Raw genomic sequence first — 72,089 nt, 5'->3', positions numbered from 1 at the left:
GTGCAATAAATATCTCAGCGAGAGCGTTTTCAATAATATCCGAGGCCGAGTCTGCGTGTGGCTTCATAAATAAAGGCACGAAAAGGTGGGCAAACGCACCTATTACAGAATAAATAAATAATTAAATAAATAACTGCTTGTTAGCGAAGTGTGTGGTTGAAAATGAACAAAGAGAGTTACGTGAAATAAAGTGAGATAAAAATAGCGATAAATAAGGTCGGTAACAAGATGTTGTTACTCCAGAGTACCCCCTGGGGTGAAAAACAGAACCGCTTTTGCGTATTTTATTGAGTTACGATGTGGTTTCAAATAATTAGAGTCTGTCGAACTGGATGATAAAGGGGAAATGTTTCTCAGAAAATTACACAAAATTGAGCATTGGACTAAAATGGGAAATGTGTAAAGGTGGTAATTACATAATTTCTTAAAAAATGTGGATTTAAGAACATTCTAAGAGAAAATTTCAAAAATTATTATTATTTATTCTATTAAGAGGTAAATCTTAAATTTGCAATTGAAGAGATAAAAACGGTTGCCATTTACAAGTTTGTAAAGTAATTATAAACTATCTCAAATACCTTTTGTATCTTCGCTTCTCAGATAAATACAGGGTGCGGCAGAGGAATATGATGTTTTTGAAATAATCATAAAATCATTAGTTTTTGCTTTAGGAAAAATTTATCGATAGACCAACATATACAAAGACATAGCATTTGATAATACTCGGTTGGATTTTCAGTTGTGGAAAAGAATATCAGGCATATGGTGACCGTTTCCATCGACGCTTTTTCATAGACGCAGGATTATTTTCGTAGGCGCGAGACTTGAGGTACCTCCATAAAAAAAAATCACACATGGACATGTCCGGGGACCGAGAAGGCCATAAAACGTCACCGAATCTTGAAACTAAATGGTTGCCAAACAAAGGACGAAGAACAGCCATGGATGCTCTGGCGGTGTATGCTGTGTATCCATCTTGCTGAATGATGGATACACATCATTCAGCAGGGTTGGACAAAAAAATTATGTTATAAAACGTGTATTATATTTTTTATTTGGTTAGTTATAAGAATAAAATGAGTAGAGTAACGAAACTTATTACCAAATTCCAAGGAAAATATAAACAGATAATCTGATTAATTCGCATTTTGTATTTAAAACTACAATCTACAAATGCTTAAATATTATAAGTAATTTTAGTTAAAAAAAAATCATTTTCTAGGTCATCCGTGTCACCGATGCCTATTGCTTGGGAGTAGGATTCGTTGGTTCTGATGTTTTTAACAATATCACTTGGCAGCAAGAAATCTTTACAGCAAATACCATTTTTTCGTAGTCCATTACGAATGGCGAGAACTGAATTAAGTAATGGAAGTTTCATGCGATCTCTAAGCTTATTATATTATATTATCATTTGGCTGAATTGTCGTTCTGTTTCGGCATTCGAATGCGACAACGATAAAAACCCTAAGGCTAAAAGAGCCAGTTCTTTAAATACGATATGTACATAAAAACTTCGAACCAAAAATTGTGCGTATTGTCAATACTTTTCCATGGAAGTAAATGAAGTTTTTTCCATTAATTGTCGATCTATTTCTTGGTTATTTTTATTTATTAATTTTAATAAGTCTATAATATCTCTCATATTATGATTTAGACAATTTTCAACCGAAAATAATGACATTTTTTTAAAACTTCTATATTGTCAGGGACTTGACTTTTGATTTCGTTAACTAAGCTTACAACAAACCTTATACATGCTACCATAAAGAGGTATCCGAGGTAACATCTTTTATCGATATAATCCTTCAGCTTATCGGTGAATACAGTAAATTTTGAGTTTGGTGTAACAACTTTATTAACTAATGAGGTCAGTAAAATCATCAGATCATCTAATAACTTAGTTGGATCGGCATTGTTTGCCTCAAAAGCTTTATTAACTCTATTAACATCAATTAATATTGATTTTAAAAAACAAATATAAGCATAATTGAAGTTATCTGAGTACATTTGATGTAACAAATCTGCAGTATAACATTTATCGTTACTTAATTTAGTTGTTTGGAAGTGAGTTTTCAACTCTAACCACTGAGTATGTATGCGACTAACAGCTGGCTCAATAGACAACCATCTAGTGGCACAAGCTTGCACTATCTTAAGAGGTTCAGCACGGTCATTTTATATAACGGTTGTTTTATATAATTTATTATATAATGATTTTCTCATGGAGGACTTTGAAAACCAGTCATAGGTTTCACGAATTAAAAATTATAAATTTCGTGGCAGTTCTTTTGTTGCAGCTGATGCAGCAAGGTGTAATGAATGGCATATACAGCGAATTAAAATAATATTGAGATTATAGGCCAATAACTTTTTATGAACGCCATTATTTACACCAGTCATTACAGCTGCATCATCTGTTCCTAGGCCACGTAAATTTTAAATTTTTAAATTATAATTTCTTAACATACCCAAAAGGCATTGCAAAATCCCGTCTGCATTACCAGAATCCAATTATCCTAGTCCCAAGCCAGTTTGAACTAATTTTATTGGTTTTTGCGCTATATATATATATAATATATATAATATATATAACATATAATAGATATACCTAAATATTTGGCAAAAGAAATATCATTGGACTCATTAATTAATATGATATGCTAGGTAAATCGCCAACATCCTCTGTAAGCTCATTACAGAAAAAAGGTGCAATTACATTTGTTATTACTTCAGAACATTTGGTCCGTTGCATTTGCAATTGTTCAGCTTCAAAACCTAAAAAAAATACAATAAATGAACGTATTTTTATTATGTAACACTCAAAAAACCTTTAAATGAGGATTTACAAGTGGAAATCTAGTGTTCGATAATTAATATCAAAGAATGACATGCAATATATATTGCTTGTTTGCCCTCGGCCTTTTTTACTCAGTTTAGTTGACTTTCTGGCTTAAAAGGCAATTTGGTATTTCCCAAAACAATCGTTGCGTTGTTCTTATGCATTTTGCTATTTGCATGATTTTTCAAATCAGAGTATTTATTTCCAATTGTGGTCATACAAAATTTACACTTTGCCAATTAACCGTTGGTTGACTCAACGAAAATTAACCATGGCGATAAAATGGGATCTTTCATCCAAATTTCTCTAAATTTTTGACTATACGTATTTGCCATTTCAAAATATATATGCGCTCAACACCAGCCCATTGATCGAAACGAATTGCTCGGGCGACTGTATTTTTTCCCGCTGCCTAGTGCCTACACTTCAGCATGGGCGTCCGAAGAGTAAGATGGGAAAGATAAAAATTCTGCTGTCCGCTAAAATGTTTTTTTCTCCACTAGGGTAAACATAATTCCGCTAATTCTAGCGGCAAATTCGCTAAATTGGCAACACGGCACTGAATGTAATCTGCCGCACAGCCCTCCCTTCTCTAATCACCAATCACTGTCCTAAAAATGTTCACTCTTTGTGCCACACCCTGCATTATTAGTTGTTCAATGGTATTATCAATCAACATAATTATGTCATTACTTGTTCGACCCGAATATCAGAATCCACTGTGATATCTTAGTTGGATCATGTTTCTCCGAATTTTTTTTCTCATAAATTTATACGATCCGAATTCTTAAGACTATTATTCAAACCTGATTATCATAATTCTGATCAACTCTTTTAACATAGATATTCAAGAAAAAAGAACCATCGTCTTATTGTAGTTCCTAAGACTAGAGAATCTGAGGCAATACTACATTCAATAATTTTTATTGTGGTATTGCTAATACTCTTCAGCTACATCTTATAATTATTGGACCAAATTGTCATTGCCAAACGCCACCTAACGTCTTCATTGGAAACTTGACATTACCATAATTTTCTTTAGAATATTTTGTCATTTGAGTGTAATTTGTGTTGTTTACAGTAACTTGAAAAATTAATCTTGATCGGAAAATAGCATTAATTCGGAAATATTTTCGAGCAATTATTTTTCATAACTTTCGGCGTGGATTATCAAGACAAAAGTCTATCGACGAACTTAATTCTTTATTCATCGAGAAAGCACCATCCTACATTACTTTAAAAAATTGGTATTTAAGGAATTTAATCGTGGCCGACGTTCGCTCCGGGAAGAATTCAGTGAAGGTCGTCCAAAATCGGTTGTTGTGCCAGAAAATATCAATGCTGTGCGCGAACTGATAAAACAAGATCGTCATATGACATACCGTGAGATTGAGGCATCTTACTGCATGAACATTCGTCCGTAAAAACAAATTGTTCACCCCAATTCCAAACAATTGTTATGCGGTGGATCCCGCATAATCTGACAATCGCTCAAAAGAGAGCTCGTGTTAATTGATGCAAGAGAATGTTGAAAAAATCGACTGTATGGGTCTTCGAAGATGAGCCCAATCCAACAAAAGTTGTTCGCGAAAAAAGACACATCGAAGCAAATGATTGGTTCGATGATGCAAACAAATGGTTCACGACCATTTGTTTTCCAGAACTGATTGCTGGAGAAATTTAAAAACCCAGAAGAAGAGCCGAATCATTCGTCATCATGACAATGGAAGCTCTCAGGCAAAGGATTTTTTGACTGGCAAAAATATCGAATTGATGGATCATCCGCCGTACAGTCCTGATTTGGCATCTAATGACTTTTATTGTTCTCGCATATCAAAATTAAATTAACTTATGCAATTTATTGTGTATTGATCATAATGGAGAATATTTTTAAAAGAAAATATGTAACTCTCGTATTTGTCAGATATAAAAGTCTACTAATCACCATTTGTTACTGAGAAACTTATCATCCTGGTTTACTATGGGAAAAGTTATTCGAATTTCTAAGGAAGAAAATCATCCTTAAAAATTCATTCAGATTGATTTTGATTCGATTGGAATCAATCGGCAGATTCGAATTTGGATTCAATAAAGAATCAGTACAAATAATGCAGCACATAAGTTTCTGCAGTAATTGTACTCTCGGATAAATAATGTTAAGGCTTCTGCAGTTGCCTTTCATGACCTGTCAAGAGCTTTTGACTGTATTAGTCATATTGTAGTTTTAGGATAGAGGCTTTACTCTTTAACTTTCTGAAGCTTTTCTTCTTTTCTAAAGGTTCGTTGCCAATGTATATTCATTGGGCCTGCACTATCTATTCATTAAATACGGTATTTCTTAGGGCTCTATTTTGGTTGCACTCTGCTTTTACTTTATATTAAACATCTTGCAAACCTCCTTATTAGGGATAAACTCATGTGGTATGCTTATAATACGGCATAATAGGGATCCTAGTATACTTCACATATACAGTTATTGGAGGATCTAAAGACAGTTATATGATGTTGCGTTTCCAATTCAATTAAAAAGGTTGATCACTAAGAAATATTTTCCCAGTTTTGGGACTAATTGCTACTGTTGAAAAACTAGAAACTTAAAATTCGGAGGGTGGTATATTTTTTTCTATTTGAATCTTGGTAATGCCAGTACTTACCTTATCCAAATGCAGGAAGCCATCTAAACAATTTAACATTCCAAGAAACTCAAGTAGGAATCAACATACATTTCGACTACCTCAAAAAAGTAGTATGATAAGGAAGGCAATTTTTTATGAGATTATTAGTATATTTAACCATCTTTTCCTTAACACCTTAACACTCCAATTCTGAGGGTGAGTTAAATAAAAATACTTTAATACATGTTCAGATAATATTATATATTTATTAAGATTTTAAATGTAAACAAAATAACTTGTAACACTATCGTTAATTAAATATATGACAAAAAAACCTTTGAAAAAATATATTTAATAGGATTACAATAACATTTGACAAAATTGTTAGTGATGGTAGTTCTCAAGGTATTTGTACCAAACATTTTCATCTTTTCCTTGTTGTTTAACCACTTTAACATCAACACGAACCTTCTTCTCATCTGGTTCTTCATATTTATAAACTACGTTCTTATATTCTGAATCTCCCTCCTCAACTTTGTAACTGGGTCTATTGTATCTGGATTCTTTTTCTACGTAGACCACCTTATTTGAGTCGTCATGAGAACTTTTATAGTAATCATCATGATCATGTCCACCAGCTAAACTTAGAGCGATGAAGGCAAAAAGAACCACAAATATCTATAGAGAATTTAATATATAAATATTTTATATTTTAATTATTTTCATTTTACATTATTACTGAATGATTAATATAGCAAGCTATGGGTGAATTTCATTATTTATAAAACCAAAAACACTAAACAAAAAAGCTCCTAATTAAAAAAAACTGTGAAGACTTACCCCAAAAGATTTCATATTGAATGCTGTTAAGGTTTGCTTAACTTGATCTTGTTGGATCAACTGCTACTATATGAATAGCTATATCAATATTTATACCAAAATTTCCTTCATATTTAAAACAATATATTATTATGAATAAAGTAGTAAACGCGCCAGCGGATATTAAAAATGATCTTGTTATTAAATATTGAATATTCATATTATGTAAAGGAATATGTTTTATTGTGTAAAAAAGTATATAATTAATGAATAATAAATTTTAATATTTTATATTGAAAGCAAGAAGCTTAAAAAATCGTTTCCAGAAATATATAATTACCAAGATTCTTCTAAATACTGGAAAATCTCCAATAACGTAGCATTTAGTGATGCTGATTTAGTGATGAAGATTATTTTAAGTTCGGGGCCTACTGGCAGCATCGCGGATTCCTTTTTTTAGAAAGCATGTTTGCTTCCTTATTATCAAGGAAAACTGAACTCTGCAGCTCTCCTTCATTAGTTCCTCTAGAACCCTTATACACGCTTCAGTATAAGCATGGAGCTGAACTTTTTAGTCGTTTAAGCCTTATCGGCAGCTCTGCTATCCGCAGGCATTTTAACAAAGCGAATCCTTTAGCTTGAAAGATTGTAGCGTGATTTCCCAGCGCGGAGGCCCTGCTGCTTTATAGGACTCGTGCCAGATATCCAAATTTTTTTGCTTTCTCCATGTAGAACCACCCAAAGATAGTTTATTATGTAAGAAAACACTAAACAATAGATAATGAGATCTCATGAAGAATCTTAGGGGACAGACTCCAGATGCTTTAAATAACCCTCGTATAGACTCAAAGCAGATGCCCTTCTTCATTCTGATATCTACGTGATCGTACCAGGAGAGTTTAGAATCCAGTGTGATAACTTAAAATTGTACTATCCTGGAGTATTTTATCTATGATCCCAGGGATACAATGGGTAGTGTGTCAAATATATGCCTCCTCATGAAAAGCAAAAGTTCTGCTTTTTTGGCTCTTAGCCTTTCCGAGAGGCATTATCGGTTCACTATAGGCAGAGCCCGTATTATGAGGCTCTGCTTTGTGGCAGTGTCCTATCCCGGGCAAAGAACTGCCAAACCGTCAGCACGCCTACGTTGACGATACAGGCCAGACAGTACTCTTCCTTATAGGCAGTCCCTAGCCATCATCATTTTAACAACCTTACTATTAAGCTCGGCGGATACATAGCGGTACGAGAGCATGGCATTAAACTATTTGACCACGGGGTTTTGAAAAACCACTTTTACCTCTCATCATCGTTGTAGTTCTAGACAACGGCGGTCTTAAATAATCTGATAATATGCGGGTTAAGTATATTATCTAACTCATATTGAAGAAAGCATTGATATGTACTATCTATTCTGTCGCTCTGACGAAGTGACAGCGACTTCATTTGATTCTGCCATAAATTTTATTGATTGCATCAGTTATGCTTAGCTAAAGATCTTCGGAAATATCATTCCGCATCTTATATACAATATCGTTTAAATAGTCTCAAAAAAAAGTCCATAGACGTTATGTCAGGTGATCAAGAAGGCATAGTCCTCTGAATAGCAGTAAAATATGGCAGTATAGTACAATGCTTCATGTTACGCGCAATTTGACAAGACAAAGTATACTACTTTCAGCTATTTGGAGCTTTTTTAAATCTTAAGTATTTAGAAAGGGTTCGAATATAGGGTAAGGATTGTTACTATCTATATCGCGATTTAGAAAGAGGAAGCGAGAGTTTTTTTGTATTAATATTATAATAACTATAATACTATAATAATAGGGTCAAATGAAAATGTAATAAATAAAAAACTGTTGAATTGATGAATCATCCGCCGTACAGTTCTGATTTGGGATCTAATGACTTTTATTGTTCTCGCATATCAAAAATAAATGTGATCAACGATTTTCGACACCCGAAGAAGCGGTTGATGGATTTAAAACGAATGTTTTGGAGTCACCTCAATTGGAGTGGAAAAAGTGCTTCGAAAATTAGTTCAAACGCATGCAATTTATTGTGTATTGATTATCATGGAGAATATTTTTAGAAGAAAATATGCATATATAATATTCATTCTCGGGTCAAATAAAAATTTAAATAGTAGCTCTCGTATTTGTCAGATATAAAAGTCTACTAATCACCATTGGTTACTGAGAAGCTTATCATCCTGGTTTACTATGGCAAAGGTTATTCGATTTTCTAAGGAGGAAAATCATCCTTGAAAATTCACATCATTTGGATTTAGTAAAGAAATAGTATAATTAATGCTGCACATAAAATTCTGCAGCAATTGTACTCTCGGATAAATAATGTTAAGGCTTCTGCAGTTGTCTTTCATGACCTGTCAAGAGCTTTTTCCTGTATTAGTCATGCCACTCTACTAAAAAAGTACGTAACTTATATCATTGTAGCTGTAGGATACAGGCTTTACTCTTTAAGTTTCTGAAGCTTTTTTTCTTTTCTAAAGGTTCGTTGCCAATGTGTATTCATTGGGCCTGCATTATCTATTCATTAAATACGGCATTTCTTAGGGCTCTATTTTAGTTGCAATCTGCTTTTACTTTATATTAAAGGCATTCCAAACCTCCTTATTAGGGATAAACTCATGTGGTATGCTGATAATACGACATAATAGGGATCCTAGTATAGTTCACATATACAGTTATTGGAGGATCTAAAGACAGTTATATGATGTTGCGTTTCCAATTCAATTAAAAAGGTTGATCACTAAGAAATATTTTCTCAGTTTTGGGACTAATTGCTACTGTTGAAAAACTAGAAACTTAAAACTCGGAGGGTGGTATATTTTTTTCTATTTGAATCTTGGTAATGCCAGTACTTACCGTATCCAAATGCAGGAAGCCATCTAAACAATTTAACATTCCAAGAAACTCAAGTAGGAATCAACATACATTTCGACTACCTCAAAAAAGTAGTATGATAAGGAAGGCAATTTTTCATGAGATTATTAGTATATTTAACCATCTTCTTCTTAACACTCGGTTTACATATATCTCTGTTTTTAGTAATTCTAAGGGCAAGTTAAATAAAAATACTTACTAATACATGTTCAGATAATATTATATATTTATTAAGATTTTAAATGTAAACAAAATAACTAACTTGTAACACTATCGTTAATCAAATATATGACAAAAAAAACCTTTGAAAAAATATATTTAATAGGATTACAATAACATTTAACAAAATTTTTAGTGATGGTAGTCCTCAAGATACTTGTACAAAACATTTTCATCTTTTCCTTGTTGTTTAACCACTTTAACATCAACACGAACCTTCTTCTCATCTGGTTCTTCATATTTATAAACTACGTTCTTATATTCTGAATCTCCCTCCTCAACTTTGTAACTGGGCCTATTGTATCTGGATTCTTTTTCTACGTAGACCACCTTATTTGAGTCGTCATGAGAACTTTTATAGTAATCATCATGATCATGTCCACCAGCTAAACTTAGAGCGATGAAGGCAAAAAGAACCACAAATATCTATAGAGAATTTAATATATAAATATTTTATATTTTAATTATTTTCATTTTACATCATTACTAAATGATTAATATAGCAAGCTATGGGTGAATTTCATTATTTATAAAACCAAAAACACTAAACAAAAAAGCTCCTAATTAAAAAAAATTGTGAAGACTTACCCCAAAAGATTTCATATTGAATGCTGTTAAGGTTTGCTTAACTTGATATTGTTGGATCAACTGCTACTTTATGAACAGCTATATCAATATTTATACCAAAACTTCCTTCATATTTAAAACAATATATTATTATGAATAAAGTAGTAAACGCGCCAGCGGATATTAAAAATGATCTTGTTATTAAAGATTGAATATTCATAATATGTAAAGGAATATGTTTTATTGTGTAAAAAAGTATATAATTAATTAATAATAAATTTTAATATTTTATATTGAAAGCAAGAAGCTTAAAAAATCGTTTCCAGAAATATATAATTATCTTAAAGGGAGTAATAGGAATGTTAGCAGTGTGTAGCCAAGGTGGCTGTTGTACCAATAGATCTCCTGATAAACTCGTCATGCCTCATCGAAGGTTACCAGAGGCCAATAGCCTCGGAAGAGCCAATAAGGCTTCAGGTCTGAGAGATTTTAATTGCAGGACAAAGTGTAAAGTGTGTATGACGTAGCCTTTAGTGATGCTGATTTAGTGATGAAGATGATTTTAAGTTCAAGGCCTACTGGCAGCATCGCGGATTCCTTTTTTTAGAAAGCATGTTTGCTTCCTTATTATTAAGAAAAACTGAACTCTGCAGCTCTCCTTCATTAGTTCCTCTAGAACCCTTATACACGCTTCAGTATAAGCATGGAGCTGAACTTTTTAGTCGTAATAGCCTTATCGGCAGCTGTGCTATCCGCAGGCATTTTAACAAGCAAATCCTTTAGCTTGAAAGATTGTAGCGTGATTTCTCAGCGAGGAGGCCCTGCTGCTATATAGCACTCCAATGCAGAAACCTTCACCGGCTCAGTAATTCTTTCTGGAGCTTTATTTAGTTAGTTGCTAGACCCTGTTGGGTTACGAAGCCCTTATAGTCGACTGCCGCAGGTGCCACATATCCAAATATTTTTGCTTTCTCCATGTAGAACCACCCAAAGATAGTTCATTATGTAAGAAAACACTTAACAATAGATAATGAGATCTGGTGAAGAATCTTAGGGGAGAGACTCCAGATACTTTAAACAGCCCTCGTATAGACTCAAAGCTTGCAGATGTCCTTCTTCATTCTGATATCTACGTGATCGTAGCAGGAGAGTTTGGAATCCAGTGTAATAACTTAAAATTGTACTGTCCTGGAGTATTTTATCTAAGATTCCAGGGATCGAATGAGTAGTGTATCAAACATATGTCTCCTCGTGAAAAGTAAAAGTTCTGCTTTTTTGGCCCTTAGCCTTTTCAAGATGCATTCGGTTCACTATAGGCATAGTCCATATTATGAAGCTCTGTTGTGTGGTGGTGTCTTTTCTCAGGCAGAGAACTACCAAAGCGTTAGCATAGGCATGCGTGTACAGGCCAGACAGTACTCTTCCCTGTAGGCAGTCCCTAGCCATCATCATTTTAACAACATTTGAAGCATCTATTAAACTCGGCGGATATATAGCAGTACGAGAGCAAGGCCTCAATCTATTTGACCACGGGGTTTTGAGCCACGGATTTCGAGGGCTAATGTTTCAAAATAAAAACCACTTTTACCTCTCGTCATCGCTTTAGTTCTGGACAACGACGGTCTTAAATAATCTAATATTATGCGGATTAGGTATATTATCTAACTCATATTGAAGAAAGCATTGATAAGTACTATCTAATATGTCGCTATCTATTGAGTGGCTGTCACGAAGTGACAGAGACTTCATTTAATACCTCAATCCTACCCATTAGACTTAAATCTTTAGTAGTACCCTGGAAAATCTAAGGCTACTGTATCAAGGCAATGATTTTATTCTAGTCAACTCATTGAGCCTTTTGTACAGAACAACAGTGTTTGCTTATCCGTGCTGTAAATTGGTCTGCAGGTATTTTATAAATAGAGTGTATTACATAATATACACGGTTCTTAAAATTAAGGCGGCACTATTGCTAACTTCGTTAATACTGGAGCTACAAAGTCGGTTGAACAAAGAACTAGTATAGTATTTATTTATATGAAAATGAAATAAGAACTGTTTGCGAAATATGTCAAAAAATTCAATTTTTTTAATGAGACACACATTATGCAAAATTGTCAATTGATAGTAGATTAATTTCAAAATAATAGTTATCACATGATCTTTCACCTTAAAATCGAAAATAAAAAAGCAGTTGATGATTTTTCAAAATCGTTAAGATGGCTGAGTTAGTTGCTATTTATTAATACATTTGAAATTAAATGCTCAAAATCATCACCCTTTTTCTCCAAGCATTTTTGAGACCGCTTCTAGTGGGAATGATTCTGCCATAAATTTTATTGATTGCATTAGTTATGCTTAGCTAAAGATCTTCGGAACTATCATTCCGCATCTTATACACAATATCGTTTAAATAGTCTCAAAAAAAAGTCCATAGGCGTTATGTCAGGTGATCAAGAAGGCATAGTGCTCTGAATAGCAGTAAAATATGGCAGTATAGTATAATGTTTCATGTTACGCGCAATTTGACAAGACAAAATATACTACTTTCAGCTATTTGGAGCTTTTTTAAATCTTAACTATTTAGAAAGGGTTCGAATGTAGGGTAAGGGTTGTTACTATCTATATTGCGATTCAGAAAGAGGAAGCGAGAATTTTTTTTGTATTAATACTATAATAACTATAATACTATAATAATAGGGTCAAATGAAAATGTAATAAATAAACAACTGTTGAATTGACGAATCATCCGCCGTACAATTCTGATTTGGGATCTAATGACTTTTATTGTTCTCGCATATCAAAAATAAATGTGATCAACGATTTTCGACACCCGAAGAAGCGGTTGATGGATTCAAAACGAATGTTTTGGAGTCACCTCAAGTGGAGTGGAAAAAGAGCTATGAAAATTAGTTCAAACGCATGCAACTTATTGTGTATTGATTATCATGGAGAATATTTTTAGAAGAAAATATGCATATAAAATATTCATTCTCGGGCCAAATAAAAATTTAAATAGTAGCTCTCGTATTTGTCAGATATAAAAGTCTACTAATCACCATTGGTTACTGAGAAGCTTATCATCCTGGTTTACTATGGCAAAGGTTATTCGATTTTCTAAGGAGGAAAATCATCCTTGAAAATTCAGATCATTTGGATTTAGTAAAGAAATAGTATAATTAATGCTGCACATAAGTTTCTGCAGCAATTGTACTCTCGGATAAATAATGTTAAGGCTCCTGCAGTTGTCTTTCATGACCTGTTAAAAGCTTGGTATATTTTTTCTATTTGAATCTTGGTAATGCCAGTACTTACCTTATCCAAATGCAGCAAGCCATCTAAACAATTTAACATTCCAAGAAACTTAAGTAGGAATCAACATACATTTCGACTACCTCAAAAAAGTAGTATGATAAGGAAGGCAATTTTTCATGAGAATATTAGTATATTTAACCATCTTCTCCTTAACACTCTGTTTACATATATCTCTGTTTTTAGCAATTCTGAGGGCGAGTTAAATTAAAATACTTCAATACGTGTTCAGATAATATTATATATTTATTGAGATTTTAAATGTAAACAAAATAACTTGTAACACTATCGTTAATTAAATATATGACAAAAAAAACCTTTGAAAAAATATATTTAATAGGATTACAATAACATTTGACAAAATTGTTAGTGATGGTAGTTCTCAAGGTATTTGTACAAGACATTTTCATCTTTTCCTTGTTGTTTAACCACTTTAACATCAACACGAACCTTCTTCTCATCTGGTTCTTCATATTTATAAACTACGTTCTTATATTCTGAATCTCCCTCCTCAACTTTGTAACTGGGCCTATTGTATCTGGATTCTTTTTCTACGTAGACCACCTTATTTGAGTCGTCATGAGAACTTTTATAGTAATCATCATGATCATGTCCACCAGCTAAACTTAGAGCGATGAAGGCAAAAAGAACCACAAATATCTATAGAGAATTTAATATATAAATATTTTATATTTTAAGTATTTTCATTTTACATCATTACTAAATGATTAATATAGCAAGCTATGGGTGAATTTCATTATTTATAAAACCAAAAACACTAAATAAAAAAGTTCCTAATTAAAAAAAATTGTGAAGACTTACCCCAAAAGATTTCATATTGAATGCTGTTAAGGTTTGCTTAACTTGATCTTGTTGGATCAACTGCTACTTTATAAACAGCTATATCAATATTTATACCAAAATTTCCTTCATATTTAAAACAATATATTATTATGAATAAAGTAGTAAACGCGCCAGCGGATATTAAAAATGATCTTGTTATTAAATATTGAATATTCATAATATGTAAAGGAATATGTTTTATTGTGTAAAAAAGTATATAATTAATTAATAATAAATTTTAATATTTTATATTGAAAGCAAGAAGCTTAAAAAATCGTTTCCAGAAATATATAATTATATTAAAGGGAGTAATAGGAATGTTAGCAGTGTGTAGCCAAGGTGGCTGTTGTACCAATAGATCTCCTGATAAACCCGTCATGCCTCATCGAAGATTACCAGAGGCCAATCGCCTCGGAAAAGCCAATCAGGCGTCAGGTCTGAAAGATTTTAATTGCAGGACAAAGTGTAACTATTAACTAGATCTTTAAACAGTAGGTTAATTAGTACCAAGATTCTTCTAAATACTGGACAATCTCCAATAACGTAGCCTTTAGTGATGCTGATTTGGTGATGAAGATGATTTTAAGTTCGGTGCCTACTGGCAGCATCGCGGATTCCTTTTTTTAGAAAGCATGTTTGCTTCCTCATTATCAAGAATAACTGAACTCTGCAGCCCTCCTTCATTAGTTCCTCTAGAACCCTTATACACGCTTCAGTATAAGCATGGAGCTAAACTTTTTCGCCGTAATAGCCTTATCGGCAGCTCTGCTATCCGCAGGCATTTTACCAAAGCGAATCCTTTAGCTTGGAAGATTGTAGCGTGATTTCCCAGCGAAGAGGCCCTGCTGCTATATAGGACTCCAACGCAGAAACCTTTACCGGCTCAGTAATTCTTTCTGAAGCTTTATTTAGTTAGTTGCTAGACCCTGTTGGGTTACGAAGCCCTTATAGTCGACTGCCGCAGGTGCCACATATCCAAATTTTATTCCTTTCTCCATGTAGAACCACTTAAAGATAGTTCATTATGTAAGAAAACACTTAACAATAGATAATGAGATCTGGTGAAGAATCTTAGGGGACAGACTCCAGATGCTTTAAATAGCCCTTGTATAAACTCAAAGCACACAGATGCCCTTCTTCATTCTGATATCCACATGATCGTACCAGGAGAGTTTAGAATCCAGTGTGATAACTTAAAATTGTACTGTCCTGGAGTATTTTATCTAAGATTCCAGGGATAGAATGAGTAGTGTGTCAAACATATGTCTCCTCGTGAAAAGTAAAAGTTCTGCTTTTTTGGCCCTTAGCCTTTTCAAGATGCATTATCGGTTCACTATAGGCATAGTCCGTATTATGGAGCTTTGCTGTGTGGTGGTGTCTTTTCCCAGGCAGAGAACTACCAAAGCGTCAGCATAGGCATGCGTGTACAGGCCACAGAGAGTACTCTTGCCTGTAGGCAGTCCCTAGCCATCATCATTTTAACAACCTTTGAAGCCTCTATTAGGACCACGGGGTTTTGAGCCACGGATTTCGAGGGCTAATGTTTCAAAATAAAAACCACTTTTACCTCTCGTCATCGCTTTAGATCTAGACAACGACGGTCTTAAATAATCTAATAATATGCGGATTAGGTATATTATCTAACTCATATTAAAGAAAGCATTGATAAGTACTATCTAATCTGTCGCTATCTATTAAGTGGCTCACGAAGTGACAGCGACTTCATTTAATACCTCAATCCTTCCCATTAGACTCAAAGCTTTAGTAGTGCCCTGGAAAATCTAAGGCTACTGTATCAAGGCAATGATTTTATTCTACTCAACTCATTAAGCCTTTGGTACAGAACAACAGTGTTTGCTTATCCGCGCTGTAGATTGGTCTGCAGGTATTTTATAAATAGAGTGTATTACATAATATACACGATGAGTCACTTATTATATTGGGTATTACGTCACTTATAGCAAAAATCAATTTAGAAATTTTTATCTCACACGCTCAACAATTATTGAAAAGAAGAAGAAAATAGACTTATTCACGTATTTAAAAGAAATATGAACTTAAATCTGTAACGATACCGTTCGATATACTTAATTTAATTTAAGTTCAATAAGTTTTAAATACAATAATTTACTTGAGGTATAATAGATTTTTTTATATACCTAGGAGCTGAGGTTCAATCTATTAATCTCTGAGCTCGTTTCTTCTTTTCAATATCCTACCTAACTTTGTTATGAATATTATAATTAAAAAACGATAAAAAACAACAAGAAGACCTACTTTTTTTAAAAATACCTAATTTGAACCAACGTTTCGGTAGTTACATCTACTACCGTTATCAAGGTAATTAAAGTAAAATTAAATTAAATTAAAAATAAAATATACTTATCTTTCAAATTTTTAGTAATCCAGTCTCATCAAAATTTCTTCCTAATTCGAAAATGCTTTATATACTTTTTTATATGATTTGACGGTTTATTAATAGTTTGACAAACTATTTTCAAAGATAACAAAATTTTCAAAGGTTACTTTTTTAAAAATTAAAGGGGTGTGATCTTAATGTAAATTAATCATAGAAAATACATGAATATCAAATATTTTAAATCATTAATTAATTTTGAGAATACCCTGATCTACCTCTCTCTTTAGCAAAGGAATCTTCTTTTCAATAATTGTTGAGCGTGTGAGATAAAAATTTCTAAATTGATTTTTGCTATAAGTGACGTAATACCCAATATAATAAGTAACTCATTATGAATTCGTCACAACAATACAGATTTTACTTATAATATACACGGTTCTTAAAATTAAGGCGGCGCTATTGCTAACTTCGTTATTACTGGAGCTACAAAGTCGGTTGAACGGAAAACTAGTAGTATTTATTTCACTGATTACGACAGTGAAAATGAAATAAGAATCCAACAACGTGTTTGCGAAATATGTCAAAAGTTCCATTTTTTTATGAGTCAATTGATAGTAAATCGAATTCTAAATAAAAGTTATCATATGACCTTTCACTTTAAAATCGTTAATGATTTCGTAAATGATTTTTCAAAATCGTTAAGGTGGCTGAGTTAGTTGCTATTTATTAATACATTTGAAATTAAATGCTCAAAATCATCACCCCCTTTCTCCAAGCATTTTTGAGTGGCTGAGTCTAATGGCTCTGGCAATAATTCTGCCATAAATTTTATCGATTGCATCAATTATGCTTAGCTAAGGATTTTCAGAAGTATCATTCCACATCTTTTAAATAGTCTCAAAAAAAGTCCATAGGCGTTATGTCAGGTGATCAAGAAGGCATACGCCTAGAGCCGTTAGTTGATAAAAAAAACTGTCATCAAAAGGGCCGTGTAATAGGGTGTCAATTTGACGAATATATGCAGAAGGCGTATTGGCAATCTATACTATTATTCAGAGCATTAGTGCTTATAATTTGCAATGTTATTATTTATCTATTGACAGTTATATATAAATATTATTATACCCTTTAATCATACCATCTTTACCAGATATACGAAAAATACGAAAACATAACTAAGCTTTTTTTGGCGCGTAACCAAGGCCTAATAGGGTTGGGATACTTATCTGCAATCGATTCCATATTTATTATGAGCATATTCTTGATTAGTGAAAAAAGTTATATGTAATTATATATATTGCTCAAATTCAAAATTTTGCTGAAAAAAAAGTGCCATGACAAGTTTTACTATATGTTTTTGATTTACACTGATATGTACTGAATCATAGTATAGTTTGTCTCATGAAATTGCGCATTATACGAAGTCATAGTATACTGCAACTCAAAGCACTAGTTGTCTGAATAAATAGTATACAATGCCATTACGCGGGCAACTTGCTCTGCTCGACCTTGCTGAAAGTAAATCTGTTATCTATTCATTAAAATTAAATTATCCAGGAAATCATAAAGTGTAATAGTGAATATTTCGAGGTACCGCTTACCAGTTAATGCACCTTGATAAAAAACAGCACCTATAATTCTTGGGCTGATTAAACCATATCAAACATTCACATTAAAGCATCTCTGCAGATTACGGGGATAAAGGTTAATGGGATTTTCTTGACTCAATAGTGGGTATTTTTCCTATTAAACATACCCCTGTTGGAGAAATTTGATCCATCGTTCCAAAGAATTAAGCGCCAAAAATTAATAGCATTAATCTTGACTTGATAAGTGAACTATAAAAGAAACTGAATGCGCCTTTCTTGATCTCCTAACACAAGTGTTTACGTCTGTACCTTTAGGGTACACACTTAGGCCAAATGATTTTTTAGAATGCTGTGAATGGTTCCCAAAATAATACATTTTCGTGCACTAAATTATTATGTAAATTAGTCTGATGGGCTTCAAAGAAAGCTAAGACACCAATTTCAGATGCTTCACATAATATTATGAATTGTTTCTTAATTTTTATAGGTATTTGCTAGCAAACACAGTAGAAATTAAAGGTCTTATTTCACCAGAAATTCCTTTTATTATGACGACCGGTTTCGCGATTACAATATCATCGCATCATCAGGTCGAGGACTAAAAGTAAAAGACACAATTTACATAGATACTATGCTTATCAAAAATTGGTAAAATGCTGAATAAAATCGAATTTTAAAGCGTACTTACATTGTTAAAAACGAGATTTGTCAAAACAAAACAAAAGCACATATAGAACGGTACAGCTAAAATTAAGCAAGTAAATCTTATCGTAAGATAACAAATAATACACTTAGGTTTAAAACAATAACATCTAAAAAGCACCGTTACAACACAATAGACAAAACGATCTAAAAACTATGATAACCGCCATTCAAACTAATCTGACCAACAGAGTCATCTATATCTAGTTTTCATAATTAAGAAAGAACGTTACAAAGAAATCTATATTTTATATCCTATAACCGAATGGGTACTAGATAGCGGTACCCACAGTAACTTTAAAATATTTTAAAACTGTTAAACAGATGTCTCTACCAGTTTATATTAAGAAAACAACGGGGTTTATATTAAAATAAATTAACCGGAAAGGGAGGGAAGAGTTATTCAAATAAAATATTAATTAAATTAGTTTCAGGAATGTTAATCTGAATATTAAGAGATTTATCATATTCTTTTTTGAGAGATCTTTTAATCTCGAGTAATTCAAGATTATTTAGATTTATGTTGTCCTGAACTCTATGTAAGATCTTGTAATTATCTAGTAGATTCGATGGGTGACCGGTCTCCATAATATGCTTAGCAAATAAAGACTCAGGATTGTTTTGTCTAATGCATCGGTCATGTTCGCTAAACCGAGCTTTAAAACTACGCTTCGTTCTACCTACATAAAAATAACCACACTCACAATAAAGCTTATAAATTCCTTTACAAGAGATTGACCTTCCTTACAACAGATTGCTTTCAACAGACCTTCGATAGAACAATTTGATGTTATACATAAATTTCATAAACCTTGTCTTAACTTTTCTAATACAACTTTTAATAATAAAGAATTAGCACTTTTATCTAGGGGTTTGAAATACAGACCGGTCATCCATAATAAAAAAGAAGCCTTACAAAATTTAGAAATGTTAACAGTGGAAACTGAAACGGTTCTACAGAATATAGAAGCAGATAATATAAATCAAATTAGAGCCCAGTGTAGTAACATTTTAAGAACTGAGTTAAAGTCAATTAAAAATGCACCTAATAAAACTGAAGGTGATTTCAATTCTACACTAATTAAATCTATAAAAAATAAATTACAAAATTCAAACTTAACCCTGACAAAAGCTGACAAAGGAAACTGTGTTGTTATCTTAAATAAAAATGACTATGACACTAAAGTGACTCAATTTATCCAAGAAAATAATTTTCGAAAACAGAGTGCAAGATTACCATCATTTATCAAAAAAGTGAATGACACCTTAAAATTTTGTACAAATTTAATCAATCCTCAATTAAGATATTTTCTTTCAGCTAACAACACAAATGTTCCTAAACTTTATGGCCTTCTTAAAGTTCATAAATCAGATATACCTGCTTCAATGCCCATAAGACCGGTGGTAGCATACACTAACTCTCCAACATATAAATTAGCTAAATGGCTTAATAATCACTTAATTACTACTATAGATTGTCACTTTCCCTACACTATAAAAAATAATATTCAACTTGTGGACAAAATCAAAGATATCATTATCCCTGAAAATGCCTTTTTTATCTCTCTAGATGTAACAAATCTCTTTACTAACATTCCTATATTCGAGGTAGTGGATATTATTAAAAACAAATTATTTAATTCTACATTGACCAATATCGAAACACAAGAAATAATAAATATCCTAGAAATTTGCTTAAAACAAAATTTCTTTAATTTTGATAATGAAACCTATATACAAGAGGATGGCCTAGCCATGGGATCTCCATTATCCCCCCTCTTAGCTGATACATTTATGAATCACTTCGAAAGTAATAATATTTTGAATAACAACCCCTACCTATCTAATATACTGTATTATTATAGATATGTAGATGACTGCATTTTATTATGGAATGGCAATAAACAAAATCTTAGTGATTTTCTATCATTCATTAATAACATTCATCCAAAAATAAAATTTACATTAGAAGTGGAAATCAATAAAACCATAACCTTTTTAGACTTACTTATTAAAAACGTAAATAATAAACATGATTTTGAGATATATAGAAAACCTAGCCACACTGGAACAATCATACACAATGAGTCATTCCATCCTTTTTCACATAAAGCAGCAGCTTTAAATAGTTATGTAAATAGAGCACTACAGATTCCTCAAACAACTGAAAGCAGGGATAGAGAGTTGAATATTATCAAACAAATTGCCCAAACTCATAATTTTTCTCCCAATTTAGTAGACAAAATAAAAAATAAATTTCTATTACGTAATGCGTTCCAAAATGTCTACATACCACATCAAACAATATTAAGTAATCAGCCAGTAAATAAGTTCATTTCACTTACATACAATGGAGCAGTTTCTTATAAAATCCAACGAGTTCTAACTTCTTTAAATGTTAAGGTTGCCTTTAAATCGAGCAATTCATTAGGTAACTTATTGATTAATAATAAAGACAAAACGGATCCGTTATCTTGTAAAGGAATTTATAAGCTTTATTGTGAGTGTGGTTATTTTTATGTAGGTAGAACGAAGCGTAGTTTTAAAGCTCGGTTTAGCGAACATGACCGATGCATTAGACAAAACAATCCTGAGTCTTTATTTGCTAAGCATATTATGGAGACCGGTCACCCATCGAATCTACTAGATAATTACAAGATCTTACATAGAGTTCAGGACAACATAAATCTAAATAATCTTGAATTACTCGAGATTAAAAGATCTCTCAAAAAAGAATATGATAAATCTCTTAATATTCAGATTAACATTCCTGAAACTAATTTAATTAATATTTTATTTGAATAACTCTTCCCTCCCTTTCCGGTTAATTTATTTTAATATAAACCCCGTTGTTTTCTTAATATAAACTGGTAGAGACATCTGTTTAACAGTTTTAAAATATTTTAAAGTTACTGTGGGTACCGCTATCTAGTACCCATTCGGTTATAGGATATAAAATATAGATTTCTTTGTAACGTTCTTTCTTAATTATGAAAACTAGATATAGATGACTCTGTTGGTCAGATTAGTTTGAATGGCGGTTATCATAGTTTTTAGATCGTTTTGTCTATTGTGTTGTAACGGTGCTTTTTAGATGTTATTGTTTTAAACCTAAGTGTATTATTTGTTATCTTACGATAAGATTTACTTGCTTAATTTTAGCTGTACCGTTCTATATGTGCTTTTGTTTTGTTTTGACAAATCTCGTTTTTAACAATGTAAGTACGCTTTAAAATTCGATTTTATTCAGCATTTTACCAATTTTTGATAAGCATAGTATCTATGTAAATTGTGTCTTTTACTTTTAGTCCTCGACCTGATGATGCGATGATATTGTAATCGCGAAACCGGTCGTCATAATAAAAGGAATTTCTGGTGAAATAAGACCTTTAATTTCTACTGTGTTTGCTAGCAAATACCTATAAAAATACATCCCAGAACATGGACACCATTCTCCAAACTATGTTTCTTAATTCTTGTTTTTTTTTAAATATATTGACATTTGATCTAAACTTAAGATATAATAGCAAAAAATACCTTCGGTCTGCTTATTTACTTTAAATTGTCACTTCAATCTTGATGAGATTTATAAAACAAATGACCATTTTATATGAAATTAGAGCAACCTTGACATTATTAAGAAACTGCCAATTTCTTAGTTATTTCTGATTTTAGAGCGAAAGGTCATATAACAACGTTTGTTTAGAACATAATTTACTATCGATTGAAAATCTTGCATACTAGGTGTCCCATTAAAAAAAATGGAACTTTTTGATATAACTCACGAAGGCGTTGTTTAATTTTTATTTTATTTTCACTATCGGAATCAGCGGAAAAAGTACTACTAGGTTGTCTATTTAACAAAGAAGTTAATAATAGTACCGAGTTAACTTTTAAAACCCCGTATATATAGTATGATAATATGTATAAAAATAGCTTAATTTACATACAACTACAAGTAGTTCACTTGTAGTAACTACTTGTAGGTCAGTAGCAGCCGACTCTGTTTTGTCTCGGCGGTGAAGAACTGTGGAAGAATAGTAGTAGTTACCTGGGAGCCACAAACCATTTATTGCATTTGATAAGTATTCTAGAGCAATTAAATTCTAGAAATATATAAAGAATTCTGGAGAAGAAAGAATTCTAGAAAAATCTAAAGCTTGTTGAAAAAACTAGGAGCCTCTGTCTTTTCCAGACACTCCCGGTTCGCAGCTGTGACCGGGATATGATTCCTTACCGGCCAAGGTGAATGGAAGTGCAACGGCTGAACCATATTATTTACTTATTTTGTAAAAAAAACATTAACAGGAAGGACTAAGTTTAATACGGATATATACAATAAAAACGTAATAATAATTATTGAAAGGAAAAAAATATGACAAAATACATTTTACAATCAAAGACTTAGGTAAGCTGCAAAAGATCTCGTCTGAAGTAAATTAAAAAGAATGAAATATTCATTAAAAAGATTTAAAATATCAACATTTTAAAATTACAAAGTAAGTAGAATAATAGGACAAGTAAGTCAGAATAATTCATATGAATTAGGAAATTTGGATTTGTTAATATGAGTTTTTACTCATTGACCTGTTCAGGGGCATTCAGAGCAACCAAAAAACCAACAATAAAGAAAAAAATAGGAAAAATCACTAACGAGCATCAATATCTGCCATAATTCGTAAAAACTGCCTTAAAAACTCCTTTTTTGTAAATTTGTACTAAGATAAATTCTTGGAACCCTCTGCCTTTTGTTAAGGACTGAGAATTTTTGCCTCCTCGTGAAAATACAAATCAATTTTTTTTTCGGTAATTTATATATGCTTTATTACGATTTTAAATGGGTATTAATATTTGATAACAAACTATAACACTACATGTAATTCAATAAAACTCTTAATGATGGTATTTTTTCTCAACGTATTTGTATAAAACATTATCATCCTGTTCGTTTTGTTTGATCACTTTGACATCAACAAGAACCTTCTTCTCATCTGGTTTCTCATATTTATAAACTACCTTCTTGTATTCTGGCTCCTTCTCTATGACTTTATAACTGGGATGATTGTATCTGGATTCTTTTTCTACGTAGACCACCTTTTTGGAGTCGTGGTGAGAATTTCTATAGTAATCATCATCATCATGTCCACCAGCTAAGCTTAGAGCGATGAAGGCAAGAAGGACGACAAATATCTGTAGAAAAATTATAATTTTAGTTTATTACAATTAATATCAAATTGCTTGACTATTTTGCAAGAATGCTTTAAATAGAAAAGTATAGATAAAGATAACTCACTAAGTTTACCGATATTTCACTAATTGTAAAACTTACAGCAGTAATAAATATGAAAAATTCTTTAAACTTACCCCAAAAGATTTCATATTGAAGGCTGTTGAGCTTTGTTTAATTCAATATCTTTGAATAAACTGATACTTTATGAGCAACTCTAGCAATATTTATAGTAAAATCTTGTCCATATTTAAAACAATATACTACTATATAAAAAAGTGAACGCATCAGCGAATATTAAAAATTATCTCACTAATTAATTCCGAATACACATAAATTTTACTGGAGCTTACTGGAATCTTATACATTTTCATGATTATATTTTAATAGTGTTAGATTTTTCTAGTTCTTTTCCCAACAAATGTATTCTTATATAAAAAAGTCAAGAGGTACGATTTTTTTTTAAATTGATGCGTGCATTCGAAAGAAAAAACGTGCATTTTTTATGAAGCGTATTGGCAATTAATTCTAAATATAAAATAGCATTAATGGTTGAATTCAATTTTAAGAATCTACATTGAATTTGACTGTGAAATCTATAATTCTTCTCTTGTAACATCAAATAACGTAACACTATAACGCTTTTCATAGATCACAAGACCCTACTGCTAAGGCATCTCGATAATTAATTCTTAAGACTTAAGGTCTGTAAGATTAATGATCTTTCGTTTAAATAAATAACTCCTACAACCCCTAGTAACTTTTAAACAGTATTTCATTGTTAAGCTTCATTTCATGACTGACATGATAGTGATAGTGTCAAGTGGCTTCAATAAACTAAAAAATCATAATAAAAAGATCTAAAAAAAAACATATTGAATTTTCATACCGTGTAATCAATATCCCTTTTTTGACAATTTTCTTGTAACACTAAGTAACTTTTAAGTATTATTTCAATAACTAGCAGCATATCCTGATTGACACAGCGCAATGATTTTTTGTCAGATCATAAATTACTCCTGATGATGCAACTTGCATAAAATGAAACATTTTGCATTACATTGTAAAAAAATCTTTCTTTTAAACCACAGTAGTTCAGGATATCGAATAGGCCCTGGAATCCAAGGAAATAGCCCTGAGTGCATTTATGGACATTGAGCGCACCTTCGATAATGAAGGACTTCCTCGCAATGGAAACAGCACTCTCTAATAGAGAAGCTGATCCAGCGATAGTAAGATGGCTCAGCTGATCCAAAGGTCGATTGGAGTCTCACTTATATCCACGGATTGCAATGATACTTTCTCCTTTTTTATGGTCTAAATTGGTGGATCACCTGATCAGGCTCCTTAAGAATATGACGGCTAACTTTAACTCCTTAACCGAAGAGAGTTATGTGGACGATATCTTCGTCATAATCAGGAAGAACCACGCAAGACGATTGCAGAATAAATGCAAGATATCCTGAATACGACATACTCAATACTCAAATATTTATTTCCATAGACTCATACAAATAAGTATCGAATAGTGTCAAAAAATAAAACTAAAAGAACTAACTTTTAAAAAGCCTTAAGAAAAAACAATAAAAAATCTACAATTAACTAAAGACATAAGAATATCAGAAAACTACAGCTTTTAACAAATAAACAAATAGGAATTATGGGAGTAAAAATGAGACGCTGCAATTTAAAAATTCTTACTTAAACCGTATAAAAGGAATTTTTAATTCAAATTCTTTTCAATGAAGCTTTGAAATTATTAACCTTCTCAATTTTTTTATTTCAATGGGAAGATTATTGTATAATTTAATTAGTAAAACTACTGGGCTGTTTGCCACTTTGGTTAATTTATGTTTGGGTAAATCCAAATTTAATTTGGTCAACTACCCCGGTTGAACCTCTAGATAGTTCTTCTAAGGCACCACTCAACGTTAATATAACAACATCATTTGCAAACGCAGCTTTATAGTTGCCAGGAAATTCATCCAAGATGCTATCAAAAAATAAAACAAATAGCAGTGGCTCCAAAATGCTACCCTGTGGGACACCACTAACAACTGGTAGGGACTCAGACGCATTTGAAACATTTCCATTCTTTGATATCGTTTTTTGATATCTACCGGTCAGGTAGGATTTAATCCATTTATGGGCATTAAATAAGCCACAGTCATTAAATCTATCCAACATTAGGTTAATATTTATTACATCAAAGGCCGTTTTTAAATAAATATAATTATCAATACTCTCAGAGGGTGATCGATATATAGAACCTCTAGAAGAAGAAGTTCTCCTAGAAGTCCTCTCCTAGAAGTTCTACAACCAATAAGATATTTCTGATTATTAATTTTTACAAAACGTAAATTCAATAGACTTTTCTACACAATCTAAGGCAACTTCAAATTCATTAAAACTGAGATCCTTGCGGATATAAATTGCAACGCCCCCACCTCTCATATCAAAGCGTAAAAAGTAAGAGGCTAAAAAATAACCTTCAATAGAAAGTAAATTTATATCTACATAAAAAGTTTGAGATTTATTTGAATTACACCAGGTTTTAGAAATACAAACTGCGTGAGGAAGATTTACCGAATTTAGGACATTTTCAAGCTCTAATACTTTATTTCTTAAAGTTCGAATGTTAAATGTGCCTCCCCATTCCGAGCGACATGTGTATGGTGAAATAAGCAGGGGCTATCTATAAATCCGGCGAAGATGGCCATTGTACAATTTTTCGAAAAAGTGTGATGCACATCCTCACCTGGGAACCGCACTTCGAATCACTACTGGAAAAGACTTACAAGGAACCTTTGGACGACAGGGCAATTACAAGGTAGATTCTGGTATCTGAGCATAAAAATGACTTATTAGATACATATCCAGATGGTGAGATGCACCATACTGTATCTATTTGGTTTTGTCTGGTTTGGTGGACGAAAACCAAACAGAAGAAAGTCATATTAAGACCGTGCAAGCTACCGCATGTCTATGTGTAACAGGGGACATGAAATAAGTCCGAAGGCTGGGCATGGAGGTTCAATTAAGTCTAACACTGATCAATAAAGCTATATCTATGTCTCAACCAGCCGATTATATGCATCCGGTAAACTGTTTCGTTAGGAAATATGGGGTCTTTTTCCCTACAAGAAAGGAATGGTGCGTAAACCCAAGGTGGTCAAGGGATAGATCGCTAATGTGATACACGAATGGATTAAAAACGCTCCCAAGAGTTGTGGCAGAAATAGTGGGGCCTAAAGCATACTAAGTTCATGAGACTGAGCGAGGATACAACAATTTTCCAAAAAAGAACTATACGCGATATTGCATTGAACTATATGGAGACTGCGGAGATCCTATTCGAAAGAGGACACAAAGAAATACAGGTTAAGATATTCTCGCGTTAGCCAATCGATTCTAAGCGGCTATACATATAGGTCCAGATTACTACTGGAATACCATAGCAAGCTCAATGACCTGCCGACTCGTAAACAGATCACTCTGGTCTGGACATCAGGACATAAAAGGCACGCCGGTAGTGAGATGGAAAACATCAATGCAAAAAAAGGGGCTGAGTGGAATTTTATAGGACCCACCTCATCTTTTGGGTTTAATAAAGGTTTTCTAAAATAGGAGATTGCGAAATGGACATCTTCCAGGATAATGCGACATTGGAATGACACTAATAGGTTGGTTCACTCCAAAAAGTTCCTGAGCAATGGGAGGGCGCTTCTAACTTTTGATCGCAAATTATGGAGTAGGATTTTACATACCTATATGCTAAGTGAAGAGGATCTGAAGACGTTCCTTCTAAAGGAGCTGATCATGTTTGCGAACTAATTGTATACATAGGGACAAAGGAAGTATGATAAATTACTAATAGTCGCAGGGCAAAGATTCATCCTGAGCCAAACCATATTGCATTATACTATATTCTTTTGAACCACTTCTTGGTACATCTTTTAAGCAAGTTTTATAATATCATCTTTGACCGATTGACACAATCAAATGCTTTTGGTAGGTCATAAAACATCACTAATTCTGGGTCAATAATTTTCATGTCAAGTAGCTTCGAAAAATTAAAAATTGACTTAAATAAAAAGAACATATAGCATTCTACTGTCGCATCAATTATTTTCTTTGACTACCTCTTGTATCAGGTCACTTTTAAGTAGTATTTCATTATGCAGTATTTTATAAGTGACAAAATCAAATGTTTTGTCAGATCACAAAATACCCCTGCTGAGGCTTTTTGGTGGTGAATTTCTATTTAAATTTGCTCCAAAAAAGTAAAAATTGCAACACTTATTGACTTGGATTTAACCATAATATGTTTTTATTGGAATTTTAAATGTAAATAAAATAATAGATCTATAACAGTAGTCTGCAAAATGTGAAAATAACTTAATATATATAAAAAAAATTTGAACATATTTATTTAATAAAATTTCAATAAAATCATTTAAATCGAATTTCAATAAATGATTGATTTAAATTTAAGAAGAAAATACGTTTTTATTATCTTACTTTTAAACTTTTTTATCTCCAAAGTGTTAAAATAGTTTAACTTATAGAAAAAAGAACATTGAACATTTTTATTTAACAAGATTACAATAAAATTTGCAAAACTGTTAATAATGAAGCTTCGTCTCAACGTATTTCTAAAAAAACAAAGTCACCCTATTACTTTCTATCTTTCAGTTTCTATCTTATGTCATTCCAAGAAATTGAAAAATCTAGCACCGATTGGTTTATATTAAAAAAAAACATATTGCATTGCACTGTGAAATCAACTTCCTTCTTTTGACTACTCATTTGTAACACCAAGTGTTTTTTAAATAGTATTTCATTGTGTGGGAATATTTTATTATTAACACAGTCAAATGTTCTAGTCAAATCACAAAACATCACTACTGAGGGTCCTTGATCATTAATTTTGATGTTGAGTTGCCTCAAGATTTGCTTGGATTCAAAAAGCAAAACATATCCAGATTTACTGTCAAATCAATATCCAAATTGTATACAGTATTTCGCTGTTCAGAAGTATTTCATGATAAACACAGTCATTTTGTCAGATTACAAAACACTGGACATTAAGTGCAACAGTATTATATGAGACATTCAGATGGTTCTAAAAAGCTAAAAAGACACCTTTACGGAGTTCTTGGTCATGTAATATTTGTGACAAAGTTGATCCAAAAAATTAAGATTATATCGGTGGTTAACTGCTTGCTGCAAATTTCGCAAATTTAGAAGAGCAACAATTTTTTATAAAATAAGTGTGCTTTCGGGTGAAACATGTAGTATTAAGATGAATTCCTAGGTGTTAGGCTACCTAGGAATTCATCTTAATATTAAATCGTTAGATTTAATATTTTCAAATTATCCGACAGGCTTTTTGGTAATTAATTTCATGTAGCAATGCTGCATGGAATACAAAATAGCATTACTGGTTGGCTTAAATTCGAAATACCCATCTTCGATGGGACTGTAAAATCAATAAGTCTTCTTTTGCTAACCTCTTGTAACACCAAGTAACTTTTAAGCAGTATTTCATGATGTATACAGTAAAACCCTTTTATTAGATCAAAAAACACAAACATTGATCGGTTAATGTCTCTATATTATGATTGACACAATCAAATGCACATTATGTTAGGTTAGAAGAGACTACAAGTAAGACTTCTAGGTAATTAATTTTTATGCCAAGTTACTTTGCAAAATAAACCTTGCATCCCTGATTGACTTAAATTTAATCGTACTGTGTAATCAATATGTTTTCTTTGATTATCCTGTTATGATATTAAATAATTCTTAAGTAGTATTTCGTTGTGCAGAAATAGTTCATGATTGACACAGTCAAATGCTTGGACATTGATGATCAATAATCTTTTGTTTGATGAACCTCATGTAACATCACGTAGCTTTTAAGCAGTAGCATAGCATAATTGTCATTTTGTCAAAATATGGTACACTGCTTCTTGGTCGCTTATTTTTGTTTCACCAAAAAATTAGAAAATGGTTATCAGTGGTTGAGTTAGATTTAAAAAAAAATACATTTTGTTGAGCTGTGAAGTATATTATCCTTATTTTTCCCAACCTCATGTAAGGTCAAGTTATTTTTAAATAAATTTTCAGTATTTCAAGACACAATCAAATACTTGAAGCTAATCAAAAAACACCTCTACGGAGGTTTCTTGGAAACAATTGTTAGATAATGCATTGGATTGTAAAACAAATTATCCTTTTGTTGACTAAGGTAACATTAAGTAACTTTAAAGCTTTAAACTTTTTATAGACAGCATTGTTTTATGATTGACAAAATCAACTGCTTTTGTCAGGTCAAGAAAACACCACTACTGAGGCATCTTGGCCTAATTTCCACAAATTAAAAATTGCATCATTGACTCGAATTTAAAAATACCCATATATATTAGGGTTTAATTTTTAAATGAAGTAACAAATCTGTAACACTTTATCGTGTCTAAAATGTGATAATAATTCAAACAATAGAAAAAGCCTTTAAACATATTTATTTAATAAGATTGCAATAAAATCCAACAAAAGTATTAATGATGGTACTTCTTCTCAACGTATTTATACAAAACATCGTCATCCCTTTCTTTTTCTTTGATTACTTTAATATTAACATTAACCTTCTTCTCATCTGGTTTCTCATATTTATAGACTACTTTTTTGTATTCTGGTTCTTTTTCTACGTAAACTACCTTTTTGTAGTCATCATGAGAACTACTATAGTAATCATGATCATGTCCACCAGCTAAACTTAGAGCGATGAAGGCAAAAAGGACGACAAATATCTATAAAAAAAGAATATTAGAACTAAATATTAATATCTAAGTTATTTTTATCTTGCAATATGTAAATACTATATCATATTGCCGAAATGTTTTAAATACCAAATTATGTATTCAGATAAGAAAATGTTTCATTAATTTAAAAACTAACAGCACTAAATACATGAAATCTTTTTAAAAAATAAATAAAAAAACTCTTAAAACTTACCCCAAAAGATTTCATATTAAATATTGTTAAGGTTTGCTTAATTCAATCTTGTTGTATAAACTGATGCTTTGTGAGCAACTATAGCAGTATTTATACTAAAATCTCATTCATATTTAAAATCGTATATTACTAATAATGAAAAAGGAGATGCATCAGTGAATATAAAAAAATTATCTTAATATTCAATACCCAATTATAATTAATTTTAATGATGCTTACTGGGATCTTATAAATTTTAATGTTTTTAAACCATATAACCTTATACTGTAAGAACAATTATTTTCTTTTCACTACCTCTTGTAATACTAAGAAATTTTAGGTACTATTTTATTAAGCAATAGTATGTTATGATTGGCAAGGTTAAGTAAGGGCTTTTGTTAGATCGCAAAATACCGCTGCGTAGATTTATTGATCGTTAGTTTTTACTTAAGATTGCTCTAAAAATTATAAATTGCATAACTGATTGATTTGATCGAAAGGAAAAAATATGTTTTTATTATTTATTTTATATCTAGTTATATACCATTTTATATATCTGTTTTTTTTGGTTCGTTCACTTTACAATCAACAAGAACTTCTTCTTATTTGGGTCAATTTGTTGCAAATTTCTCAAATTCGAAGCAGAAAAAATTTGTTTATGAAATTAGTGTATTCAATCTCAAGATAAAACAAGCAATATTGAAGATATCTTCTAAGGTACAAGAAAACATACACAAATGACTTATTTTTTTGGAATAATCCGAGAGGCTTGTTGCTGTTTTATTTTTATTTTTATGGAATGATGCCCCATAGAATAAAAAATTGCATTAGTTAGATTCTAAAAACCCATATTGCATTGGTCTGAGAAATCAATGATTTTCAGTTTGACAAACTTTTTATAACACCAAGTAACTTTGAAATAGTATTTCATTAAGCAGTTTAGCATGGTTGATACAGTCTTTTTATATCATAAAATACCGGCGCTGAGGATTCTTGGTAATTCATTTATATGTTTAGTTTCTGCAAATTTAAAATTGCATTACTGGTGGACTCAGATTTTTAAAAACTACATGTTACTTCTAACTTAACTAACCTCTTGTAACATCAAATGAACTTTAAGTTGTATTTCAATATTTATACGGTATAACGTTATGATAGATCACAAATCACCACTGCTGATGCATGCCGGTAATTTGTTTTCTATAAAGTATAAAGTGCGTTATTGATTGATTTGGATTTTCAAAACCTATATTGTATTGGTCTGTAAAATCACTTACCTTTTAGTTAATTTACTCCTGCAACACCAAGTAACTCTAAAACACTATTTATTTGTGCAGCAATACTTCATTACTGTCACAGTCAAATACTTTCGAGGGATCACAAAACAGGTAATTGATTTTCACATATAAGTTTTCCAAGAAAAATTACATTAAAAAAAAATATTGCATTTTAATGTATTATTACTTATTTCTTTTTAACTAACTTTTTGTAATAATTTTTAAGCATTATTTTACGGTGCAGAAGCATTTTATGATTAAATGCTTCTGTTGGGTTACAAAATACCACTACTGAGACTTCTTGGTCATCATTCCGTTTCATAATAAGTTACTCCGGGAAATTGAACACTGAATGGATTATTGATTGACTTAAATTAATATATTACATTGTACTGTAAAATCAATATCCTTTTCTTGATGCATCGAAATATTAACTCTTAAATAGTATTTCGTTATGTAGGAATATTTTGAAGTTCAATAATTGACAGTCAAATATTTTTGTCATATCACAGAACACCACTACTGACACCCCCCTTGGTCATTAATTTTCATGTCAAATCGGTTTAAAAAATAAAAAACTACTAATTTGCTTGGGTTTAAACTATAATGTGTACTGTAAAATCAGTGAAAGCAATATCCGTTGATTAACTTCTTCTAAATGCAAGAAATGTTTAAGCAGTATTTTATGATTGCTATAGTCATTTAATAAGGTTACAAAATACCGCTGCTTAAGGTCTTTGCTTGTTAATTTTTACGTAATTTTTATCAAAAAATTATAATCTATCATCTTTATTTTCTTTACTTTTTGCTACATAACGATCAACAGTATTTTTTGACATACTCAAATGTTTTATCTATTAAATTGGTCCACATATTTTAGAATTAAATGGTTGGTTAACATGAATTAAAAAAAAACCGTATTATATTATACTGCGAAATCACTATCCTTAAATTACCTAATTTAAATTTAAAAAAAAAATATATAATGCAATGGACTGTAAGATAAATTATCCTTCTTTTGACTAAATTGTTGTGACATCAAGTAACTTAAGCAATTATTCATTCATTAAAAACGTTATTTTAAAACTGACCTGGTCAAATGCTTGTGACCTTTTGGAAAAGTCAGAAAACACCACTAATAAGGATCCTTGATCATGAATGTTCATGTTAGGTTGCTCCCAAAAATTACATCACTGACTCGTATTTAAAAAAAATCTTCTTAACTTTAAAGTCAATTATTTTCCACCTATTATAATAGCAAGTAACTTTTACGTAGTATTTTATGATGGACAAAATCCAATGTCTTATCAGATCACAGAACAGCCCTTCTGAGGCTTCTTAACTTCATTTATTCTCATTTAAGTGGCAAAAACAAACACTAGTTAACTTAGATTTAAACAAAACATGTTTTTATTAAGATTTTAAATGTAAATAACAAATCTGTAACACTCTACAAAACGTGAAAATAACACAATGCATAGAAATAACTTTTGAACATATTTATTTAACAAGATTACAATAAAATCCAACAAAGGTCTTAATGGTATTAATGTTACTTCTTTTCGACGTATTTCTAGACATCATTATCATCCCGTTCTTCTTGTTTGATCACTTTAATATTAACTTAAACCTTCTTTTTTATTAGACTCGGGTTTTAAAACTTGAATGCAAAATCAAGACCATTCTTTGGGCTATCTTTTTATAACATCAAATACCTTTTAAATAGTATTTCGTTTTATGGGAGTATTTCAAAATGCAATAATTGACACAGTCAAATACTTTTGATCACAAAACACTACTACTAAGGCTCCCTGGTCATTAATTTTCATGAACGAATCAACGGGGATACATTTAGAGAAAAATGTTTATTATTTGCTTAGCAGAGGGCTTTCGGCGTATAAGCCATTAGCAGTGCTAACTAGTGCAGACTAACCTTTTGTAAGAAATAAAAAGTTGCAATACTTTATTTATATTTGAAAAAAATATAATTTTGTGGATTGTAATACAAATTATCCTTCTTCTGGCATTAAGTAACTTAAGCAGTTTTTGCCTAACAGCATTATTTTATAACTGACACGATCAAATGCTTCTGCCAAGTCACAAAACATCACTACTAAGGATCCTTTCGCATAAATTTTCATGCCAATTATGTTCCCAAAAATTAAAAATCGCATCACTAAGTCGGATTTTGAAAAAGTTTTTGCATTGTACTGTAAAATCAATTACTCTCTTTTGCTACTTTTTGTTTGCAGTTTGTGACTGACAGTCGAATATTTTAGTCAGATTATAGAATGTCGCTGATAAGGTTTCTTGATCGTTTATTTTCATATAAATTTGCTCCAAAAAAGTAAACACTAGTTGACTTGGATATAAACAAAACATATTTTTATTAGGATATAAAACAAAATTAAAGTATCAAATTTATAACACTCTATAGTTTACAAAATATGAAAATTACTCAATATATTGAAAAAAATGTTGAACCTATTTAATCCAGAAAATTATTAATGATGGTACTTCTTCTCAACGTATTTGTACAAAACATTATCATCGTGTTCTTTTTGTTTAATCACTTTAACATTAACTTGAACCTTCTTCTCATCTGGTTTCTCATATTTGTAAACTACTTTCTTGTATTCTGGTTCTTTCTCTATAATTTTGTAACTGGGTCTATTGTATCTGGATTCTTTTTCTACGTAGACCACCTTTTTGGAGTCATCATAAGAACTTCTGTAGTAATCATCGTCATGTCCACCAGCTAAACTTAGAGCGATGAAGGCAAAAAGGACGATAAATAACTGTAAAAAAAAACATAGAAATATAATCATATTAGAATTAAATAGGAATCTATTAGTTATTTTTATCTTGCATTATCTATGTGCTATATTACATTGCAGGAATATTTTAAGTAGTAAGCTATGAATCTGAATTATAAATGTTTCAATAAAAAAAGCAACAGCACTAAACAATAAAAGTTTTATTGAAAAAAAAAAGCTTACCGCAAAAGATTTCATATTGGATGTCGTTAAGGTTTGTCTAAGTAGAAACTGATACTTTGTAAGCAACTATAGCTATATTTATACTAAATATCTTGTTCATATTTAAAACAATAAGTTATTAATAATGAAATAGTAAACGCATCAGCGAATATAAAAAAATATTTCAATATTCAATACCGAATATTCATACATTTTATGTTTAAGTTTACTGGAATCTCATAAATTGTAATTCGTAACATCGATGGCAAGAAGTGTTAAAATTCTTTTCAAAAAATATATAATAGTTTTACAGAGAATAAATAAGTAAGTATATTTTATCCAATTACTCTAGTTTATTAATTTTTAAATATTAATTTATTTTACATAAAATCTATACAATAGGCTTAACTATAATGAGAGTATGAACGACAAAAACTTAACAATAATTAATAAACTACAAAAAAATATGGCAAAATATAAACTAAAACCTTAACAAAACAGTAATTGAATAAATCGTTTTAAAAATCAAATATTTTATAAATCAATTTTATATAAAAACCAATAAAGTTAAATTAACAAGGACATAAAACAGGTATAAATGGATATAAAATGCGAAGTATTGATAAATACAAGAAGGACCAGCAAACGCATTTTGGAATAATCCGAAGGTTTATTGGTGATTAGTTATCGCGTAATAAGGCTGTCTACAATTTAAAAAAATACTGGTTGACTGAGATCTTAAAAATTCACCTTGTATTGCACTGTGAAATCAATAATTCTTCTCTGTTAAACTCTCGTAGCATGAAGTAACTTAGAATTTCGTAATTAATAACACTTTTGATAAATTTAAATTCATGTTCATATAAAGTTGCTCGATTATTGATTGACTTGATTTTAAAAACCTATTTTATATTGGTCCGTTAAATCAATGATCTTCTGTTAGACTAACTATTGCGACCCTAAGTAAGTTTTAAGAAGTATTTTATTGTGCAGCAGTAATTCATGACTCACACAGTCAAATACATTTGTTAGATAAAACAGGTCATTCATTCAGGTCATCCCAATCCGACCCAACCCAACCCAAAAATCTTTTATGCTTCTTACTAAGTTTATTGGATGTGGGGACAAATAAAGCAAAAATAAAGCAGACAATAATAAAATTTAAAGCCTGAGTTTTATTTGACCTCACATTCAATCAACTTAGCAAGCATAAAAAATGGCGGCCCTCCTCTCTTCTACTTCTCTTTTTTGCCTTTGAGTTTGTTTATCTCCTCTAGTTCTGGGGTAAAATTTATAACAACGCTTTTTTCTTTCTTTCTTTGAAGTTTCTTCTCTTTAAATTTTTTCCACCATCGACATAGGTAATAATTCTTGGATTTTGGAAAAATCCAAAAATGATTAGCTTGGATTGCATTAATCCTACAAAATTATTACCTTTGCCGATGGTCGAAAAAATCTAAAGGGAGGAGAGCTCAAAGAAAAAAATAAAAAAGTGGTGTTAAATTTTATTATTGTCGACGTAATATTAATATTTTAAACATGTGCTTTATTTGTTTATATTTTGCTATACTTTTTCATAGTTTATTAATTATTGTTAAGTTTTTGTCATTCATACTCTTATTATATTAAGCCTAATGTAAAGATTTTTTGTAAAATAAATTAATATTTAAAAATTAGTAAACTTAGTAATAATTGTATAAATAATACTTTCTAATTATTGTCTGTAAAATGATTATATATTTTTTGAAAAGAATTTTAACACTTCTTGCTATCGGTGTTACGAATTAAAATTTATGAGATTCCTGTAAACTTCCATAAAATGTATGAATATTCGGTATTGAATATTGAAATAATTTTTTATATTCGCTGATGCGTTTACTATTTCATTATTAATAACTTATTGTTTTAAATATGAACAAGATTTTAGTATAAATATAGCTATATTTGCTTACAAAGTATCAGTTTCTACTTAAACAAACCTTAACGGCATCCAATATGAAATCTTTTGCGGTAAGCTTTTTTTATTTTTTTCAATAAAACTTTTATTGTTTTCTGCTTTTGCAGTTTTTATTGTTGAAACATTTTTTTATCTGAATTTATAGCTTACTACTTAAAATATTCCTGCAATGTAATAGAGCGCATAGATAATGCAAGATAAAAATTACTAATAGATTACTATTTAATTCTAATATAATTATATTTCTATTCTTTTATAGTTATTTATCGTCCTTTTTGCCTTCATCGCTCTAAGTTTAGCTGGTGGACATGACGATGATTACTACAGAAGTTCTTATGATGACTCCAAAAAAGTGGTTTACGTAGAAAAAGAATCCAGATACAATAGACCCAGTTACAAAATTATCGAGAAAGAACCAGAATACAAGAAAGTAGTTTACAAATATGAGAAACCAGATGAGAAGAAGGTTCAAGTTAATGTTAAAGTGATTAAACAAAAAGAACATGATGATAATGTTTTGTACAAATACGTTGAGAAGAAGTACCATCATTAATAATTTTCTGGATTAAATAAGTTCAACATTTTCTTCAATATATTGAGTAGTTTTCATATTTTGTAAAGTATAAAATGTTATAAATTTGATACTTTAGTTGTATTTTAGATCCTAATAAAAATATGTTTTGTTTAAGTCCAAGTCTACTAGTGTTTACTTTTTTGCAGCAAATTTAAATGAAAATAAATGATCAAGAAACCTCAGCAGCGACATTTTGTGATCTGACAAAAATATTTGACTGTCAGTCACAAACTGCAAACAAAACGTAGTCAAAAAGAGTTAATGATTTGACAGTACAATGCAAAATTTTTTTTCTTAAATGGAAGTAAGTGATGCGATTTTTAATTTTTTAGAGCAAATTAACATGAAAATTTATGACAAAAAATTCTTAGTAGTGATGTTTTGTGACGTGACAGAAGCATTTGATCGTGTCAGTTATAAAATAATGCTGTTAGGCAAAAACTGCTTAAGTTACTTATGTCACAAGAAGGATAATTTGTCTTACAATCCACAGCATTATATATTTTTTTAATTATAAATAAAGTAATGCAACTTTTTATTTCTTACAAAAGGTTAGTCAACCTCAATAGACCTTACATTCCGTTACATAGGCGACTCCAAAATTAACAATTTTATAATTATCATATTTTCTGATTGATGCTATTGTAAATTTGACTTTACACCAATAAAATGTAACCTATTTTCAGGCTTTTTACCCAAACACAAATTCACTCTTGAAGTATAGTTTCTTCCTCCATTTTGTTCTAATGTCCAACTTTTGTGACAATTTTGTGGTCAATGTTTCTACACCGATCTGTCACCACTATCCTTTTGACAGGTTTACTTAACGCTGATTCTGAAGTGAAGTTCACAATAGAATGAGTCTAACCTATTTTAAATATTTTAAGTAACTAAATGTTTAATAAATAAGTGAAGAGAGACTGCAGGATTTGTATTTTACCTTATTTTAAATCCTGTTTGCTATAAAAAAAATTAAAAACACACATAACTCATTTTCACTTAGCACTCCTAATGGCTGATACGCCGAAAGCCCTCTGCTATCTAAATGTATCCCCGTGGACTGTTTCGTTCATGAAATTTAATGATCAGCGAGCCTTAGTGTAGTGTGTTGTGTTATGACAAAAGTATTTGATGATGTCAATTATTGCATTTTGAAATACTCCCACAAAACAAAATACTATTTAAAACGTACTTGATGTTATAAAAAAATAGTCCAAAGAATGGTATTCCACTTCCCGTTTGATTTTTTCCACCATCGGTAAAGGAGGTAATAATTCTTGGATTTTGCAAAAATCATTTCCAATTGAAACAATTATTACCTTTATCGTCCATTCGGAAGTTACAACAGGAGCAGCGGAAGCACCTTCTTTAGAAGAGACATCTGTGATATCTGCAGGACTAAACATCCAGTCAGGGAGTACTTTTTTATTCAATGGAACTATAGCACTTTTCAAAACTACTGATTGCATTTCCTAGTGTTGAAGTTTCTACAATCGTTTCGTTAAAGAACTCGCCCACTTAATAAAGACTCATAGCACATCCACGGTGTGCTCTGAGCCAACTTTATATCGACTAATTGTAATAGGTCGTAAGTGGCTCATAAAACGATGCGTCCAAAGGCTGCAGGCTCTGAGTGCAATGAGCCGGAAAGCAGATTGAAATTATATTGTTGGACTTGGCATCTAGCATCTAGCACCTGCAAATTTTTATGACTCAAGTGATCATCTAATAAAAATAGAATTTTTCTTTTTGGAAAAGAATTTTAAACTGTTTAAAATGTTGGAGCTATTTAATGCATAATTGTCCTGTCATGTATCCCGTTTCATTGGCATATCCAACTAAGCCAGTCTTGTCCATGAGTTCATTTTTCATATTCTTCCTTGGGAAAATCATTACCGAAGGTACGAAATTTCCCATTGCATTAATAGAACACACTGCTAAAAAGTGAACACCTTTTTCGGCACTTGTCAGTATACCGACTTGCTTTCTTCCTTGTACCGCCTGTTAAGTAGGCCCTAAACGATCAATCATTTTGATCAAACGATTGCGCCAATTGATTGAATTAAGCATGATTGATCGTCTAGAAACCCGTTTGTCGATTGAGTCAATCATTGATGGTCATTGATGAAAAGTTTGATTGACGCAAATGATTGAAGAGGACGCTTGACCGTTTAGGAGCGTTTTGATCAACTTTTCCAACAGTCAGACGCTCAGAAGCAATCATGGAGGACTCTTCGCAGGCCGACAACAACGAAACAAAATCGGAACGTGAGTTTACAAGCTTGTTAATAGATTTATATCGAGATTCCCCAGAGCTGTGGAAAGTGAAAAGCAAGGACTACTTTAATAGAAATAAAAAAAGCGCGGCGTTTAAAAAAATTGTGGGTGTTTTAAAAGCGTTAAAACCGGACTTCACTATTCAAAAATTAATACTTTGAGAACTAATTTTAACAGGGAATACAAGGCAATTGAAGCAAAAAAAGTGTCTGGGGCGTCAGCGGATGATGTTCCTAAACCATCGCTCTGGTATTACAACGACCCTTTATTTATAAAAGATCAAATTGAAATTGCATCAACAGAAACTTCAGAGGTAAGAGTTTTTTTTATCACATATATATCTATTATTATACATTATAATTATATATAGGGTGTCCTTATATAAAGGTTGATAAGTTTAATTAAATTATTTTAATTATTCAAACAATTTTGTTGCCATGGGATTGACCCAGATGTATTGAAAAATTCGCAAAAGTTATCCCTTATTTTCTTGGCTTCAACTGAGTTAAGTTACCTTTGGTTCTTTGAAGTTGTAGCAATAGTTGAGTTCTTTGTGTCCATGAAGCAGGTTCCACACTACCGGTAGAAGAATTTGCATTATCAACGTCATGGGGTTGCAAATAGTTTCGTCTATTTCTTTAGCACAAGTAATTGTGCAAATGGCAACATGCCATAACAATTTTTCTAGCTTTATGTGGTTGAAATTTAATGTTATTTTGGAATACCTTGAATCTCTTTGTAAGTATTCCAAACACATTTTCTGGTAACCGCCACCTGGTAACTGTCGAGAATCTGGCATATTCAGCCAATTCTCAGACAACCTGCGCCAAAATAACGTATTCTTCAACACTCCACCATCTGACACTCGGCCATTTGCTCCGACATCGATCATCATGAAATGATAATTTGCATTTACAATCGTCATAAGCACAATACTAAACGAACCTTTATAGTTATAATAGTAAAACCCCGAATTGGAGGGTTTTTGGATTAATATGTGTTTGCCATCAACACTTCCTACACAGTTATGAAAGTTCCATTTTTCTTCAAATTCCTGTGTAACCTGCGTCCATCTTTAGTTTTTGGAATCTGAAAAAAAGAAAAATATATATCAAATACTCATAGGACATAACATCTTTACTATTATTCCGTACTTTTGTTTTAACTAATTTATTTGTTTTCTGTTGCAGTCACTGTTGCCTAAAGACTCGCAGCCATTTCCTGCTTCAAGTACTGCTTCTACTCGTACTAATAAAACTGCACTAGCTTCCATCACTCCTACCCGAACTCCACAGCCTTTTTCAAAGAGGACATACTAGCTAAGGGTTGGGCTATAAAACTAAAAAGTTACTTCCAGACCAAAAGCGGTTCACCGAAAAAATTATAAATGATGTGCTTTTTGAAGCAGAAATGGGTAACTTAACAAGGGACGGATTGCGTTTTGGAACGCACCCACGTTGGTCACCCTCTCAACTTCCAGCGTCACCACAGTCAGGTTATAGTTGGCAACGCTGTCTCACCGCACCATATGCACCTCCGTTACAACAAACAATATGGTATCCATCTCCGTCACAACAACCAATGTACTCTCCATCTCCATCACAACAACCAATGTGCTATTCATCTCCGACACAACAACCAATGTGCTCTCCATCTCCGACACAACAACCAATGTGCTCTCCATCTCCGTCACAATAATCAATACACTCTCCACCTGAGCCAATGACAGTTCTTCCCGAGGCTTTGCCCCTTCTGTAATGCATTCACCACAACCCAGTGCAGAAAATTTGCAAGAAGAAAGTGCGGCGGACTAGTTTTTCAACATTTTTGTCAATGTGAATTAGACACTTTAATTTATTTATATGTTTCCTTTTTTATTTTTGTATGCAAATATGTTTAATGTGTAATAAAAAGATTTTGAAAACTTACCTGAATATTATCTTTTAATACCTCGATAATTGCTGAGCAAGTTTCCATTATTATAAGTTCCAGAGTCTGAGGAGCAATGGCGCACATGAACTTCAAGTCTTCCAAATCCATACCAGAAACTAGGTACCTCAATGTGATGGAATGTCTCTGAGTTTCAGGAATCGCTTCACGCATATTAGTGTCTTTTTTCTATTTTAGGCCTCACTAATTCTAATAAAAAATCAAAACTTTCTTGGTCCATCCTGAGGAAGTTTTTGTAGTCTTCAGGTTCTGTTTTGCACAAAACATTGAGTAAATGTTGTGAAGCGATTTCTTAATTTATACCACTGTTTTGACCACCACGTCCTCTGCTTTTTCTGTTTTTTTGACTTGACGGCAGCTAAAGTCAAAGCACGGAAGCCTAAATCTGCACTTAAGACCATCGTTTCAACACACTATATTTGAAATTTTACCACCAAAAATTCACAAAAATTTCACAAAAATAGGAAAACATTCGGAACAGTACCGTTTAAAACGAAACCTCTTTTGGGAATGCACTTTGATAAAAAAATTCATGGATGATTGAAGCGACCGCCAATGATTGAATCAATCGATTGATTCAATCTTTTTCTCAAACGATTACCGTCTAGTCAAATACTTTTTTTGTGTTACAAAACACCACTACTGAGCCTTCCTGGTACTAATTCTTATGTCAAATTGCTTTAGTAAATAAAAAAAAATCAATCACTGCTTGAAAGAAAATTTATTCAATGTTATCGTGTAATTAATATCCTTCTTTTGGTCAATCTCTTACACCGAGCCTAATGATTTTATTAGATCACTAAATAATACTGCTGAGGCAACATTTAAATGTTTTATGATATCCCAAACCATTGCTACGGACTAAGGCTTCCTGGATTCAATTTCAAGTAAAGGTAATCAAAAAAATTCATTGGTTAAGTTAAATAAAATAAAACATATGCATTAGGTTAGAAAATAAATTATCTTTCTTTTAAACCACTTTTTATAACATCTTTTAAATAGTTTTTGTATTGATATCAGTTTTAACGATTTGTACAGTCAAGTGCTTTTTTCAGATCACAAAACACCATTACTTAGGCGTCTAGGTCATTAATTTTGATCTCAAGTAGCTTTGAAAAATTATTGACTTAAATTTTAAAAAAGAACGATATTGCCTCATACTGTATAATAAATTATTTTTCTTTTGACTACCTTTCGTAACACTAAGTAACTTTTAAGTAGTATTTCATTATGCAGCAGTCTTTTATGAGTGACAAAGTAAATGACATGTAAAAGCAAAAGCAAAAAAATGACATGTTTTGTCAAATCACAAAACACCGCTGCTGAGGCTTTTTGATCGTTTATTTTCATTTGAGGTTGCTCCAAAAAGGAAAAAATTGGCACAATGATTGACTTGGATTTAAGTAAAACATATTTTTATTAGAATTTGAAATGTAAATAAAGTAATCTGTTACACTTTAGTTTTCAAAATCTAAAAGTAACTCAATATATAAAAAAAAACTCTTTAACATATTTATTTAATAAAATTACAAGAATATTTAGGACAAGTATTAATGATGATACTTCTTCTCAACATATTTGTATACAACATTATCATCGTGTTCTTTTTGTTTGATTACTTTAATATTAACATTAACATTCTTTTCATCTGGTTTCTCATATTTATAAACTACCTTCTTGTATTCTGGTTCCTTCTCTATAATTTTATAACTGGGTCGATTATATCTGGATCCTTTTTCTACGTAGACCACCTTTTTGGAGTCATCATGAGCACTTCTATAATAATCATCGTCATGTCCACCAGCTAAACTTAGAGAGATAAAGGCAAAAAGGACGATAAATATCTATAAAAAATAAGAAATGTAGTTATTATAAATTAAATTAACTAAGTGATTTTTATCTTATATTATCTAAGTTCTGTATCAGATTGAAGGAATGTTTTTAACAATAGTACGTATTCAATTAAGAAAATGTTTTAATAATTCAAAAACTAACGGCACTAAACAATAAAGGTCTTTTAAGAAAATTAAGTATAAAAAATAAAAAGTCTATACTTACTCCAAAAGATTTCATATTGGATGCCGTTAAGGTTTATTTAATTCGATCTTGTTTTATAAACTGATACTTTGTGAGCAACTATAGCATTATTTATACTAAAATCTCGTTAATATTTAATACAATATGATACAAATAATAAAATAGGAAACGCATGAGGAAATATTAAACATTATCTTACTATTCAATGTTAATTATTTATAAATTTAATGGCAGAATACTGGGATCTTATAAATTTTAATCCTTTATATTAGTAGCAAGAAGTGTTAAAATTCTTATCAAAAAATATATTATAATTTCAAAGGAAGTAGTCAGTAAGTGTCATATTTATATATTTCCTAAGTTTAATAATTTTTAAATATTTATTTACTTGACATAAAATCTATACAATAGGCTTAAACCCAATAAGAGTATGAACGACGAAAACTTATAATAAGGACATAAAACAAATATGAAACAATATAAAACTTGAAGAATTTATAATAAGATCCCCTAAGTATATGCAGTACCAGCAAATATTTCGGAATATTCCGGATGCTTATTGGTTTATCACGTAAAAATGCTGTTTTGAATCAAAATTGATATTACTGGTTGACTTAGATCTTAAGAACCCACATTGCATTGAACTGTGAAATTAACTATTTTTGTTTTTTAACATCTTGTAAAATGATGGAACTTAGTATTTCACAATTAATACAGTATAACACATAAGGTAAATTCAAATTAATTTTCATATAAAGTTGTTCAAAAAATCTTTAAACATCCCATTATTTACAGTACAGTATTTCATGACTCACACAGTCAAATACATTTGACAGATAAAACAAGTCATTCATTTCATCATTAATTTTTGTGTATTAAGTTTTTCAAGAAAAATTGCATAAAATTATAAGATGTTATTTTTTATGACCCAAAAATCTTGCTAAGTTAATTGGATACGGAGTCAAATAAAACTCAGGTTTAAAATTTTTTAATTTTAATATTATGTCGACATTATTAAAATTTAAAACCTAAGTTTTATATTTGACCCCACATAGCAAGAAGGATAAAAAATGCATCATTGGTTGACTCGGGTTAAAAAAATATATATAATTCATTTTCTCCTTTTAGTGAACCTCTTGTGATACATTTTTGGCAGTATTTCAATTTGCAGTAGTATTAAATGACTGACACAGTCAAATACTTTTTTTGTGTTATAAATCACTGACTCTTTCTATTACTAATACAGATACAATCAGCCCAGTTACAAAATTATAAAAAAGAAACCAGAACATAAAAAAGTAGTTTTTAAATATGTGAGAGCAGAGGAAAAGAAGGTTTAAGTTAACGGTAAAGTGATTAAGCAAAAAGAACAGGATGATAATGTTGTCTACAAATACGTTGAGAAGTACCATTACTACCATTATTATCTTTGTTGGATCTATTGTAATTTTATTAAATAAATATGTTTAACAGTTGTTTCTATACATTGAATTATTTTGACATTTTGCACTATAGGGTGCTTCAGATTTGCTCCTTTATTTACATGTGAAATCCTAGTAAAAAAATATTTTGTTTAGATCCAAGTTAACCAGTGTTACAATTTTTACTTTTTTGAAAAAAATAAACGACCATGCCCCAGCAGATATTTTGTCATCTGACAAAAGATTTGACTTTACCATAATGAAGTACTACTTAGTGTTACAAGATTTGGTTAAAAGAAAATAAGTGAATTTACTTAAGGCAATATATGTTTTTTTTTTAATTTAAGTCAATTTCTTATTAATAGTAAATATTTACCATGAAATTCAATGATCACCACAGTCTATCTTTTCACATCCGCATTAAGCGAAACTATATATGTTATATATATGTCATAAAGTATGACATATATTATATATGTCATACTTTATGACCAGATAAAGAATGAATCTTTTAAAAATAGTTGTCAGTTTTTCCCAGATTAAATTAATTTATTGTTTATTTATTAAATTGATTTAAGGTAAGCAGTTATCTGTCAAGTACCTAGTTGACATGCTGGGTTTAACTACTAGGTACTATCTGGTACTAACATTGGTTTAAGCGATTTGCAACTATGGAGCAACATATATATTGAGGCCATGGTTTAGCAACAATGATGTACAAAAAGAACTGACAGACCATTGTTGGCATTAACATTGTTATCACTATTGATCTTTATGAGTTGAACAAAATAAACAAATAATTAATATATGCTTAGTATTCATGAAAATCTAAAATAGGCCAAATTGACCTGCAAGGTAAAATCAATGGCAGTACTTAATGCTGTTCAACTAACAAAAATATAAAACAATATCCCATATTATTATTTACTTTCCTCATCCAATAATGGTTTTCCTTCTGTTTCAGATCGGATATGTTAGGAGAGACCATCTTAATGGTGTATCATATCTGTATAGTATATACAGGGTGTTCATTTGAAAACTTCTCACCACGGATTAATCAAAAACCACTATTTAAAAAAAAACGCCGAAATACGTCGGAAGGTTTGTCAAGGAGGACAACTTTCTAACCTAAAATTACTTCACTCCCTTTCATCCTCTGCCCCCCAGGATCATCCCCTTAAAAATTTTAAATGGCCAGGGGTATCGACTAATAGCTTGTTTAAAAGGTCTTTCGAAGTCTTTTATTTTGACGTTTGATTTTTTTAAATCGGTCGATTCGTTTTCGAGAAAATTAGAAAAATCTTTGTTTAACTTAATTTGTTCAGATAGAAAACAAAAACATGAAGATATCAGTTTTTATTTCAATAAGTGTTTAAAATGTTGCCCGTTTTTGGCCAAACAATGATATAGGCGATGTTCAAATTCCTGACGGACATTTTCAAAAACATGTTGTGGGATATCATGGCAGCTGTCGATATTGCGTTGACGAAGTTTATCCAAACTTTCAGGTTGGGGAGTATACACAATAGATTTTAAATGATCCCATAGAAAAAAGTCTAACGGCGTTATATAAGGAGATCTAGCAGGCCATTCTATAGGCGAAGGGGCCCTATCTATTTATCTGGAAACTCGTCGTCTAGCCATTGCCGAACGGGAAGAACATAGTGAGGAGGAGCGCCGTCTTGCTGAAAATATATTTCAGCCTCACCAAGTATAGGGTTTTCATCATCATCGATTTGGTTGACACTATGGTTGAAATTTACTTTATCCTGGCAAAAAAACATTAATCTGTTAATTGGTTAATATTTCTGGGTTTGAATTTAAAAAGAATTAGTTAAGCAAAACAATTTATATCTGTTGGAGATTAAACCTGTAACATAGTGGTGTTTTGTAATCTGACAAAAGCATTTGACTGTGTCAACAATGACATTTGTTAAAGCAACTTTAAATAAATTTGAAGCTCATGAAATCATTGAAGAGGTATTTTTTGATTAGGTAAAAGCATTCGGATGTGTCATGAAATACCGTTGCAAAATAAAATATTGCTTATAATTTATTTGACGTTAGAAGAGGTTGGTGAAAAAAAGAAAATGTGTTTTTTAAGCCATCAGTAATGCAATTTTTTAGTTAGAGAACCTTACCATGGACATAAATTACCAAGAAGCTTTAATAGCGGTAGTGATAAAATGACTATATCAATATATGCTGTTTCCTAAGGATAAAGCGTTTAAAAGTTACTTGGTTATAGTCAAACCAAAGATCATTGATTTGACAGGCTAATGCAATATGCGCTTTTAAAATACAATTATTGCAATTTTTCATTCTATGGAGCATCGTTACACAAAAATGAGTCGCCAATATGCATTTCGGATTATACCTAAACATTAAATCGTTTTTTTAAATTTTTATATAAATAATAATTTTAATATATTATTTTAATTTTTTATAAATTTTTTATGCCTATGGAGACACCATTAATAATGCACGTTTAGTCTTCCTAATGCAGGCACTAATTTTGTTTTAAAAAATCCAATTTTCCGAATTAAACAATTAAACACAGAAAAAAAAGTCTAGTCTTAGTCTATATATTTCAACATGTATATTTCATCATATTTATATTTTTTCAACATCATATTTATATTTCAATATTTATTTGAAATATATAGATTTTAATGAAACCTTTAGTATGACACTTAAATCACAAAAAAGTTTTATCACTAACTTTTTATTTTATTCCCGACACGTGTTTCGTGGGAAAGTATAAAACTAAACTAAAACTACTTATAAGTGGCTTTAATCTTCAGGTTAAGTTTAAGTTGTAATCTTCTCCCAAAGATGCTAACAATGTTAGCGAAACACGTAATGAGAATATAATAAAGAGTTTTAGTTAGGGTTTAAGACAGTCTTGCGATTTAATATTAAAGTCGTTAAGCGAATAGAATAGGATGATTATGTTTTGTGCAAATACGTTAAGAAAAATCATTAATAGTTTTGAAAATGTTATTGTCATCTTATTAAATAAATATGCTCAATGTTCTTTTTTTTATGTATATAAAAATATCGTCACATTTTGGAGATGATGTAGTGTTACGGATTTGTTACTCTATTTACATATAAAGCCTGAATAAAAACATAATTTTTCTTTAAATCAAAATCAAGCAGTTTTGCAAAAAATAATTTTTTGGGGTTAACTTTAAAACTTTGAATCAAGAAGTACCTAACTTTATCAATCATAAAACACTATTGCATAATGGAATACTACTTAAAAGTTTCTTGGTGCTACAAGAGATAGTGGAAAGAAAAAAGCTATTTTTACAATGAAAAGCAATATAATTTAAAATCAATAAAATTTATAAAATTTCAGTAAGCTTAAAGGAAATTAATAAAAATTCGGTATTAGATAATAAAATATTTTTTTCTATTCGCTGATGCGTTTACTTTTTCATTATTAGTAATATAATGTTTTAAATAGGAACGAGATTTCAGTATAAATACTACTATAGTTCCTCACGAATTATTAGTTTATACAACAAGATCGAATTAAACAAACCTTAACGCCACCCAATATTAAATTTTTTGGAGTGAGTAAAAAATTTTTTAACAAGAGTTTTATTATCTAATGTTGTAAGATTTTAAATTAATGATATATTTTTTTATTCGTATATATGTAGCTTACTTTTTAAAACATTCCTAAAATATAAAGGAACACTTAGATGACGCACGATAAAAATAACTTAGTCATTAATATTTAGGTCTAATATAATTATAATTGTAATTTTTCTATAGATATTTATCGCCCTCTTTGCCTTCATCACTCTAAGTTTAGCTGATGGACATGACCATGAATACTATATAAGTTCTCATGATGATTCCCAAAAGGTGGTCTACGACAAGGTCAAATGTTTTGTCGGATCACAGAACATCGCTGCTGGCGTTTGTTGGTCATTTATTTTTATTTAAAGTCACTCCAGAAAACTACGAATTGCAACACTGGTTAAGTTGGAATTGAACAAAATATGTTTTTATCTGAATCTTACATTTAAATAAAGTAACAAATCTGTAACACTCTATAGTGCAAAATGAGAAAATTACTCAATGTGTAGAGAAAACTTTTGAACATATTTATTTAATAAAATTACAATGAAACCAATGAAGGTAATAATGGTATTAATGGTACTTCTTCTCAACGTATTTGTAGACAACATTATCATCCTGTTCTTTTTGTTTGATCACTTTAAGATTAACTTGCACCTTTTTCTCTTCTGGTGTTACATACTTATAAACTACCTTCTTGTATTCTAGTTTTTTCTCTAATATGTTGTAACTGGGTTAACTGTACCTCTTACTCTTGGGAATTGTTAAGTGCTCATTTATATTATTGCGAGTATTACATATCATGTATTACAGCATTATTTAGTTTAGGGTTTTTATGAACAAAGCAACAAACTTCCAAGAGGTAAAAGTAGTGGGTGCTTTCGAATAAAAGGTGCAGTATTGACGTGATGATAACCTGGGTACAGAGCTACCAAAAAATGATTTGTTATTTTCGTAATTAATTTTCATGTAGCAATGCTGCAGAGAATAAAGATAGCATTAATGGTTGACTTAGATTTCAAATACCCACATTGGAGTAGACTGTAAAATCAATAGGTCTTCTCTTGCTAAATTCTTGCAACATCAAATACATTTTAAGCAGTATTAGTTGATGAATCCAAGATAATCCTTTTGCTAAATCAGAAAACGTAAATATGGACTGGTTAAAGTATTTGTTTTTTAAAGTCAAATGCTTTTGTCAATTTACAAAACAGTACTAGTAAGACTTTCTGGCAATACATTTTAATGTCAGTTAACTTAGCAAAATTTTAAGACAAACATATTGCACCATAGTGTAAAATCAATCTTGCTTTTCATTATCCTATTATAATATCAATTAACTCTTAAGTAGTATCTTGTTATGCAGAAATATTTCACGATTGACACAGTTAAATGCTTTTGTCATATCACAAGACATTAATGATCAATAATCTTTTGTTTGACGAACCTCATGTCACTTTTAAGCATAACTGAAGCGACAGTCATTTTGTCGAAATACAAAATACTGCTTCTTAGGGTTTTAAGTCGTTTATTTTCCTAGACACACTCAAATAGGAGCGTCAACTTGGAAGTCTAGAGTCGATATGTTTTGATCTACTAATGCCATAATAGTTAAATAAACTTTATTTGTAAGAAAATAAGTTGCAGTTTAATTTATGTAACCGATTAAGTAAATGTTGGTTCTAACATTTACTGAGATATCAGATCGAGAAACTAAGGATGCTTTTGTTAGATCACAAAACACCACTACGCAGGCTTCTTGGTCATGAATTTCGATGTAAAATTGCTTGCACAAATTAAAAAATAACTATATTGCATTATACTGGTAAATCAATTATTTTATTTCGGCTGCCTCCTTTAAGTACAACTTGTAACTTTTAAGCAATATTTCATTGTACAGTATGTGCAGCAGTTTGTTGGATCACAAAACAATGCTGCTGAGGCTTCGTGATCCCTCATTTTCAGGTAAATTTATTGAACAAAAAAACACTGGTTGATTTGGATTTAGGCAAAACATGCTTTTATTAGAAATTTAGATACAAATATAGTAACAAATCTGTAAAACTTTATCATCTCCAAAATGTAATAATAATTTAATTTATTTAAACCTTTTAAACATATTTATTTAATAAGATTGCAATCAAATCTAATAAAAGTATTAATGATGGTACTTCTTCTCAATGTATTTGTACGCAACATCATCATCCTGTTCTTTTTGTTTGATCACTTTAACATTAACTTGAACCTTCTTTTCCTCTGGCTTTACATATTTATAAACTACCTTCTTGTATTCTGGTTCTTTTTCTATAATTTTGTAACTGGGCCGGTGGTATCCGGATTGCTTTTCTACGTAGACCACCTTTTTAGAGTCGTCATGAGAACTCCTATAGTAATCATCATCATGTCCACCAGCTAAACTTAGAACGATGAACGCAAAAAGGACGATAAATATCTATAAAAAAATTACAATAATAGTTATAATAAAATAAAATATTAGTAACTAAGTAATTTTTATATTGAGGGAATGCTTTAAATAATAAGCTATGTATTTAGATAAGAAAATGTTTTATTGATTGAAAAACGAACGACACTAAACAAAAAAGCTTTCATTGAAATAAAATATTAAAACTCTTTATACTTACTGCAAAAGATTTCATATTTTATGCCGTTAAGGTTTGTTTAGTTCGATCTTGATGTATACACTGATACCTTGTAAGTAACTATAGCAATATTTATACTTCATATTTAAGACAATATAATAGAAATAATGAAATAGGAAACGTATCAGCGAATATTAAAAGTTATCTCACTATTCAATAACGAATATTCATAAATCTTATTAAGGGTTACCGGGATCTTATGCATTTTAATGCTTATATTTTAACATTATTAGGTTTTTTATTGTTCTTTTTCCAAGAATATTATCCTTGTATGAAAAAAGTCAAGGTTTTTAATTGTTGCGATTTTTGTATTCAATTAGTGTATCTGTAACTTTGTATTTCAAATGGCTACCCTGAGATGATACATAATTTTAAAGGGCAAGAAGCTATTAAAAGTGGTTCGTTTTAAAATGAAAGCACTGTATGGATTCTGCTTACTGAAGCACTACGAAATGCAACAATGGTAAACGTGACCAGTAAAGCACACGAGTAATGTCATAGCAACCATAAGTTTTTTGACACAAATCAAGAATAAGGTGTTTCTCTTAGAACATTGAAAGGCCTTTCAATGTTCTAAGGTGTTTCTGCTTTAAGAAAAGTTTTTTTTTGCCTAAATTAATACTGAGAATGAATGCCAACTGAATATTGAGATTGGCGACTTTAAAAGAGATGGCTAAAAGGCCGCCACGAATACATTGTTTTGTATGCGATATAACAAGTCACTCAAGAAATATGATCAGGATTAATTGTGAAGAAAATAATCAAAATTTAAAAAAAGAAATGGTAAAATTCTGCAGTTTGGCGGCTTTTCTCTAAACTAACGAAAAATTATGGGACTTTTTGCAAAATAGGTCGATTTGGATATATATTTTTCATGAAGAGTGGCGGAAAGCCAAATTTTATCACGACGAGGGTGTTATCACGCACTAAATCACTCACTATGGGACGTGATTAATCATTAGAATAACCCTGTATTCGATTAGTTTTGTCAACAAATAGCTGACAACTAAGTTGAGGTTAAGTGTGGTGTTGCCAGTTCTTTCGTCAACTGCGTTTTGTCACTCTGCAGCTTCAGCCTTGTCCCCAATGTGGCTGACTCCATGAGTGCCTTTTCTAAAGCGGAGAATTCACTCTGTATTTTTTAATCACGTGAAATGTTAGGTATGCGTAAAATAAGGTATTATAATTTCACAAAAACTGTTTTTACCTTTTCTTGTAACTAAATCTTTAGTCTTCGGCTTCTTCCTTTTACACTTTGTTTCCTGCTTGGAAATAAGATTGTTCTTGTTTTCATATACAACCTTTTGCACCATTCTTAAACTAATTCCAAGCGCTTTAGCTACTTCTTCTTGTACATTCTATAAGCAATCCCTTATTTTCTTTTTCGTTATTAAAATAATTAGTTTTCTTTTTGCATTTCGTTTATTATTTAGGTATGATTAAAAAGTACAAAATTTTTTTTTAAACAAAGCTAAGTAAATAAATAGGTGAATGCGCTGGGAGATAGATATGCCCGGCGCATTCTCCATTTTTTTAAAAGTTAGTTTCAATCTTTTTTTGCCTTGTAATGTGTAAATAAATAAATATTCATAAGAAAACGAAATTTTAAAGAACTGTCGTAGCTCCCCTCGTATTTATCTTTTTAAAAAAAGCTAAGTAAATAAATTGGTGAATGCCCTGGGAGATAGAAATGCCCGCCGCATTCACCAGTTTTTTTTTAGTTATTTTTTATCTTTTTTTGACTTTTAACTGATATAAAAGTAAAGATAACACAACTTTTTTAATTTTCTGTGCATCAACGTATAGATTGGGTCGGACGACAAATAATAAATCATAAAATTAAAATGTCATTTTAAAAGTGAGATTGTAACGTGAACTTGCCTTTAAACAAAGAAAGTAGTTTTCTGGTCTCTGACTGCACTGCATCACACATAATGCAAATTAATTGTTTGTCATTATACCAAAATGTATAGTTTCCCAATAATTATTACAAAAAAACACAATCGTTAAAAATTAGACGCTGTGCCCTGAAATCGACAAATTAGTATGTTATGCACATACATAGGGTCATCCTAAATCGTATACTAATTTCTCAAAAATTTAGGTAACAACCATTTTTAAATGAAATATGGTACAATTTTAATGAAAGGCTAGGGAGGCATTTTTGCTCTCATAAAAAAATTTAAATATTTCGGACAATTTTTCAAAAAAGAAAAGTAAATATTATGTCTGGCAACTTAGCAGAATATCGGGGATTCTAGGCATATACCGATGAGGCATATACCCAACGGGCTTTATACTTATGGGCTTTTTCACGTCATGAAAGGAAATAACCAACATATGTTTTACATGTCGAATCTCGGATACGTAGTATTCCGCAGACATTTTTACGGCATCACGTCAGTTAATAATTATGATCTAAGGTGTATACGCGGCTTTAATATGTCACATGACGGCGTTCAATGTATTGTCAAACTCTCAAGGAAATAACATTTTGGCAGCCACTGATTTTTCAATTTGATTCATATTACGTGGTGACCTTTGAACCCGCACGATAAGAGCGAAAACGACTATATCTTATTTGGTATAATTATTGTTTCATACGCGTTAATGTATTTCCTACTATTTTCTAGATTTCTTTGTGTATGGTATTCTATATACGTGATATTGGAGTCATTTTATCACATATTGGAGGTGCAGTGATCGAGTGTAAAAACTAGCTGTGTAAATCCCTTTTCAATTTTTTTAAATGCTAAAATTTTTTTTTTCTTCATATACAGAATCGTATATGATATACGTATATTCTACAGTTTAATAAATATACCTTGACTATATACGATCGATAAATATGCCAATAGTTTTATTTTAAAAACCGTATTTTTAAACCTAGATAATAAAAAGTTGTCTAGAACCAAAAAAAACTTAATTTTTTTAAAAGCTTAATGACTTATCTTAAGAAAACTGAATTTCCAGTAATTTGCGATAAAAAATGGCACAACCACTGCAATTTTTATAGCGATACGTCTTGCTTTTGAGAAATGAAATAGTGCTTTTTTCACATTTCATTCGAAAAACTTAAGATAACCTTAAAAAATTAAAAAAAGTACAGATACAAATACTAAATTTTATACTACCCTTATACCACCCTATATATGGGTGATAAATATACCAAAACCAATAATTTACCAAAAAATCGTTGAATAAATAAATATTTAACGATAATAATATATGATGTGTTGCTTGGGATTTTTGTTTAAGGGCCCGTACATTTTTAGACCCAGGCCCGGTTTTTCTCTCGGTGGGCCTGTATGCAGTAGTATTTTATGGTTGATAAACTCAAATGTGTTATTAGATCGCAAAATACTGCTGCTAATGCTTCTTGATCCTTCAATTCCAATAAAATTTCATAAAAAAAATTAAAAATTGCAAGACTGGTTACCTTGGAATTAAGAAAAAAAACATGTTTTTATAAAGATTTTATTTGTAAATAACGTAAAAAAAGTGTAACACTGTCGTTTTTAAAATGTGATATTAATTCAATTTATAGAAAAAGCATTTAAACATATTTATGTAATAAGATTGCGTTAAAATCCAACAAAAAGTATTAATGATGGTACTTCTTCTCAACGTATTTGTACACAGCTTTGTCATCATGTTCGTTTTGCTTGATCACTTTAACATTAACTTGAATCTTCTTCTCATCTGGTTTCTCATATTTATAAACCACCTTCTTGTATTCTGGTTCTTTCTCTATAATTTTGTAACTGGGCCGATTGTATCTGGATTGTTTTTCTACGTAGACCACCTTTTTGGAGTCATCATGAGAACTTCTATAATAATCATCATCATGTCCACCAGCTAAACTTAGGGCGATGAAGGCAAAGAGGACGACAAATATCTATTAAAAAATTAGATTTTTTAGTTATATTTAACTTAACACCTCTAAAGTACGTTAAGTTATAGCACTAAATAAAAAAAGACTTATTAAAACAAAAAAATTAAAAACTCTTTAAACTTACCCCAAAATATTTCATATTGGATGCTGTTTAAGGTTTGTTCAATTCGATCTTGTTGTACAAACTGATACTTTATGAGCAACAATAGCAATATTTATACTAAAATCTCGTTCATATTCAAAATAATATATTATTTATAGGAATAATGAACGCACCAGCGAATATGAAAAATTATCTGGTTAGTCAATAACGAATATTCATAAATGGATTTATAAGAAACTATGCGTGTTATTATGCAAAAAAGTGTATACATTTTATTAAAGCTTGTTAGACTCATCTATATTTTAATGATTTACATTGAAATCTAGAAGTGTTAATATAATTTTCGAGAACTATAATAAATTTTAAAGGCAGTATATAGTATTTATAAAATTATATATTAATATTATAACTAATTTCATTAATTTATTTTATAAAGAATCCATGCAAAAGGCCTGAGCCCAATAAAAGTATATACAAAAAAAAAGAGCGTACCGAGTAATCATCTGTGATTCACTCAATCAAATGCTTTAGAGAAATCATAGAAGACCGCTGCGGCTGCATCACAAGTACTCATGCTTAAATAAAAAGTTTTTTTGCAATATTTGTCTTTTCGGAAAATCATTCATGCTTGAACCATGTCGAAAGCCGAACTGACCTTTGCTTAAAATGCTGTGTTTTCTGAGGGAGGTCACCATTCTTTTCTTAACCAACATTTTTATGATTTAATAGACGTAGTAAAAGTGAAATGGGTTTATAACTAGCAGAATCACTATAGTTGACTACCTGTAAATAGAGGTTTTATAATAGATACTTTGACTTATTTGGAAATGCAGTTATTTCAAGAGAAGCATTAATAGCAAATGCAAGAAAGGATAGTGAGGTTGATCTGGCAGACTTATTAAACTTTTTGTATACACTGAGAAAATGGTGCAACCAATTTGTGACTCTATTACTAACCTCCAAGGGTCTCAACTATTATTATAAATTTGAAGATTTGCGTTGGTGGATTTGCTTTTGATAAATCCTTATTAAAAATACCAATGCAATCATTGGATAATTTTTTAGAAAAAAAAAGAGCCAAACAGTTTGGGTATTCTAAACTCGTAAAGGGAGTACAGTACAGTAGTTATTATAGTTTTAAAAATCCGATTTATTGCCTGATTTAAATTTAAGTAGCTTATGTCGGTAATTGTTGAAGTAGCCAGAAAGCAGGGCATATGACCACAGAATAAACGATTTCATGAGATCGTCTGAAACTATAGCAAAAGAGCGTACCGAGTAATCATCTGTGATTCATTCAATCAAATGCTTTAGAGAAATCATATAAGACCGCTGCGGCTGCATCACAAGTACTCATGCTTAAATAAAAAGTTTATTTGCAATATTTGTCTTTCCGGAAAATCATTCATGCTTGAACCCTGTCGAAAGCCGAACTGACCTTTGCTTAAAATGCTGTGTTTTCTGAGGGAGGTCATCATTATTTTCTTAACCAACATTTTTATGATTTAATAGACATAGTAAAAGTGAAATGGGTTTATAACTAGCAGAATCATTTAGTTGACTACCTTTAAATAGAGGTTTTATAATAGATACTTTGACTTATTTGGAAATGCAGCTGTTTCAAAAGAAACATTAATAGCAAATGCAAGAAAGGATAGAGGGCTTGATCTGGCAGACTTATTAAACTTATTGTATACACTAAGAAAATGGTGCAACCAATTTGCGACTCAATTACCAACCTCCAAGGCTCTCAACTATTACTATAAATTTGAAGATTTGCATTGGTGTATTTGCTTTCGATAAATCCGTATTAAAAATACCAATACAATCATTGGATAATTTTTTAGAAAAAAGAAGAGCCAAACAGTTCAGGTATTCTAAACTCGTAAAGGGAGTACAGTATAGATAAGTAGTTATCATAGTTTTAAAAATCCGATTTATTGCCTGATTTAAAATTAAGTAGCTTATGTCGGTAATAGTTGAAGTAGCCAGAAAGCAGAGAATATGACTGATCTCAAAGATTTATTAAATGTTAAATATAAAAGAGTTGCCAAAGCGTCACACAGTTGCCAAAGCCAACACATTTTCCAGATAACATGGTATTTCATCAGGGATCGCACTAAGCTTCTGATCTCGAATTTACGAATGAGCGGTTCTATATAATTAATCAGTAATTTTATAGTTGTTTCTAGAATACATATAATTTTTAGATAATATTATTACTAATTTTATAAATATACCAAAGACCTAAGCCCAATAAAAGTATATAGAAAAAAAAACCTAAAAATTTTTAAATTAAGGCAAAAAATATTTCACTGTCAAGGATTTGTTGTTGCAAACTTTGCAGAGTCGTAAAAGCGGTGGAGTTTATTATTCTAAGATCCCCACTACAAAGGAGTACCACTGTTGAGGTTTCTTAGCCATTCCATTTAATTTCATTTAACATTCGCTAAAGTTTAACATTTCCAGATAACATTGATTAACAGGCATTTAAATGTCCTCATCTCTTGACGAATCTTTTGTACGACCAAGTAACTTTTAATTAGTCATCGTGCAAGGATACTACTATTTCGCGATTAATTTTTTTATAAATAACCATGAATTTTTGGAACAGTTTATAACAAAAACAAAATAAAAAAATTAAAATAAATGTCCACATTATTAACCATTAACTTTCTGACAGTAACCAAGTCGATATTCAAATTCTGGTAATACTTTACTTATTGTTTAAGGCCAGATTTGTTGTATTTCGGCTCTAATTCTATTTTTTAATTCTTCTAAACTTTCAGGTTTATCAAAATAAACTTTAGATTTTAGATTATCCCATAAATAAAAATGCAATGGTGTTAAATCTGCCGACCTTGCTGACCATTCAATGAAACACCCCTTCCAATCCATCTATTTGGAAAAATGTTGGTAAGGTAGTCTCGTACTGTTCGCGAATAGTGTGGGGGGCGCCATTCTGTTGAAACCATATCGAATCTGCCGATATAAATGGGTTTTCAGCATTTAATTAAAGTGCAATTAAACTAGGTACTATCTGATTTTGAAGCAACTCTAAATACTTTTCAGAGGTAAGTGCGTTCTTAATAAAATGGACCTACAATTCCTACCCATACGTTTAACTTCTTGGGAAGTTGTGTGTGACTTTCCATACTCTAGTGTGGATTTTATGCTGCACAATAACGAAAATCTTGCCTGTTTACAGAACCATTAAAAAAAAACTTTCCTCGTCGGAAAAAACAATCTTACTTGAAAATTGTGGGATTCATTATTATTTCGTAAAACTTATTCTGCTGATGTGACCATTTTCAATACGCTCATGAGTTAAATGAATTTTATATGGATGCCATTTATCCCTATGCAAATATTTTAGAACACATGATTTATTAACCGAGTGATCTGCAGTAACTTGTCGAGTTGATTTATGTGCATTTTCTTGTAAATCGAGCAAAATATCTAATAGTCTGTTTTCTGAAAGCGTGGGACGGTCCAGGTCATATTTGTCTCAAACATGATTGTGTTCGAGTCTTGTTGCCATATCAAAGTTTGATAACTTATTATCTGAAAAATTGTTTGAATTTTACATTGTTTATAATAATTCACATGATCTCTACATTATTTGTCTATATAGAACACCCGACTCTGATATACAAAGTTTTAGCCAGAAACTACTAAGCTTGCTAGAATCCATGCCCTTAAAAAGCAAACTAATTTTATGTGGCGACCTTAATATTGACTATTCCGGTGTATGTGCTGCCCAAGAATCACTCCAGTCTATATTCGAGTCAATGGGCTTAATAATGCACATAGATTCACCCACCAGAATAACTAAAAATAGCTCCACCACCATCGATTACGTAGTGTCATCCTTTGCTCCAGAACTCTTAAATTGTACTATTTTCAGTTCGGGCTTTTCAGATCATGAAGCTATATTAACTAGCTTCTCTTTGGATTCAATTAACAATAGTACTTTGCGTAAATTAGGCCGTATTTATAACAAAAATAATTTTCTAAATTTTAAGAATCATTGTCTAACGGAAAACTGGAACTTTCCTTCAAATGATGTCGATAATGAGTTCTCCAGATTCTTAAATTCGCTATCAGATATTGCAAATATATCTTTTCCTCTAAGGCCAATTAAAACTAAAAAACAAAAGCCCTGGTCCTCCAAAGGTCTTCGTGTATCGGCAAAAAACATGCGCTCAGTTTCCTACCTAATAAAGTTCTCAGAATCTATTGCTTTTCATAATTACGTCAAGCAGTATAGGAAAACTTATCTTAAAACAATTAAGGCTGCAAAAGAAATCTATTACAGTGGGCGGCTGGCAAAATTATTTCTGAGTTAACGAACTAAGAAATAAGTCTACCTCAACTAGCACTATCTCTACATCACCCGAAGACCTAAACAATTACTTTGTAAACGTGGAAAAAAATCTAATGGCCACCATAACACCTTCTGATGATCCTCTGTCATATCTCTCTAATGAAAATTTGTACAATTTTTTTTTTACGCCAGTATCATTTACAGAACTTCAAAGTACAATTAACGAAAAAAAAAACAAATCATCAGCTGGTACAGATGGGCTTACTCTTAAAATGTTTTCAAATATGCCTGATTGTACTCTAATCCATTTAGTAGACCTAATCAACATATCATTTCAAAATGGGGTCTTTCCAAACTGCCTTAAAACTGCAATAATCATTCCATTACATAAAGGAGGAGATAAAGATCAAGCCTCAAACTATCGTCCAATTGCACTTCTTCCAACCCTCTCAAAAATCAGAGAACGCCTGGCTAAAAAAAAGGTTTTTGTCATTTTTGTTTAAATATAATATCTTAACCCCTTATCAGTTTGGATTTCTGAGCAAAAAATGCACCAACGATGCTATGTTCTCCCTATTTAACAGCGTTTATTCAAATACCAACAAAAATTACTTAACAGTAACAATTTTCTGTGACTTTTCAAAGGCTTTCCATTGCGTAAACCACATTATTTTAATTAACAAATTGCAGCACTATGGATTCAGAGGTATATCCCTTCAATGGTTTAAGTCATATTTGTGCAACAGAAGTCAACTTGTAAAGGTTGATACGTCAAGATCTTCTTGTAAACCAATTGAATCTGGGGTACCTCAAGGTTCCGTTTTGGGTCCTATGCTCTTTCTGCTGTTTATAAATGACCTGGCCAGCCTGAACATAAGCGGAAAAATCTGTCTTTTTGCTGATGATACTAGATTCACTTGGAGCAATCTGAATGCAATGGCAACAATTGCCAACGACTTGGTCTTCATTAAATCGTGGTGCGATTCCAATCTTTTATGCCTAAATCTCTCAAAAACTAAAGTCTTATCATATAAAACGACCATTTCTCCATTTATTCTAAACAATACCAGTTTGGAAGTTGTTGAGTCTGTCAGGTTCTTGGGTCTTGTTGTGGACGGCTCTGTGAAATGGGATTTGCACATAGATACGTTATCTAAAAAACTAAGCTCGGCATGTTTTGCCATAAGATCAATTTCAAGAGAATTAGGCTTTTTCACGGCCAAAACAGTTTATTATGCTCTTTTTGAGTCACATCTTCGTTACGCCCTTCCATTCTGGGGTACATGCTGCAAGACCCAATTTGAGCGTATATTTAAACTTCAAAAGAGAGCGCTTCGCTACTTATTAGGACTTGATAGTAGAGCTCACTGCCAAGTAAATTTTATAAAATATAAGATCCTTACTCTTCCCTCGTTATTTATATTTGAATCTATCAGCTATTCACTAAGGAATGTTGATCATAATCTTCATCTGCCAATTCCACGGTCGGAATTAGTAAAGAACTCTACACTTTATGCAGCAATAAAAATGCACAACCATCTGTCTTCCGTAATAAAAGCGATGACTACTTTTAGTTGTTTTCGCAATGCCCTAAAATCTTTACTACTGCAAAAAGCCCTATATACAGTAGAAGACTTTTTTAATATTTCCTTTTAAAGCACACACACTGTCGTTATTAGCTACCTATTTATTTGCAAAATGTTTGCCTGTTTTTTATTGTATGTTTTATTTTATTGTATGTTTTTTTTTTGAGACTAAGGTTTTTTAAAATTTTATACATTTAATTGTGTGTATATTTGTATATAAAAATTATTTTATTTATGTATTTCGACCAAATTGTACAATTTGATAATTTGTACAGTAGTTTTGTTTTGTTATGTACCTATTTACTTTGTGTGTATTTTGTCTGAGTATTTTTGTTATGTTTATTTGTTTATATTTGTTTTTTTTCCTTTAGCTTTGTCGATAAAATGTAAATTTTCTGACAATAAAGCATTTGATTGATTGATTGATTGATATCCTACCATCATCAAAATTTTAATTCTTTATTTTTCAGTTAAACGCGCCATACTTTTAAACTTTGCAACTGCACTTGCACTTACTGACATTTACGTACAGTAATATATACTGCTGCCATGCGATTAAAAGGTGTCAACAATCAAATAAACCTGTTAAAAAACTATGAAAAAACATGTTTGAATATGGTCAAATGACTCAAACAGTTGCAAATTTACCATGGTATACAAAGGTATACAAAATATACTTAAAATTCTATGCAGAATTCGAAAATGGAATGCAAAAAGGTGTTTCCATTTAAAAAGTTGAAGTTGATGGTCGTTGCTTATTTTTGGTTCACCCTATATACATGACGCGTCCTCACTGTATAATTGACGCGGTCAAATACTTTTGCCAAATTATGAAACACTGGTGCTGCAAGGTTGTCTCAAAATTTAAAAGTTAAACAATTATTAATAGTGTTTAATCGTTTTATAGTATTTCATGATTGATACCGTTAAATAAATATGAGAGATCACAAAACACCGCAGCTTTGCATTAATGAAAGACTTAAGAGTGATTTTTTTTAAAAACCAGACTGCATCAAACTTTATATCTGCCTCTAACTTCTGCAGTATCAGTATCCTTTTTCGATTATTAGGTTCTATCAAATTAATTAGACCTCCTTATAAAAGCATAACGTACGTTTATATTTACATTACATTTCTGCCTTACATTACATCGGACTGCGTAAATCATCATCATTTAGAGATTTCCAATCCTAAATAAATTAAGTAGTATGATTAAAAGAGTCAAATATTTAGATGTAGTTTTTTCAAAAAAAAAACATTTTAAATTGCATCATTGCTTGACTAAAGTATTAAGCTGTCTCAAGTTAAATTGACTACCCTATAAGTGCATAATGTACAATAAACCATAAATATTCCGATTTCTATTCTATAATGGTTTTCATATTTCCAATACTCCTACCTACACGTAGTAAACTTAAACTCAGGTATCAGGTTCTTCTCGTACAGCTAATCAAGAAAAAACAACATCGCACCGTCATGTAATACCATGTTGGAGCTTCACGTGCTATCTTGCCATCATTCTTCAAGTAGGCATAAAACTTGAAAAATTCTGACGTGAGGTAGAAAAAAATAAAATAAGAAAAAAACAAGAATAAATAGATTAAAATCGGACCCAACAACCGGCCGACCGGACCGGGCCATCAGAGAAATTTGTCGAGAATTTTAGAGGTGTTTTATTTAGTGTGCGTTCGGGCCCGGCGGGTGGTTATTGTGGAGGTTATTTACACCCTTTATTTCCTTATAAATTATGTAGTGATTTTATCTTGTAAACATAAGGCCATACATTACGGCCCGCCCTGGCCACGGCCGTAAATTTCGTGAGTAATAAAATTAAATTTTTGTGGGTTCCTAATGTGTTATGTACAATCTTGAACTATTAGAGATGATTTATTTGGCCGGTTTTAATTTGACTTTTGATGGATCGTAGTTTTTTTTTGGGGTTCGATTATAGTACAGCTGTTCCTTTTATGAAAACAATAAAAATTTTAAAAAAATATACAATTTTGATCATTTAAAGAATTATTTACAATAAATGATAAATAATAAATAAAATAAGCTTTACTTATTATATGATATTACGGGTATTACATCACTTATAGCAAAAAATAATTAAGAAAATACTATAATTCACTTGAGGTATAATAGATTTTTTATCTATCTAGGAGCTGAGGTTTAATCTATTATTCTCTAAGCTCGTTTCTTCTTTTCAATATTCTACCCAACTTCTGAATATTAAAATTGAAAACGATAAAAACAACGAGAAGAGCTACTTTTCTAATAAAAATACGTAATTTGAATCAACGTTTCGGTAGTTATATCTACTACCATTATCAAGGTAAATAAAGTTAAATTAAAAATATAAACAAAATATCTTTTAAATTTCTCATTTACACTCTCTTCAAAACTCCTTCCTAACTCGACAATACTTAAAATACATTTTTTATATAATTTGACGGTTTGTTATATAATTTAACTTTAGTTATATAATTTAACGGTTGATTAATAGCTTGACAAACTGCTTTGAAAGATAACAAAAAATTCAAAGGTTACTTTTTTTATTAAATTAAAGGGGTGTGAACTTAATGTAATTTAGTGATAGATATATATAAAATATATATCTATTACTATAATAAATAGATGAATATCATATATTTTTAATTATTAATTAATTTTGAGAATGCCCTGTTCTACGTCCCTTTTATCAATTTTTGAGCGTGTCAGATAGTATTTAATTAGTATAATTTAGTATTAAGATGAGCTTTAATAAATGTTTACATTACAAACCAATTTATTATAGATTAACATGCATTAGGTACGTATTTAAAAGACTTTAAGTAAATGATAAATCTTTATTAAACGAAAATAAAATAAAAAATGGAAACAAAGCAAAAAAGCCGTTTTATTTTTATTTAGACAAAAAAAAATATTTAAGATAAATTGTGTTTATTATTTGCTGGACAATGGACATTCGTTTGAACAAACCTTATCACATTCATTATATTAAGTGATTTTTATTGATATTAAATCACTAGTTTAAATTCATTAAAGCGTATATAGTAAACCGAAAAAGTAGTAGATATCACCATCGTGGACACTTAACACCTGCTTTCTGGTTGCTAAGTATGACTTGCCTAAGTCAAAGCATAGCCTTTGGATACCAAACCCAACCCATCCCATCCCATCCCATTGCAACCCAACCCAACCCTCTATCTAAATAATAATAATACGTTTATTTTTATTTTTTTTTATTTTGTACTTTCTTTTCTCTATTCCGATGATGATAACAAAAACAATTAATGCAATAGACTATATATTATGATATACATACATATAACAGACTGTATCTTTTGCTTTGTGATGTGTTTTGTTTGTGGGGTTGAATTTGTTTCTTTTTCCTTGTGTAGGCATATATGCTGTCACATTTTCTTTTTTTGCTGGTTGATGTACTCTTTATAATTTATAGCGTTTATATTATTCCTATTTTGAAACTTAGTATAGTATAGATAATTAGGTTAGATGGAAGAACAGGCATTTAGATATCTGAATCTTTGTGCGCTGAATCTCGCCTTTAAACTATTAACCTTGTAATTATTGTATTTTTTTTTTCTTAGTAAAAGAAAAAGGGATGTTTTTACCCTTACCAACCCCCGCATGTGACGCACCTGAATAAAATTAAAAAAATTTGAATTTAGAATCTTATTCACAAAGAAATGTTTATGCAGTACACCAATTTCCAAAATTTAATTCTAAAGGGTTTTAAAGTTATAGAGAAAAATTGTCTTCAAGGGGTCCTATTCAAAGGGGCGTAGCTCCCTTAGGAAACAATTTCGGACCCATATTAATATGAACTTTTTGCCTTATTTTCATACAAGGATTACACCCTTGAAAGGATGCCGCTTACTTTTGAATCACCCTGTATATATAGTCCAATTCGGGTTTAAAGGTCAATATCGGATTTTTCTTGTCAAGTCCGAGAAAATATTCCATCAATGGTATTTCAATACATCACTCATAATTTAATTGTATCTGTCCATATTCAATTATTCTTATTGCCGGTTCTAAAACAACATTATAAATAAGGACAACCACATCTTGCACAACATATACAATAAGAAAAGACAACATTATTTAAATTTAAATACTTACAGTAGCACATAGGAATTAACAAAAGAACATGGGAATTATTAAACGTTTAATGAAAGTTATCGCTCTGTTATTACAAAAATAATAAGAACAAGCTACAAGCTATTCACCAAATAATGAAATATAGCCGTATCTGTCTGTTCAATCCATTGCCTTACATAAACTTTAAACGTTGCTGTACACATTTTTTCCTGTGCTAAATATTTGAAATGACGCTGACCAATACTTTTTTTCCTACCAACACGCGCATTTTGATTAAGCCTATTTCTTGTGGGGTATATGTGCGATAAATTTTCAAGAATAATTTTTTTCCTATATATATTCATACTTAAATTGAAACAGTAAAGTTTGGAAATAGTCGATTTTTTTCAAATATAATTTTTAGTATCCATTTTTGAATGATGCTTAATTGCTGTAAGTGGCAATCCCGGACACCACTCCACGATCAATCCATATGTCAAATGAGATTGAACCAACGAATTGTATATTTTGGTAAGGTTCTTGATACTTAGATATTGTTGTAAATATTTAAAAGTTGAAACTAAACCATTAATTTTATTGGTCAACTGCTTTAATTGTAAATCCTATTTAAGATATTTATGATGTAGGAATTGACAACGATTGACTAATTTCTAAAGCACCTATTTGGGGAAGATTTCTGGTGTAGGAAGTAAAACTAATATATCTTGTTTTTTTCCCATTTAATGTTAGTTTGCTTTTCTTAAACCAATCTGCAATTAATTGAAAATCATTTTCAGCAGTTTGTTTTAGAGCTTGCCAGGTCTCTCCTGTGTAGACAACAACTGTGTCGTCGGCGAAACCTATAATTCTTCCCACAGTTCTTATAGAAAAAATACTATTTATTATATATATATAATAAATAAAAGTGGTCCCATACAGTGCCTTGGGGTACTCCATATTTATTAGCTACGCCCCGAATGCCGCAACTTCTTAATTTTTTTAAAAGTATTGAGTGGTTAACAGCGTCAAATGCTTTTGTTAGGTCTACAAATATACCTAAGATTGGTTTATTTTCATCCAATGCGTCATACAGCTGCTCCGTTAATTTAATAATGGCATCCTCGGTTGACGTCTTCTCCCGAAACCCATATTAGTTTGGATTTAAGATTATATTTACTCTTTATTTCAAAATCATTTCAACTGATACATCTTATCTTGGATACATTCGAAATAAGGGAAACTGGTCTAAAATTATTTACATCATCCAAAGACCCCGATTTATGAAGTGGTATAACAGTGCCCAGTTTTAGAACATCCGGAAAAACACCTGTACTAAAGCATAAATTTATTATTCGACATAAAGGCTGTGAAATGTATTTGGAAATTTTTTTCAAAGTCTCTGATTGAAGATTGTCATGCCCTGGTACTTTATTATTTTTTAGTTGGTGTATTGTTTTTTCAACTTTTTGCTGATCGGTCAAAAACAGAAACTTAGACTCTTCCGCAAATGTATCCACAACTTCTCTTGACAATTAAATTTTGAGGCTAATGTTGGTCCTATGTTACTAAAGAACTCATTAAAATATTCTGACTCTGTTATCTGCCTTTGCTCGGTGTTCTTTCTGCGACAGAAACGATAAACATTTTTCCATTAGGATCTTACTATTATTTTTACTTTTATTTATTTGTGAAGACATATATTCTTTTTTGGCTTTTTTATGTCGCGATTAACCAAATTATTGCACCTTTTGTATTCTGCTCCTTTTTGTAACTAAATCTGGAGTTTATACTACACACACTGATACTACTGAAACCAAGTCGATCTTTGCTACACATTTATTATCCTCAGGCCACAATTTTACTTAGTCGTGCATGAATGCCAAAAAAGCATAAAACTGGACCTTCTGGAAAAATTAGAAATCACCAAAGCCAAGAAAAGACGAATCCTACTGTGTTAACAACGTTTTTAATTTTGAACCGGGACTCATTCTTAACAATATTGCCGGACATACTCCACTTCTGCTAGAAATATCTCCAAGGACCTGGTAGCGCAGTAGTTTACATTGCTTAACTGACGTGTTTTTCAAGACTAGCATTAGGTTCGAATCTCACTTATACAATTTTTGTATTTCATCAATTTTAATTTAGTTCTTTTGGTTTTTTACAAACTTGTGTTGTGTATAATGTGACCGTAAAGCATGTACTGTTTGCAGTTGATTTTTAAGGTACCAATTTTATCTAACTTTAAGGCTGTTATTGTATTTAGTTTCTTTGTTTTTAATTTTTTAGTTCTGATGATGCTCTTAATATGAGCGAAACAGGTGCAACCTAGTGTTAGAATTAATAAATACTTTTGAGACCGAGACTTTGTGTCGTTCCCTTTAGATTATAGCCTTTGGAAGACAGGTTTTTGCAACATTATTCTATAGTAACTATAATCAAACAGTTAAAATACCAGTCAGATCCTATTTGAGCCTCTCAAGTAAATTGAACATAGCAGGAGTATTCCTTCCTCTGACTATGGCTCAACCAAGCATGCTTTCCAGAAAAGATACTGATTTACCCACTTATTTTTGAAAGTGAAGTAAGTAATGAAATTGATATAAAACAAAATTTTTAAGTATTTTTACCCTTGAGTAGGTTTTTACGATACTTAAGCTATCGAAAAAAACTTCCTTATCAAAGAAAATCCAGAAGAGCTCAATGTTAAAGATTTGTATGACCAAAGAATTACGTAATTTCAATATAATTTATCGTTCAAGTCTACAAAAGTAGCATATTATTATTTAAGTCACATATATAAAAGAGTAATACAATTTCACTTTTTTTACATCCACGTTTGTGTTTTTACTATGAAACATTAAAAAACACGATTATCTTTTTAAAAGTAGTTTTCAGTTTTTTTCTTTTTTTATTCCTTTCTTACAAGCTTAAGTTGCTCTAATAACACTAAACTCGCAATTCTGAAGTACCTTAACTCTTTCAGACAAAAATAAATTGAACCATGGAACAAAGTTTTTGTGAACATAGCTTCCTACTAGATAAAACATTCGGCACTTAAAGAGCGTCTTATCAAAACTTGTACACACTTTATATTAATCGGGAGATAGGTAAAAATCCAAAAATTTAAATAAATAAGAATGTTCCTAGTCAATTCACTCATTGGAATATTGAGGTTTTGTCTAGTATTACACGGCTTTTTAGGTTTATCGCTGGTAAGATGCAATTTGTATTTTTTATAAATTAAGCACTTTGGTTCCAATATAAACAAACAGTACAACGTCAGTATCCTTAAATCTTTAAATTAAGGCCTCCAGGTCTGTAGGTGATTTACGATAAACATACCTTATTCAACAAAAAGCAATGCTATAGAGGAAGTGGCTTTCAATAAGACAATAATACACTGATTTGTCAGCTTCAGATTCCAGTTCATCTGCAATAATCCTAAAGGCCTGGTTTCTCTGACCAGATCGGTCCGAAATATTTCGGCGATATGGAACGAAAAGTTAGTCAGCGGTTCCGGTGAAACCCAGGATATGCGGAGTACATAGTAGTGGTTAAGATCGGAACGAAATTTCGGGGAGGTGCGCGGACAGCAGTTCGTCGAAATCAAACAGTTTTTGATTTGAACGATTTTAAACGGCCCAGTTTGCCGATTTGATTGTTATTGTATAGACGACTGCGCGTTAAGACAACAATATTTCTATAAAAAATTACTTTTGAATTGAAGTACCATAAATTAGACTTTTCTGCGTTAGATGATGAAATATTAATCGAAAAAGTAAAAGAGAATCCTCCGTTATATGCAAAAAAATTAAAAAGTTACCAGGACATGAAAATGAAGGATAATATTTGGGCAAAAATTGTAAAGGAAATAGGAGAAGTTGGATATAACAGGACAGGTAAGTCTCTACACGCCAAAAATATATTTTTTCATATTATTTATTCATAGTTACTAGATACACCGAACTAATGACACAACCTTAAAATTTATAGTAAACATTTGGCGCACGTAAAATAGTACTTTTGTAGGGGATGTTCGTTATGATAGTTTATACGATTTACGATATTATTTTGCCACCCAACACTGCCGGCATTGTGGTTAAATAAAATAATCTTTAAATACTTTTCGGACATGTCTAGCAGCAAAAGATGGACGTCTGTTCTGCGAAGGCGTTAAAGTTCTGAAGGTTTCGGTAGAGATAGTCGGATTTGAATGTATGTTTTCTTCTGGATAGGGTACTTTAGAATCTCTTAGCATATTGTGTAAAAGGCAAGTTGCAAAAATAATATCGTCAATAGTTTCCCCGTTTTTTACGGCAATGGGTGTAAAATAAATTCTGAAATATTGGCACATTATTCCAAACGCATTTTCTGTAGTTCTTCTTGCCCGACAGTGGCGATAATTATATGTAGCAATTGTGGTATCGGAAGCCGATAAAGTTTGTGGATAGGGCTTCATCATATTTTCTGTAAGCGTAAATGCACTGTCTCCAAGAATGACATGGCGCTGCAAAATACCCGCTGCAATTCTTTTCCCAAAATTAGATTTAGTATACACTCCAGCATCTCCTTTACCTCCATACGCTCCTACATCAATGGCCACAAACTTAGAGTCAGCATCAACAAGCGCTAACAGAACTACAGAGTAATACTCTTTGCAATTAAAATATAGCGATCCTGTATTTGAAGGACAGAAAATTCGAACATGCTTTCCATCAATAGCCATGCAACAGTTTGGGAAATTCCAACGTCTGTAAAATTCTAGGGCATTTCTTTTGTGTTGATCTTCGGTAGGAGCAGACATAACTGTGTCAGTCATCTTGCTACGAATAACAGATAGTATTTGTCGAACAATAATACCAATCCAACTGTAACAAATTCTGAACGAAAATGCCAATGATCGATACGACTCACCCGTGGCTAAATATCTATAACAAAAAAATTACTTACAATTAGATTTTTTTTTCAAATGTAAAATAAGTACAATAAAAAAAGGAGTGTTAAAAAATATTGTATCTAAGAGCCGTCTGACACGAGACCAATTTTAGTACTAAAAGCATTAAAGTTGCACGAGCCGATTTAGTAAGTTTACATGCTAAAACATAGAATAAAGAACATGATTTAATTTTTAGTGCTGATTTTTCTAATTTTTTAAATTTTGTATTTATAAATAAATGAATACTCTCTAAATCTTCGCGCGCAAGCTTTTAGTACTGAATTTACCAGTAAAATTGGTTTAATAATTTTTTTAGTACTGCTTTTAAAGTATTGGGCTCTAGGCTATTAAAGTTTAGAAGAATTAACACTAAACATGTAAAAAAGTCAGTTCTACTGGAAGTGCAGCCAGTAGTCAGGGAAATCAAAAATTTAATAACATGAAATTTTTAAATAGCACAGCATTCGTACACCGAACGTAAGTGCCAAATATAATTTTTTAGATTCATTAAAATTATTTTGTAATAGCCTATTTTAGTACAAAATCCGATGTATCTTCTGCTGATGCCCTCCCTGGTGGACAAACAAGACAAACATGTAGGAGATGGTTCCGATATAGAAAGTCAAAATGAGGAAACGGAATATCAAAGTCCAACAGAGGAAACACACAGAGAGGAAAATGAAGACATAAGTGAGACACAAGAAATCACAGCAACCCAAGTTAATGAAACGGACTAAAATTAATGCGAAAAAGAGGCGCGCACAAATATTTCAAGATATTGACCAAGGAAGATCTAAACGAATGGCACTACTTCGGGATTTAGCCCAACGCAATTCCTCGACACCATCAGTATTAGTTGAAGACCATATTATCTTTTTCAAATCATTAGCAGCAACAGCTAGAACACTATCGCCACCGTACTTAGCGGAAGCTAAACGAAAGTTTTTCCTTGTTATGGCTGACATAGAGGAGAAAAATATTAAAGAAAAATAACCATCCAGTTTCCCATCATCGAACCCTTCCCGGTACCCATCAACTTATCCTTCCCCTTTATCAGAGTGCCCATAATCCAGCCCTTCCTCTTTTTCAGTTCTCTTACCAATGTCAAGCCCAGCCCTTTGCTCTAACGACTCGAGCTCTGCTTGTCATGCCTTAGGACAAACACAATATGGACATCCCGGCCCTTCCCACAGCACTACGTCGAGACAAACTGAATATGAACATTCCAGTCCTTCTACAACAAGCTTTCTGATCAGGAGATACCACCAGATTGTACATTATTCAGCTACTTAGCCACTTATAACCCGTGAAATAATATACAATAATACGTAAAATTATAAACATGTTGTCTAATAATTGAGGTATATTTTTTCCATTTTTTTTTATAGAAAAATAACTTTTTTTTATAGAA

General features: G+C 31.1%; 2 protein-coding genes and 6 long non-coding RNA genes across 8 annotated transcripts; 2 read left to right on the top strand and 6 right to left on the bottom strand.

Annotated features, from left to right (window-relative positions):
- Nucleotides 1-5,789: 5,789 nt before the first annotated feature.
- Nucleotides 5,790-6,344, bottom strand: LOC126743781 (uncharacterized). The gene is made up of 2 exons (XR_007662988.1): nucleotides 6,298-6,344; nucleotides 5,790-6,135 (listed from the first exon to the last, which is right to left on the bottom strand). It is a non-coding gene; the product is annotated as an uncharacterized LOC126743781 (long non-coding RNA).
- Nucleotides 6,345-9,474: 3,130 nt separating this feature from the next.
- LOC126743779 (uncharacterized) lies at nucleotides 9,475-10,044 on the bottom strand. Its single transcript, XM_050451002.1, has 2 exons — nucleotides 9,990-10,044; nucleotides 9,475-9,827 (listed from the first exon to the last, which is right to left on the bottom strand). Exons 1-2 carry the CDS (start codon nucleotides 10,002-10,004, stop codon nucleotides 9,534-9,536), a joined length of 309 nt encoding a protein of 102 aa, XP_050306959.1. The 5' UTR covers nucleotides 10,005-10,044; the 3' UTR covers nucleotides 9,475-9,533.
- A 3,463-nt stretch (nucleotides 10,045-13,507) lies between these two features.
- On the bottom strand, nucleotides 13,508-15,931 carry LOC126743780 (uncharacterized). The gene is made up of 2 exons (XR_007662987.1): nucleotides 14,103-15,931; nucleotides 13,508-13,940 (listed from the first exon to the last, which is right to left on the bottom strand). It is a non-coding gene; the product is annotated as an uncharacterized LOC126743780 (long non-coding RNA).
- Nucleotides 15,932-19,543: 3,612 nt separating this feature from the next.
- On the top strand, nucleotides 19,544-22,244 carry LOC126744084 (uncharacterized). Its single transcript, XM_050451429.1, has 2 exons — nucleotides 19,544-21,991; nucleotides 22,082-22,244. Exon 1 carries the CDS (start codon nucleotides 19,701-19,703, stop codon nucleotides 21,576-21,578), a length of 1,878 nt encoding a protein of 625 aa, XP_050307386.1. The 5' UTR covers nucleotides 19,544-19,700; the 3' UTR covers nucleotides 21,579-21,991; nucleotides 22,082-22,244.
- Nucleotides 22,245-30,510: 8,266 nt separating this feature from the next.
- On the bottom strand, nucleotides 30,511-31,093 carry LOC126743734 (uncharacterized). Its single transcript, XR_007662973.1, has 2 exons — nucleotides 31,021-31,093; nucleotides 30,511-30,815 (listed from the first exon to the last, which is right to left on the bottom strand). It is a non-coding gene; the product is annotated as an uncharacterized LOC126743734 (long non-coding RNA).
- Nucleotides 31,094-34,634: 3,541 nt separating this feature from the next.
- Nucleotides 34,635-35,317, bottom strand: LOC126743732 (uncharacterized). The gene is made up of 2 exons (XR_007662971.1): nucleotides 35,276-35,317; nucleotides 34,635-35,074 (listed from the first exon to the last, which is right to left on the bottom strand). It is a non-coding gene; the product is annotated as an uncharacterized LOC126743732 (long non-coding RNA).
- Nucleotides 35,318-37,222: 1,905 nt separating this feature from the next.
- LOC126743733 (uncharacterized) lies at nucleotides 37,223-37,908 on the top strand. Its single transcript, XR_007662972.1, has 2 exons — nucleotides 37,223-37,264; nucleotides 37,471-37,908. It is a non-coding gene; the product is annotated as an uncharacterized LOC126743733 (long non-coding RNA).
- Nucleotides 37,909-51,061: 13,153 nt separating this feature from the next.
- LOC126743731 (uncharacterized) lies at nucleotides 51,062-51,809 on the bottom strand. The gene is made up of 2 exons (XR_007662970.1): nucleotides 51,707-51,809; nucleotides 51,062-51,516 (listed from the first exon to the last, which is right to left on the bottom strand). It is a non-coding gene; the product is annotated as an uncharacterized LOC126743731 (long non-coding RNA).
- Nucleotides 51,810-72,089: the final 20,280 nt, after the last annotated feature.

Source organism: Anthonomus grandis, chromosome 13 (assembly GCF_022605725.1).
Source record: "Anthonomus grandis grandis chromosome 13, icAntGran1.3, whole genome shotgun sequence".
Taxonomy (NCBI): Eukaryota; Metazoa; Arthropoda; class Insecta; order Coleoptera; family Curculionidae; genus Anthonomus; species Anthonomus grandis.
The sequence above is the reverse complement of the archived record's forward strand: the minus strand, read 5'-3'. Positions and strand labels throughout refer to the sequence as shown.

What these genes read in the sequence shown, in the direction of transcription:
- LOC126744084 (XM_050451429.1), top strand. Translation starts at nt 19,701, where the DNA reads ATGTTAACAGTGGAAACTGAAACGGTTCTACAGAATATAGAAGCAGAT.